Genomic DNA, 51,809 nt, shown 5'->3' with positions numbered 1-51,809 from the left:
CATAGACGTCGAGAATCGTGGGGGATGCTAGTAAGTTTAAAGGAAAGATCGAACTTACTATGGTGCGTAATCGGAGATTTCAACGACATGATGTTTGAGGATGAGAAAAGAAGAGGCAATAAACAACCATATTATTTGTTAACAAGTTTTATAGAGACTCTGGAGCTATGTGAGTTAAGGGATCTTGGTTTTGTGGGCGAGAAATTTACTTGGAAGAAGTCAAGAGGTAGTCACCACTGGATTCAAGAACGACTGGATAAAGGAGTAGCTAACCAAAACTGGCAGACTTGTTTCCAGAAGCAGAAGTCCAAGTTATTGAGGTAGCGACTTCACATCATCTGCCATTATCTCTACAGTTAAATAAACAAACGTATGTACCTAAGGAAAAAAATTTAGATTTGAAAATGTCTAGAGAAAAGAAAAGGAATGCAGAAACATCGTAAAATATGGTTGAGAATCTGTAGAAGCTGTGGATATTATGCGTAAAATCAAAATTTGCGGATAGAGGCTGCAAAAATGAGGGGGGTGGAATTAGTGAGGAATTTAAATGAAAAATTGGCCATTGTAGAGACATGTTGAAGAGGCTACGGTCATGGAGGAATAATCAGGGGATATGTAGGTACAATGAGGTGCGAGATGAATATTTGAAGTTACTGGAAAGACAGGAGGTATATTGGAAGCAAATGGCTAAACAACATTGGTTGCGCGAAGGGGATAAAAATAACAAAAAAAAATTCACATGTATGCATCAAATTGGAGAAAAAATAATAGAATTGATTGACTTAAAGATGGGGATGGTACTTGGCAGGACACACCAAAAGGGGTGAGGAAGGTTATAGAGAGTTATTTTGTTAACTTATTTCAGGCTTCGTGCATAGATGGTAAGTTATCGGAGCGTGAAGTGGTGAAACAGGTGTCTCAGGCTGAGAACGAGGAATTAATGAATGACGTATCAGTGGAGGAGGTAAAAACGGATGTATTCTCTATGCATCCCGATAAGGCGAGTGGACCTGATGGGTTTAACCCAGCATTTTATCAGATTTATTGGGATATAGTACATGTTGACCTGGTACAATTTTGTAGGAATTTTATGCAAACGGGGGAGCTACCTACAGGTATAAACAATGCTCGTGTATGTCTAATACCGAAGGTGAAGGAGCCTAAGACAATGGGAGATCTTCGCCCCATCTCGTTATGTAACGTACTTGTTCGAATATTGTCTAAGATAATGGCTAACCGAATTAAGAAGATTTTGGGGTCTATTATATCTGACAGGCAAAGTGCATTTATCGAAGGCAAATTATTAACGGAAAATGCATTGATAGCATTCGAAATTAATCATTATATGCAACGTAAGAGACAAGGGCAGACTAGAGTTGCAGGACTTAGATTGGATATTTCGAAGGCGTATGATATGCTAGAATGGAGCTTTGTGCGAAATGTGATGGAGAAGTTTGGGTTTAGTGGTGTATGGATTGATAGGGTCATGCAATTTATTAGTTTAGTGTTGTATAGTTTCTTGCATAATGGTGAAGAATTTGGTTGTGTTATTCCTGAAAGAGGACTCCGTTAAGAAGACCCGATTTTGCCATATATTTACATTATGTGTGCGGAGGGACTTAGTGCTATAATCAGGAGGAATGATGAGGCAGGGCTGATACATGGGTGTTGAATTGCGAGAGGAGCACCGAGTATATCACACTTATTGTTTGCAGATGATTGTTACTTGTTTTCAAAGGCAACCAAGGCTGTAGCAAGCAATTTGAAAGGGATTTTACAACGATATGCTCAGATATCTGGACAGGTGATTAACTATAATAAGTCAAACATTACTTTTTCCTCGAACACATGTCCAGGGGATCGTCGAGAGGTACGGGAACAACTTCGTGTGCGCGAGAATGAGAACCCGGACAATTATTTGGGTTTACCTATGAGAGTTGGTCAAAGTAAAAAAACAGTTTTTGAGTTCCTGGTAGAGCGGGTTAGTTCTAAGTTACAAGCATGAGGAATGAGGAATATTTCTAAAGTTGGTAAGGTAACACTGCTTAAATCAGCAGCACAAACTATACCAACATTTTGGATGAATCTGTAACTAATTCCCTCATATGTATGTGATAGAATTGAAAAAAATATGAATTCGTACTGGTGGGGGGGGTCGATGAGAACATGGTGGAATTCGATGAATAAGCTGGGACCGGTTATGTGAAGTGAAGGAAGTGGGCGGGTTAGAATTTCGGAAATTGAAGGAGTTTAATGTGGCAATGTTAGCCAAGCAAGCTTGGAGATTGATAAATAACTCCAATTCACTGGTGGCTGCAATCATGAAGGCAAGGTACTTTGTAAATACTGATTTTTTAAATGCAGAATTGGGATCGAATCCTAGTTTTATATGGAGGAGTATCATGAAGTCACAGGATATAATAAAACGAGGGTGTAGGCGAAAAATTAGAGATGGTCGAGATACTAATAAGTGGACGAGTCCGTGGTTACCATGTATAGAGAATGGTTTTCTTACGAGTAATGTTTATGGTGGTCTTCAGGATGTAACTGTCAATGGACTCATGATGGAGGGGCAAAAGAAATGGGATATAGAGGTGTTGAATGATATTTGTAATGAACGGGATAGGAACTTGATACAACAGATTCATGTCCATAGTAGAAATATTATGGATTCTTGGTACTGGTTGCTAGATGATAAGGGGGAATTCTCGGTTAAGAGTTGCTATAGACAGGTGAGAGGTGAGAGGGAGAGTCAGGATAGAGGATTTTGGAAGAAATTGTGGAGCTTAAACTTACCAGGAAAGATAGTAAATTTTATGTGGAGGGTCTGTCGAAATGTGTTGCCTATAGCTAGTGAGTTAATTAAAAAGGGTGTGCAGGTTCAACAGATGTGTTTGTGGTGTCATCTGGAGGTTGAAGATACGGTACATATGCTGTTCTCTTGTTGTTTTGCTCATGACTTGTGGAGTACGGTGGGATTGCAAGAGGTGGTGAGAGTCGAGGAAGGTATGACGGGGTTGCAGGTGCTCAAATATGCATTTCAATATAGTAACAGGGAACAATATATTATGTTGGGTGTCATTAGTTGGAGCTTGTGGGTTAGAAGAAATGAATGGGTATGGAATAAAAAGAATATGTCAATTTTTGGTGTTTGGTCTATGGATTTGAACCTGATGCGGGAATGGAGAAATGTTAATGAAGGTGGGGTTGGTAGTATGAAACAGAAGCAACCATCGACGAAGAAATGGGGTCGACCACCTTAGGGTTGGATAAAAATAAATGTAAATGCTGCAGGTCAGGGTAATACATAGAATATATGAGTGGCCTGTATAGCTCGTGATGACAGGGGAAGATTCTTGGGTGCTAGAAGTTTTAATTGTCGGGGGTACACGCATATTAGAGATGCAGAAGTAGTGGGACTTCGAGATGCATTAGTATGGATGCAAAAATGGAGAACTACGAACTGCATATTTGAATTGGACGCGAAGCTGGTGGTGAAGGCCGTCTATAATAACAAGGAAACATCGAACTTTCAAAGTATTATAGATGATTGTGAGAGTTTACTTCAACATTTTGAGAATGTGTTAGTTGTGTATGAACATCGATCTGCGAATAATGTAACTACTCGAGCAGCATTTTCTATGACAGGTCATATGAAATGGTTTCATACCGCTCCAGAGTTCATTCGTTGTAATCTGATTTCGGGTGAATATTAATATATACGAGTACGATTATTTCAAAAAAAAGTGGCATTTACTTGAAAGTTGAAACCACTTATTTGTGAAATATTGTATCAGAGGGTTCCAGTGGTTTTTCCGATAATCTATAAGTCTCTGAATTTATATGATAGAAGACTTGATTTCAGTGGATTATACTCATCGGGGAATTCAAATCAAAACGATATCGAAACATGCTCAGTATTTTAATTATTATCATTATCGGAGGTTTTGAGATATTGTGTGATGTTATTCGGGGGAATTAATCATCTAGTTTGATGAGTTATCTTCGTAAAGGATAAAGAATTGTCCATATATCTGTAATAAGTCACAACTATACATGAAATCATTGATATTACAAAGAACTGGATCGGAAGCACTTAGTATTTATTTTGATAGATATGATCAATAACGTTATGTGATGTCTTCGATCAACTACCAACCCTTCGGCCTTCGTATGTCATGAGCTCTTATAAGTGCATCATAAATAGTCGGCTATTCAGCCCGCCTTTATGAATTTTAAAAGATAAAATATCTCATCTCCTTCGATTTCTTACTCTCCCAAAATTATATAAAATTTGATTGAAATTGAAAATTCTAAGAAACAATCAAACCCTTTTTAATATTAGCCCCGACAAACACAAATTGCCCGTAAATTTTTATTTTTATTACAAAGACGAATTTAGAGTTTTGTTGTTATTAAAATTTCTCCATAAGAAATGGGCTCATGATTATTGATGCAAAATTATGTCTCGCACCAAATAATAATCATGAACAAAACCTCAGTCCCCACTCACTTGATACATATATGTCTTTCTGTTAGTGTCTTTTCTTGCGATCTAAGCGTTACCTTTTTTCTTCTTTTTATCAAACTTGTCTGTAAAACCTATCACATTACAAATCCAAACAACTGGAGAACTACCTTCCAACTAAAATGAGCTCAGTTTGCATCAAAAATTGTGTAAATGACACTAGAGTTCCAGTTAGAGCCACTTATGTCAACCTCTACAAGTGGCCAGAATCGGATGCAGAGTTCGTTAAGACGGTTAAGATGTCGAAGGGCGATCAAGGGCGGCGAGACCCTCGTCAGCCACAGCCGAGAGTGGTGGACAGTGTGTCATGCAGACAAATGTACCTTAGAAGCTACACATTTTCGAGAAAAGAGAGTGTGCCAGAGATGACTCAGAAATGTTTCGCGAAAGTTAAAGAGAAAGTATCAGCTCGAGGGAGATCGGAGAAAGTGGCAGAAGGTCGCGGTGAAGGGAAGAAGAGACGTTCCATGTGTACAGTTTTCCGGAGACTTCTGTCCTGCACTACTAGTGTAGATGTGGTTGCTAATTAAGACTAGTGAGTTTCCTAATTTCATAAGTTACACTTTCTGCTCTGTACTTTCCAGGAATAATGATTTACGAGACTTATTATGAATGTACATTTGTGTTTTAATTCAACGACATCACGTGACACATCTTGTTGCCCGTTTTTAGAGTAACTGGTTACTTGACATGGTATCAGAGCTCAGGCTCTGAACCCCAATATTTCTCACAATTTATCGTGGTCACGGAAGACAAATTAATGCCCCAAAGATGGGCACCCGTGATCCACTTTTCGGCCCAAAAATGGGCTCTCGAGTGAGGGAGAATAAGATCCCGGAAAGAGCCATTTTCTAATACCTTGAGGTTTTAGAGTAACTGGTTCCTTGACACCTGTTTAACTCGCACATTATCTATATTTGCCAGATATATGTTGTATACTTGCAACTTTAGGTAAAAGCATAGTGTACAACTACTACAGCAGCAAGATAAAACTCATAAAAATACATATTGCTACTACATGAAGTAACAGAGGATGCAAATTTATATTGCTTAGTTCAGTACCAAGAAAATAGAAAAGATTGATATGCTAACTCTGAAATACTCGAAAGTTTAGGACATTTTCGGGTTACTTGGATTGAAGGCTGACTGCATAAAGGTCATGAGCGGATGTGGAAGAAGAGCCATTAATAATATCATCAGATACATCACCAAATGTCTCTGAATAAGTGCTTGAGCTTCTGTTATTGGCCTTGCTATACTTGTCTCTGAGCCCTTGAAACTTGGAGAAATCATCCCCGTATATTTTTGGATTAAGGTTTAGCTCCTGAATACATATTTCACCTTGAAGCATGCTCACGACAGAAGACATAGTTGGCCTAAGTGCTGGAGATGAATTAGTGCACAGTAGAGCTACTTTGATCATTCTCAGTGCCTCTTCTTTGTTGTAATCTGAACTCAGCTGCGGATCAACTAGATCCGTTAAATTCCCATTTTCATGGACATTAAGAGCCTGAAAATCATGAACATGAGGTTGGAGTGAGGGAACACATTGTAGTCATATTAAGTTCAGTGCAAGTATGAAGTTTAAGGCATACTAGGAATATATGCATTACCCAATCAAGAAGACAAACGTAATTTTCATTTGGACGAAATCTCATGTTATTTTTTCCAGCAACGATTTCAAGTGCAACAACCCCAAAACTGTAAACATCTGCTTTGTCTGTCAAATATCCCCAAAGTGCATATTCCGGTGCCATATACCCACTGAGAAATATAATTAGATATTAGAATATGTTTTCTTTCTTTCTGTAATGGCAATTTTCTCATAGAGGGTCAGTTATCTCCGAACACATACTTTAGAAGCACTTTCCCTATCTCGGAGAGCCAAGTACAAGCAGCAGTGCTTAACCATAAATTGAATATAACAGTAAAACAAGCCAAGACTTGCAAAAATTCAACCAGTTGGACCTAGATTATTAGAGCTAGTACCCTAACAGCAGGATAGCATTGAAAATTTGAAAATTTTCGTTTTACTTCTAGATTACTTTTTAGACTAAAGAAGTGTTCTTACATAGTTCCAGCAACTCTAGTTGTAATATGAGTGTTTTCCTCTTCATCAAGCTTGGCCAAACCAAAGTCTGAGATTTTCGGGTTCAGATCCTTGTCCAGAAGAATGTTATTAGCTTTGATGTCTCTATGGACAATTTTTAGAATTGATTCCTCATGCAGATAAACCAATCCTTTTGCAATACCAATGCAAATTTTCTGTCTAGTAGGCCAGTCCAGACACAATCGTGATTCCTCTGGACCTGCAAGTGACATTGGTAGACCGCTTAATCTGACAGGAACTGAATTTTATGGACAAGATGAAAAATTATGATTCTAAGGACTAAGAATAATGTACGATTAGGATGATCAATATATTTAAGTACCATAATCTATATTAAACTCACCAAACAAAGCCCTGGCTAGACTGTTATTTTCCAGGAACTCATACACTAGGAGTAACTGGTTATGCTCAGTACAACATCCATGCAATCTTACTAGATTTGAGTGCCTTAAACCAGAAATCATGCCTATTTCATTCACAAACTCACGAGACCCTTGATTTGATTTCGATGAAAGTTGCTTGACAGCAATAGTAGTACCATCCAATAATATACCCTACGATGCAATAACATACAACAGTAGATAGCGATTGATTGAGTGAAAAGCCCAAAGCAAAAGAGAAAGAAACAAATCTAATCTAATTCTGTAATCAAAATTACAGTGTGAGTATGTGAAAATTATATTGTCATTCACCTTGTAAACAGATCCAAAACCACCCTCTCCAATCTTGTTTTCTGAGGAAAAATTATCAGTGGCAGCTTTAATTTGTGGTAAGGTAAATATTCCAGTCTGCAGATCCAGTCCACTCAGCACTGCAAAACACGCATTGTTGAAATTGTTAAATCAGTCTTGCAAATCAAGTAGATGTTTTGCAGATTCTAGAATTCTCTCTCACTCCCTCTCTCTATATAATTTTCTTCCTTCAATTTCAGATTTTTTTTTGATCAAAATCTTTGTTGCTTGGCTGTGTTTAATACAAATGCAATGATATTACATGTTCTCAACTCATGGAAATATTTCTAATATTATATGAATAAAAAACTTTGGTTCCTTATACATTTTGAATAAACCATCTCAAACTGCAGTACCTTCTTCCCTTGATATTCGACATCCCAGCCAGCGCTTCCACCAAGAAATACCAAAAAACACAAAAAGAATCCATAAACCTAAAGCCAGAACTACAACCGCAACGATAATCTTTCGTTTTTGTGAATCTTGTGGATTATTATCTGAAAAACAAGAGAATTATGGAAAAGGTATTAATAAACATTGCATAATATATTAAGGAGCAAGTTTATCTTGTTACCTGAATATACCAGAACAACTCTGTTTTCTTAACATTCTCAACAATATAAGATGGTCTTTAAGCTGAATAAAACTTACCAGATTCCATAGATATAGCTGATACTAAAGGTCCATATGTTCCTCTAGTTGGCACACCTGTTGTCCCTTTCCCAGTGTAAACAAAGCGAATTTGTAAAGTTTTATCCTTTACAGCAACAGCTTTAATTGTACGTTCTACTGCCTTATCAACTCCTGGTGCTTCTTGTCCAATATCATAATCCTTGAGTTTCAGTTCATCCTGTAACAAGCTGATTAGTTAAGAACAGTACTTCACAATAGATGATTCTAAATATCTGCCTAAAATGCTATATATTACCTGGACATAAACGTCAAATATTCGTCTCCCAAGACTCTGAAAAGAGCGATTATCTCTAAATACTATCTCAGCAAAGTGAAGTGTCACAGTGTAGTCCCCATTTGCTAAACAGCGGCCATAGTAAGTGAGTGACAAAGGAGACAGACGAGCACTTGTGTACAATTCGGAGTTGGCTATTCTAAGAATAGATTTATTATGTGCTCTATAGTCAACTGTATCTGTAGATTTTTGCCCATAAAAGAATCCTGTATTACTACTTCCCCAGTATTCGTTACTAACATATTTTGCTGGATCTTCATCCGCTTCAAAAGTTTTGCTGCCAATTGTAACTTGCTGTCCCCCACAATTAATATGCAGCGAATAACGATCTAAAAAATACCATAATAATGTTAGACATGACAATGTGTAAAATATAGAGAGGATGAGAAATCAATTATGGTTTGGACTGAAGACATGAGAATAATTGACATTCACAAAAAAATAGTTAAGTTTGGCGAAAGTTGAAGAAGAAACGATTAAGCATGCTCTCAGGAAAAATAAAAAGAAGAGAAAACAAAAGCATTATCTTAGTGTAAATCATAAGTGAAATACTTACCCTCTGGACATGAAGAGCTTCTATGGCAGTCACCGAGTATTCTGGCGTAAATCACATGGAGTAGGTAATCAAAACAAAGTTTAAGTACAACATGAAATCCATAACTAACAAGTGGTTTCATATGCAATAGAAGAGCTTACGAGTTGTTCCTGAAGCTCCTGAACAAGTTTCTATTAAAAAGATAACAATGAAGTCTTAGCATGTGATTTAAATGTGACTGTAAATGAAGGATTTCAAACATGTGGAGTTTGCAGCTTACAGCGAATCCCAGCAAGTTTTTGGCTCATGAAGAAAGTCATTGTAAGATAGATCGATTTTGCTGCATAGGAGCATGCATTGAAAATTTTCATCAGAGGTTATATCATATTTGTACAAACTACTGTATAAAGAAAATGCACAAATCCTAATTATAATATAATAAACAAACATAATGCAGCAGGATTCACTACCATATGCCAATTTGCAGCCTACCAGATCAGGCATGTAAGCATTCTTGAGTGCCTCTCTGGTAAAGAAAACGAAATACTATTCCAATATTACTTGTGCATAATGCATTATCTTTAGAGGTGCTTATAGTCAAAATCTAGCACTTAAAGCACTTAAACCTACACATCATCATATTACATCTATGAAGCTTCCTCCCATTCTAAGCTTGGATATTTTTTCAGTTTTTATAATATTTACGCTAGAATACTGTCAGTAAGAGTGAACACAATACGAGCCACTAAATCATAAGAAGTCATTAATTATTCAAGAAAGTGATAGAGTAGGAATGCGTACCCGCCACGAGCTCTGTCTTTGATCCAGTCTGAAATATTTCCAGTAAGAGAGTTGTTTGTGAGACACCTGAGTAGCACTATACAAACTTCATTGTTTGGACATTAACAAACAAATGTAATCATTTATGCCGAAAATAATTTATAGAGATAAATACATTCATCATCTAAAAAAAAGCATTCACCACTTTCAATGCAAACTCCACCTCACTATTGATTATGTCCGCCTACATATATTAATTTCAAACTAGTTCTGGTTCACAATCAGAACTCCACTGAACCATTCCTTATTCTACTGTTAAAGGATCTGAAGGTGGTTATTTTCTTTTAAGTGAAAGTTGATTGCTTACATTTGCTCGACCTGTGTCAGGTTACTAATATCTCCTTCCAACTTGTTGAAGCTTAGGTCTCTGCAACAAACAGAACAGGGACGCTCTAAGGGAGGACTTACGCAGTTAGTAACATATGCTCATAGGTATGAAAAGAAGGGAAAAGCTGAATGGGAGTACTATTACAGTTTATTCAGTTCTGAAAATTTGGAAAGATACTTGGGTATTTCTCCAGATATATTACAGCTCCTCAACATTCTGTAACACATCAAACATATTAAAATTATTCTGAAGCATGGAACTGTAAGCATTTACGTAAAATCATATCTTAGTATCAAAGACTCACAAATTTTTCAGTTTTGTCATGTTTTCCAGCTGAGGAAATTTGGAGGCCCCTCCATTTAAATTGCTGATTAACCTACATAGAGGCAAAAATGCTCTTAAATGTTATCTAGATTTTGAAAGTATACGGATGCCTAAGCAACCAAAAAAAAGCCGAGAAGTGGTACTCACAAATCTGTTAAATTTCTCAAGATAGAAATGCTAGACGGTATAGGTCCCTCAAAACCACTAGCTTGAATATCTCTGTCATTGCATATATCGAATGGATTCAGATTTCACATGAAGTGAGCCAAGATTGACTTTCAAATAAAATCTGATAGAAAAATAATAAAAATACACAATGTCTAAAGAAAAATCAAGCTTACAACTTTCGAAGTTGCTTCCAACTTTGCAAATCAGGTAATTTTCCAGTGAAGTTGTTGCTGCCTAGTCGACTGCATTTGCCGAACAAGTAGCAAGTTGAAAACAAAAGGAAGGACAGAAAAATAATGTGTATTTGAAACCAGATTATACTACAGGAAGTAGCCTCTGTACACTTACATATCTTGCAAGTTGATTAAGTTATAAAGCTCCAAAGGTAATTGTCCCGTAAGATAGTTAGCATCAAGATGGCTTTATCGACCAATTTATTAGATGAAAGTCCGAGTGTGAGTCATTTTTAGACATAAACATGCATTTATAAATGAATTGAAATGAAAAAAAACAATAACGTTGATGATTATAGACGATATGGAGAAGTTCTAACAGCATTTCTAGATTAACTAGTTTCCCAAGCCCGGCTGGAACACTTCCATTAAACATGTTGCTGTCAAGAGTCCTGAAAGTATTCTTATTCAAGTTAAATAATTGAAAGGATTGTATGTATGCATGAGTTTGAGATAAAAGAAAAGCATACAAATTTCTGAGAGTGGAAATGTTTCCCAAATAGTCCGGAATTGGTCCTGATAAACGATTCACTGTAACAGCTCTAGGACATTTTATCGTCACACTGTTAGTTCTAGTAGGCATATTCAACATTCACTGATATTGGTAAAACTGTAGTACCGACAATTGTAAAGTGTAAAGTATCATTTACTCACATATGTTCCAACTTTGTTGAAGCCCATTCACGGGGTATTGTGCCATGAAGGTAGTTGCGAGTAAAATCACTGTAAAACTAGTATTTACTATGAGATGGAAGCATTGAAAACTTAACTGAAATTTGTAAGAACAAAGAACCAAATATATATGAGCAGAAGTATCTCACATTTGTTTTATGAAAGGCAACTTTGCCAAGGATGGTGGAAGTATACCATCAAAATCCTGCCCTTTGAGAGACCTATTTTATAAAGAATTAAAAATCGATCATGTCCCTCATATATAGATGCTTCACATAAGAGTCAAAATGTAGAAATTAATTTTGTGATCGATAGATGGTAGTATATCACAACTGATTTACATACCATGATTGTTTAATAGAAAAATAATTGAAAACACTTAACAAGTCAAATACATACATAGCTTGAACATGGCAAATGTCACCGAGGAAGGTGCAATTGCAGAAAACAGAACTAGCATACACTTGATTCTGCATATTATCCCAGTCTTTCAAGTCTGCATTACAAAGATTCGCGTTGAAATTCCAGTTCTTGATTCCCATTTGATCAGCTATTTCACGAAGTGCATTCACTGTACACATCAAACTCATTTTCAATAGACAAATTAGAATAATTATTTAAGACTATAAACTTCTACGAAAGAGAGATAAGAAACCACAGATTATCAACTTGACGTATCAAGAAAGTTATTCCCTCGTCTTTCTTTACCTTCCTCCAGTGGAAGGTTATGACACTGTACTTCAACAAAACAAACTTCCGATCCTGCTAAAAAAACAACAACAAGTGTAAAAACAAGAGACCCCAAAGTTTCAAAATATTTCGCCATCTCTTTTTTCTTTACTGAAATTCCTTGAGCTAATGCAGGCCAATATTATGCACAGGAGTACCTTATATATGCCACAAAATAAACAGTATGAAGTTGCAGACATGTGGAAAGTTTCTTCATTTAGTGAGTACCCCCATGTGATCAAGATGAGTGCATCAAGTAACTACAAAAGGCTAGTTCAGAGATGCAGAAGTTCTTAATTAATGTAGAGCTATGTTCCCTTTTCTAGACTGTGAAATGTTGGGACATGATATATGTCCACACATTGAACATGAACTTAACCAAGCAGCATTAACCTTCAAATCTGTCGTAAAATCATAAAATGAATTAAATCAAAGTTAGGTTTCGCTCTTATATATTTTCCAGGCAAGGAGTATGGACAAATCTTGACTTTTATATGCATATCTTTATGATTTGGTTGATGTTTCCTGGTAAAAATCAAAAAGCAATCACACCAACCCAGAATAATATTGGACTTTTGCACACTCAACTTCCAGATTAAGTAATTACTCAAAAGTTTGTTAATTATTGTAGTATGAAATTAAGTCTTCTCACATGTTACCTTGAATTGTAGATATACCTAATCAAAAAGCTTATCATGTGGGTTACTAACCGGAGTTTCAGACCAATCCTTAAGATCAGTATAATTTAATCAAATTTCTGTAAGTTTTAAACATACACTAAAATTGAAAATGTTTACTAACAGCATTAGAAATTCAAATTGCCGCCCCTAAATTTTAGTAAAAATTACAATGATGTTATCGTCTTTCAATAACTCCAGTAATCTTTTAGCAAAAAAGACGAGCAGAACACGGGTACATGAGCCTAATGCAACCCAACTTATATCTTACATGAATAGACAAAAGAACAGCTAACAAGCTAGCACTCTACTATTATTTTTTCGATAATGAAGTTAAACATTAATGATTAATACAAAATTGTGATGGTGACAGCCAAACGAAAATCTTTAAGAACCAAAATTTCTGAACTTCTTTTTTGAGTGTGATTCCGTAAATTTTGTTTTGCCTAATAGTGCATAATCATGGCTTTCAGATCATCAATACCCATCTGTGGGGGGCGCGAAATCAACTTATGGAGCCCTAACATATATATACCCTGCAATTTTTATATTTTTTTACATTAAACATTTGAAATTTTTGGGTTCTTTTGGCTTCGAGGCCCTAGACGCAAGTCTTGTTCAGGTGTAGTTAGGACTCCGGACCACCTACTATTATCATGGTATTGAGACATGTGGTTGTCAAAATTATTCTCTAAATACAACAGATGCACAATCAGATGGCCAGCCAATACATACTGCTCTTACATGCAAACCAAAAAGATAATCAAAGTACACAATTTTGATTAGTTATAAATAGAAGAACAGTTTAAATATGTGTATATTAGTATCACATATACTTGTAATGTACCTGCTGCTAGAGGGATGGGCCTTGCTTCTTGCTACTTTCTCCTTTCTGTCCACATCTCACCCTATTGCAAGCTTAATTTAAAACCTAACCCTCATTCATTTACATTAAAAGATGTCCATTTCAAATTCCAATTGTGAATTTTAGCTTAATCATAGTCTTATTCTTTCTTATTTAAGTTATTTTTCAATTTATACAACCAAGAGGTGGATTATTCACAAGGGCGGTGATGAGTGATGTTACGTACCCAAAATTTTTTCTCAAAATTTTTATCAAATGACGTATAGCGGGTTTTGATTTTGGGGCCATATTTATGAACAAGGGGTTCCGTATTATTATTAAAAAAGTTACGCATACTAAAGTACATCTGTTTGTTAATATGTTGTAAATCATCGGGTACTATGATTAATGCGGTTTAAATAGTAAATTATAAACGGTGATGGTCCCGGCAATCGATTTTGTTATCTAACCAACATTTTTTTGTAACCTACCATAGGCTTAAATTTGGGCTCATGAATTCACACTAGAAATCCTACTTCACACGTGATTTTTAGTATGATACGATGTAACATACATTTGTCGTAGATCGGACTCTCAGATAAATAAGCATCGTTAAATGGGAATAGAGTAAAAAGGCAGATTTTTCGATGAGTGACATGACAGAGCAACGATGGCTCCTAAATTATAAATCACATACATCGTAACATACATCAAATAACTTTAATTTTTTTTGTAAATCATCAGGTACTATGATTACTATGGTTTGATTAGTAAATTATAAACGGTGATGGTCCGGTCCAAACGATTTTCGTTACCTACCCAACATTTTCTGTAACCTACTATAAGCGTAAATATTGGCCTCAAGCCTCATGAATTCATACTAGAAAGCCTACTTCACAAGTGATTTTTCGTATGATATGCTGTAACATACGTTTGTCGTAGATCGGACCCCTAATAAATAAGCATCGTTAAATCGGAATAGAGTAAAAATGCAGATTTTTCGATGAGTGACATGACAGAGCAACTATGGCTCCTAAATTATACTATATCAGATACAGATACCCTCTTGGAAACCAAAAAAAGTACAAGGGAGACAATCTTGATATTGTTTCCAAGAAGCAGGCAAATCATGGGCATGCAGATAAAATATGCAGACTCTTCTCATACTGCGAATCCACAATACAGGGCATTATTAAGCTTACATTTAAAAAACAAGCTCTTAAGATAACCAAGTCAAGCGTGGAGACCCATACTAGTGTAACTACACTTTTTTGGTTACTGATCATAGAATGGGATGAGTGCGAAAAACCGGAACACTGGGAATGGGCTGTTTTAGAACTTGAATGTTCTGCAGAGAAGAAGAATGGGTGTTGCAGTCAAATGCCGGAGTTCTTTCACTTATACTTTAGATATTATTAATATTGAAGACAGTTTGTTACTACTAGAAAGCGATTATTTCATTCATACTTCAACGATTCTGATGCACGTTCCTTAAGGTTTTAGATGAACTGGTACGTTTAAATGGTACGAGACTATCAGAGCTCGGTTTAGGGAGGGGTCTGTTATATCAAAGAAAAAATTGGCTTCAATAAGATAGCAGAATGAGAAGAAAGCAATGTAAATTTTACTCTGCATTTCATTCTAGCTTTAAGATAGCATCTGATAGCATAAGATCAGAATAACATTCGATCCTGTTTGGGTCTTTCCTCTGACACCTTAAGGTTTTAGATGAACTGGAACTTTACATGGTATCAGAGCTCGGTTTAAGGAGAGATCTGTTAGATCAAAGAAATATTTGGTGTCAATTAGATAGCGGAATAGGGAGAAAGTGAATAAATTTTTTACTCTGCAGTTCATTTTAGCTTTTAAGATAGCATCTGTAGACCATTCATGCAATCTTGTTGACACATTCTGATATCACCAATTACATATACATCATTCAAATATGCATTATTGAAGTTGCAGAATAATTTGAACCTTCTCTCTTTTTTGGAAATAATGAACCATTTTTGCAAAATAAGACAGCAAATCCAATTTCAGTAACCACATATCAATCCAGCACTAATAAACAAAACAAATGAGCCATCAGGTTTTAAAATGATAAAGAGAATACATATGAAACTCTCTATCAATAAAAAGCATTGTATTATAATTTGGAAGCATTCAAGATATTTCGAAAATTCGAAAAAAGAAATATCTGACAAAGCTTTATAAAATTTTAAGGCTTTTGTCCCTTAGCAGTGTCTCTGCTTTAAAGGATGCTCTCCCTTCCTTCCATCTCCACTTACTCTAAGCTCAGCTCCTCATAAGCATCTTCAAGAAAGAAAGAGATGAAGCTAATGGCCTCAACTAATCTGCCATTTTATAATCATGCAGAAGATATGTACATTGATATGGAACTAAGATGTTCTTCCACTAGTGTGTTCTTTTCATCACCTCAAACCCGAGATTTCGAGTTTCAAATGTGTGAGTTTACTCATTTGGAAAAAGAAACCATCACTTCTCCTGCTGATGAGCTCTTTTACAAAGGAAAGCTCCTTCCTCTTCACCTCCCGCCGCGCTTAGAAATGGTCGAAAAACTCCTCCAAACCACCAAAAAATCCAAAGAAGGCCAAGAATGCAGCATTGCATTTTCTTCTACTACTAATACCACTCCACTGGATCAATCCTGCAACATTTCTCCATCGGAGTCGTGTCGTGTCAGTTGTGAACTCAATCCAGCTGACTACTTTGAGTGGTCTAGTGAATTGAGTGGTTTTGTTAGCGGGACTGATCAGCCTAAAAAATCTTGGTCCAAGTACAAGCTCAAGCTTATGAAACACTCTTGTTTAGGCCAAAAGCTCAAGGCATCGAGGGCGTATCTGAAATCTTTGTTCTCGAAATCTGGTTCTGACCAATCATCTGTCAAAGCAACATGCAATGATGAAGAATCTGAACATGTTACAAAAGGTAACAAAGATTATTTCAGCAGGTACATTAAGGTAGCCAAAAAGACCTCCTATGACCAACTTGTGAAAGGAATGAAAATTCCAACATTAGGTCTTGATCAGGGTAATAATATTACTACTGATAGAAAATCATTTTCAGGGACAAAACAGCGATCGTCCACGATAAAATCCTCAACTTCATCAGGTGCCTCATCTTTATCATCTTCGTTTTCGTTTTACTCGAATGGGGTATATGAACCACCACTACTCAAGAGGAGCAATAGTGCAACTTCAGAGATTGAGAGTTCTATTGAAGCAGCAATTGCCTACTGTAAAAAATCTCAGCAGCTCTTTACCACAAGAAACCCCTTAAATGAAGCTGGTTTTTGCTCATTTTCTGTTTCAAGAATTGTAGCTTAGTGAATCCAATGTTTCATTTTTATCATTTCCATTGTATCTACTGGTTTTTTGCAGTTCCCATGTGATCTTTCAGGCATTTGATCATAATTCATAAGTACAAATGTGTGTATTTACCATGCAGACAAAACCACTACTATAACATTCTGAGTTTTTACTGTGTGACATGAGTATTATTGTTAGATTGTCAGGGTAGGCAAAATTATTTTGAAGACATTTCGGTAGTGATTTCTGACTTTTGAATCTGCACCAAGTAGTCTATCTGTTGAGTAACTTTCCCCGGGACTCGAATCTGAGTCATCTGTCTTCCGTTTTGATACCATGTTAAGTAACCATGATCTTGTATTATATTCCAACATGTCCTTTCCTGCTGTTTTTTCTTGCACTTCAATCAAATGGATCCTTTAGTTTCTTGATTTTAGGCAATTTAACATTATATACATATCATTAAGGTAAATTTCAAGATTGCATTGCCTTGGCTAAGTTCACTCCTTTGAGTAAACAATGACTCATTGAGTCAGACCCCCACTTATAAATTGCAGTGAAAGGTCTGCTAAACAGTTAAAAGCATTCTCTTTTCAGAAACGTGGGACTTCAGATCCATTTATGATATCACAATTACACTAGCTTTTTTGCAATTTTCATGTGTAACCATCTGCAACCAAAAAAAGTGGTGGGTGCACACTGCATGAGTCCCACATCAGCATACTCTAAGAAAAGTCTTTACGTAAATAGCTTATCGGATAACAAGCAGACACTTGATCATCGTGTGCTAATCATAACCTTTTGAAACCTCTACAAAGTACAAATCAGCTAAAAGCCTTTTTTTTAACAAACTATGATCACCAGTAATCTTCATTTTGACTGTCACCATTGCTTTAGAAGAGAAAAATAGATATGTACTAGCAACAATAAAAGTCTCTTTTCAAGTGAAAAAAAGGAAGTAAGAACTTCACAATATGTTTAAAGTTACCTTAAACTTTTGTTCTTTAAGAGTACTGTAAGGACAAACAACCTTTTGCACACTAACTAGATTCCAGAGCCACCACTTGAGGCTTCCATCTTCAAATTCAAAAGCAAGAAGTGGTTAAACTATTGCATGAAAGTAAGGTGTGTGTCCAGAATAAAAGCAATGGTAGAGCTTTTTTCTTCTTTTTGTGTGTCTTTGTTATAAATGAATTTTCCACTTATTGACAATTAGCACCATAGCTTTTGACAAATAAGAAAATATAAGTTTCTTGAAAAGACTTGTGGAAGAGCCAAATTTTAAACAGGAAGTCAAAGGGTAATTTTGATGATGATAACAGGAAGGTGTATGGTCCAGGACAAACGATTTCTGTAACATACCATATCGCGGTACGTGAAAATATGGGCCCCCATGCATTCACACCAAATACTCTATTTTACCACGGGATGGTATGCTATAACTTACGTTTGCCATAGACCGGCCTGTAATAGGAATAGCTACTGATTTACATATCTACTACCAGTAAGTTAGTGAAGTATAGTTACTCTTTCAGTTCTATTTCTTCAATTTTCTGTGATACATCAATCAAGTGCATTTCAACAAAATAACATGAAAAAGGATTTCGATTTCCATTAATTTTAAGAACTGAACGCCCCCTACACACAAAACGTTAAAAAAACGAAAATCGCAGAACAAGAAGATCCCCAGTGCAAGTAATTTCATGTTCCCCTACTTCTGATATTGACATAAAAAGATTTATCAATAAAAACATGAACTTCCATGAAAAGAAAAAGATAACACCTGTACATTATGAAACATATTAGATTAAGCAAGTGCTACTAGACAAAAAATTGATCAATGGTTCACTACAAATCAAGGTCCACTTGTATAATCAAAATATCTGCATTCTACTATCTAGCTTAAAATTGCTCACAAAGATTCAGATTTCAGAGTGGACCACTGCAAACATCTTGCTTACACGTTAGTACGTTCCACCTCGCCTCATAAACCGGTAAACTCAATTGTGTAAAGCCAGTTGCCAGTTGCAGTAAAATAGCTAATGCCAGTTTCATCAAGATAAGGAAAAAATGTAATGCAACTTAAAGATCTGACCTAAACTAGGACAAGATTTCCAGGAATCTGCGTAAAATGTATGAATGCATGCTGTACTGAGTCTTGGTAAAGACATGAGCTACGAAGTTTATGAATACGCTTAACTGAACTTTACCAGAAAAAATATAGTGAATTGGACTGCTCAGAACATGTCCATTGCATGTATTGGACTTAGTATGTAAATGCAAGCAAGAAAAATCAACGTTACGGTTTCAGATCTGAATCGAACTTTTTCATTTGATTATTTAGAGTGAATGGAAGATGATACTTCTGCTATAACTCAGTATCTAACCTGCTGGGGATTTACAAAATTGGTATAATTACTTAAGTGAAAGATATTACATTTCCCTACTACTAGATAAAATTCTCTTTTATATTCATTTTCGCAGCATTCCAGCAACTCATTGAGGATATGATGTGATTAGTAACAAGTCTGTGTAAGCTGTGGCTTGATCATATTGCATAGATATTCTTGTTGTCATTGTTTTCTGAATCTGATATAGCGTAATGTTGTGAAAATGACCGTGACTTGCTACTCCTTGTAGATCTCCGAATACTCCTCAAGTTAGAAGCCTCAATCCGGTTTAAAATAACCCAGTAAAACATTGTCCCCAGGGTTGTGGCCAAGATCAGTGTTCCTATTACTGTCACTCCAACTGCTAGCCACCGTTCATCCTCTCCTACAACGATAAAAGAAAGTGCAAGAAATGACACTGATATGGAGACACAAGCCAACCACATGAGCTTGTTAATAATTGCCATCATTTGCTTCTTCCCCTTCTTGTCGACAACTACAATAGAAGTCTGAACCACCACAACAGCCAACGATATAAAGAGTGCAACCGAGTCAGATATAAGGAAGATTGTGAACTGGGGCTTTGGAGCAATATTTGCTTCACCTAGAACTTTTTCCGGAGTTTCATCTTTAGGGTCATCAACATATTGGCCAGGGACAGTAAATATAGCAGCAAATGCAACAGTGGCAATTAAAACAGCAACAACTGTGGTGGAGTTAATTGCGTTGTTGAGCCCTTCCAGTTGCATCTTGTTGATCTGCTTGCCTATTCCTTTCATCTGTTTTCTTGTTTGGCGTGTGTGCTCAATCTGATAGTGAACTTCATGTTTGATATCACTTACTGTTTGTTTTAGTTCCTTGGCAGTACTTGGTGCTGGTGGTGCTTGCTTCATGGTTTTCGCACTTTGGACCCCATAGTCTTGTAGGATCCTCGCGATCTCTGAATGATTGGTCTTTTCTGCAGTATCAAGAGCGCTTTCTCCAGATTTGTTTATGGCTTTTGTATCCAGAATTTCTCTGTGGCTTAGAAGTGCATTGATAACCTGCACAACGCGATGAGTCTTTAATCAAAAACTTTGAATTTGATTAAAGAAATAGTACCTTTAAGCATCTTCAACTCTGAAGCACATATGTATGCTAAATACAATTACATCCAACTAAGACAAATCAAATAGGAGTTTTCTTGATATATCCTGTGCAAAAAATGCATAAATTTGAACCCTAGTACTCCACAGTAATTGCAGATGAAGTCGCAACTACATTTAACTTCTTAACTCCTGGGATTCAATTCAGAATTGCACTAAAACATAACTAAATTTCTAAACTAAAATAAGATCTTGATCAAAATAGTTCATAACTTGGATTTATTAAACAAGCATAGACGTTTGTTCATAACCGCGCTTGTCATTATTTCTTTTCACAGAAGAAATTCAGCATAACTCGCGAGCTTATATCCACGACTCATAATTTGCATAGGCATATTTCAAGAAGTTTGAAATTATGTCTTTTTACCTTTGTCCGGCCTTTCCTGGTTGCTATATGCAGTGCAGTATTACCCTTGTTATCAACCATATTAATCAGATCAGGTTTCGAAGATATAAGCTCATCAACTACCTCGACACTATGTCCCTTAACAGCCATATGTAGAGCTGTCTGGCCCTTCTTGTCAATCATCAAAGCAACCTCAGTTTCTTTGCTCAAAAGGACTTTCACTACCTCTAAGTGTTCATTTCTTGCCGCGGAATGCAAGGCTGTTTTCTTGTTGCTCTTTCCAATGGTGACTAAGTTACAATTTTTCTCCATGAGAAATTTAACAACTTCAGTATGACCTTGTGCTGCAGCACTGTGTAATGCCGTGGTGTTGGACTGATCAAAAGTCATGGAAAGTTCCGGAAGAGCATCCATCAGAATCTTCACCACCTCTACAATTAATAATCAAATATTCAGAAAAAAAGCTCATTTTGTTAGGAGTTGTCCCACGTTCGTTTGTGGGAGGGGTAGATTACTAGAATATAAGCACACAGTTAACTTCATTAGTATGAGACCTTTTGGGAGTGACCCAAAACCAAATACGTGCGGGCTCGGTCCAAAACGGACAATATCATACTAATGTGTGTGCTTAGCAAGCCCAACACCTTTCTCATCTGAAATTAGAAAATGTGCCACTAAACTAACATCTGTATTAAAAAGATTGATCATACCAAAATACAAAAGGTGAGAATTGATCCAAGCGTTGACGATTTAGGTTAGGATTAGGTTTCTAATTACAATTTACAAGAAATCATGATTGTCAAGTGATAAAAGAAGAATAGAGTAAGCAAAAAATACCTAGATTTCCTTGTTTAGCAGCTATATGAAAAGCATCAGAGCCATTCCTGGCTTTGATACCAGCATTCGCGATATCATAATACTGGATCATCTCTTTCACAAAATCGACAAATCCATACTCAGCAGCAACATAGAGGGCAGTTTCACCGGAGTAATTTTGCTTACACAACAACTCCTTCAATTCTTTTTCTTCACTCTTAGCCAGTATTTCCAAAGCCAATTCCAAATTCTGAGCTCTGACTGCCAAATGCAGAGGCGTATCGTCTCGTTTCTGTGTCGACTGCTTCATAGTCTTGTCCATCAGCTTAGCTAATTATATGGAAATTCCATCAAACAGAACTACAGACAGAAGAACAGAACTTCATAAACAGAAGTACATGAAAACAGAAAATCCTGGATCATAAGTCAATCATCACACAAACAAATAGTGATTTAAAAAATGATTTTAAATAACTAACATGAGAAACATGCTGGTGGCTAGTATCTGGTATTCAATTATTTCAGATACATTCATGGACACACATATTCTTTTCACATTCACAGGCTTGGGAAGTATTCTTTTGCAAAAAAAAAAAAAAAACCCTTAACTTTTGGGAATTTTAAATAGTATCAGTAAACTTATGCCAAAAAAGTTTATTTTAACATATTGTCTTTGACAAGGTTCCAACTCTCGACATTCTGTAAGGGAAGCGATGTAATACCAATGAACGGCTGTATGTCACAAAGTTGTGTAAACATCAGTATCAACTACAAGTCAATGGATCCTAATAAGTGGAAGTTCTTTAACATCCAATAAAACAAAATTGAAACAGTATGTTTTATAAATTTCATTCACTAGGCAAACAAATGGTACATTGCTTCTCTAGAGTATGTTATTCTTTACCTTGGACTTGAGGAACATTGTATTCTTGAAAAACCAAACTAAATATACCCGGTATATCCTGCTCACCTGGCAGGGTCTCGGAAGAATAAGATGTACGTAAACCCTTTCATACAGTAGTTAAATAAAAGATTTTAGCAAGAGTAAATTTTCTAATCATGCAGCTGCAGTTTTTATATGTTTACTAGAAGCGCATAGATTGGAATAACTGAGCAGTTTATTTCTGGTTTCAGTTTGTCAAAAGTTGGAATGAAGATATTTATTTACATGAGAAATAGAAAATAGTAGGAACTTCTAGTAGCATTTGTCAATAATGTGCATAATAAGATCAAAAAGTCATGTTACAGTGTTTTGTATTATTGGTCTCATAAGGCCAATGAGACAATGACCACTAGCATCATCAATCATGTAATGCATTTGTGAAATGTATGACCACTAGCATTAATCTGTAGTTGTAATCCAAATTATTATCGACAATTCTTTTAAGACGAGAACAGTGTTAATTGAAAATACAATGATCAGAACGACGAATATCTGACAGCAGGAGTAACATAAAAGAACTCATTGTGAAAAAATGGTTCTTTGAAAGTTAAAAACAAAGTCATGAAAGCAAAAGGAGTTACGACAAGAATTTATGGTGAAAAAATGGTTCTTCGAAAGTTAAAAACAAAGTCAGGCCGCCCCAGGTCAACTGCAGGGCAGGGCCCTCCCCTTGTTTCTATAGCTGATTGTGAAACATGTGATTGCTCTCATTTCCTTATTAACAAGAGAAATGTCATAGTTGTAACTAACTATACTTTGTCTTCATCCCAGCTATAGGTTTGATCAGAAGTTGCCTGACTAAGTATTGTTACAGAAGAAAAAAGGGCTAGTGATCCCTTTGTAAACTCATGATCACTACCTCTATGTATGTCCACTTTATTAAGATATGAGATCAATGTTTGTCCAGTTCATGTACTTTCGACATCACATTTTCACAATCTAATATCAATACTATACCAGCACCTGAAGCTTCACCTGTCGCGGTGTCTTACTGATTAGTAGGCACTAGTATAATCTTAATCCAATATTACACTGTCTGAGTGTGAGTGCAGTGTTTGTGCAAGCACTTGCTTGCCCTTGCACGCGATTTTTTCAGCTCCGAGGAGTTCAGCTGAGGCTGCTGCGCACCATTTTGCACTTCAATTTTTGACTCAGTCTTGTTCTGCTTCTGCATATGTGCATATAGACAAGGAACAAAGTTCATATAGAACGTCAAATTGCATAAATTGGGTTCAGATCAGAATCAGACAATTCGTGCCAGTAGTTTGAACGATTTCTGTAGTACTTTTCTCTTTTCCTCACTCGTCGCATCCTTTTAGTCTTCACCACATAAAATGTCATCCCTCCTAAGACTCCTACCATTGTAACGCTCCCTATGACGGTCACAAGTATTGCAGCCCATCTATTACGCCTCCCCACAACTATGTAGGATGAGGAGATAAATGACACCGAGGTGCAAACAGAGGCTAACCACATCAACTTGTTGATCACCTCAACAACGCGTCTCTCAGATTTTATCTCACCTCTTACTACCGTTATCTGCACTACCACCACGGCTAATGATGTGAAGAGTGCAAATGCATTTGAGAGGAAGAAAATCTTAAAGGCGGTGGTGTGGACCATCACAGCCATTCCACTATCATCATCACCTCCCGGGACAGTGAAAATAGCTGCAAATGCAACTGTTGCAAACAGAACAGCAACAACAGTGACTGAGTTGGCAGCATTGAGGATCCCTGCTCTATGAAGCTTCTGGAGCTCCTTCGCAATGCCATTCATATTTCTGTTGGTCTTTCGTGCTTGTTCAAGTTGTGAGTGCACGTCTTTTCTAATTTCTGTTACAGTTTGCCTAAGTTCATCTCGCGGTTGGTTGTTTAGATCATTGGCAGTAAGACCTCCAAAACGCATCAAGCAGTCCTTCATTTCCGCTGCTTCTTCAGATAGAGGGAGTCCTATTACAATGTCAAGGGCTGTTTTCCTATCTCTTGTTAATGCATTAACATCAGTGTCTTTGACAAGTAAAAGCTCAGTGACTATCTGCAAAAACACAGAAAATTTTAATTGATACAGTTTTTAGTCCCTCAAATTCAGTCATTTATGCTTTACTCTCCATTTTACTTTATAATTCAAACTTTCAGATGAAGACATTATTGTTAGACTCAAATGCACATAATATCCTGCAAACTTCACGCGTTGCATCTTAGATGTTTTTCGGGTACATGGCAACTGCACATCGCAACATAACAATGTACACTAAACCATAAAGTGTCCAACTTTAAGTATATTAACAGATGAACCTAAAGAATATGTTTTAGGAGATTCACAGAAAATAAATACTAAGAAATACCTCAGTTCGCTTCTTTCTAGCAGCAACATGCAATGCCATGTTGCCAAATTTGTCTGGCAGCATCACGATAGATGGATCTGCCTGAAGAAGCAACCTGACTACTTCAGTGCTAACACCTTTGACAGCCATATGTAATGGAGTTTGCCCTTTTTTATCGGTTCTTCTTGGCAATTGTCGTTCTTTTTCAAGCAATGCTTCAACAATTTCTACATATCCCTGACGCACTGCTAAATGTAGAGCATTCTTCCCATTCGACCTTGGGATATCTATCAGACTGGGATCCTTTTCTAGCAGCACTTTGACAACAGCTGTATGCCCTCTTGAAGCTGCAGACACGAGAGGTGTCGAATTTGATTGAGCAATTGTTTTGCTTAGCTCTGGATCACAATCCAACAACATCTGCACAATGGCTGCATTTAAGCACAAACCAAAGATTTAACCTTAAGCCATCTGTTTACAAAGCAAGTCTTGAAACACACGAATCACTTACGATAAAGACAATGTTCATCAAATTATGTATTACCTTGGTGACCTTGCCTAGCGGCAATGTGCAAAGCATCAAAACCAGTCTTGTTCTTCATAGCAAGGCCTTCCTTTGTCATGTACGGCAACAGCTCCTTCACCACATTAATATGCCCTCTATCCGCAGCAGTAAACAAAGGCGTCTCCCCTAACTCATTCACTTCATGCACCACTGCAGACCTAATCTCTGTCACCTCTTCATCAAACTCTGCACCACTCAAAGTCCGCAACATCTGAGCATCAATCTCCCCCAATATCTCCTTCACAGCACTCGCTTCCCCACGTTGCGCTGCCAAATGCAGCTCTGTGTCATTGTTCTTTCCAGTCACCTGTTTCACATACTTCATTTTCTGGTCCATCCTCTTCCCTGAACTCGACATGCCTAATGCCCTACTGGAATTAGACCCCACCAATGACTTGCTCGAATTCGACCCCAACAATGTCTTGCTTGAGCTAGAAACCACCAATGACTTGCTAGATTGCGAACCACCCAACAATGACTTGCTCGAATTCGACCCCAACAAGGCCTTCCCGGAAGTAGAGGAGGCCAGTGCTTTGCTTGAATTAGACACAACAACAACTGGTGCCCTTGGAGTCACCGTTGGTGATCCACATTGTTCATGCAGATCATTGCAAGAATTCGAAGGCTTCATGTTTAAATCCCTCTTCAAATTAGGCAAAACAGGCTGATCATGCAGATCATTGCAAGAACTTGTAGGCTTCATTTTCAAATCCCTTTTCAACAAATGTGGAGCAAGCTGATCATGCACATCATTGCTAGAACTCGTGGGCCCCATTTTTAAATCTTTTCTACCTTCTTCAGAATCATTCATAATTTGATTATTTCACACCAAAATTACTTCGAACTCATTCTAATATTATAAAATCTTTTCTCTACGCACAAATCATAACAAAAGACCAATTACTTCGAACTCACTCTAATATCACAAAAGTTTTTCTCTACGTACAAATCAGAACAAGACCTGTTTACGGACATGCCGACTAATATAATCGAAACAAGACCACACCTCGACTAATATCACCGAACCTACGTATACACATGCATGGACCCAAAACAAACGTACATTAATATATGTTGTGCCCATGTAAATATGAACATATGCATATAGTTACCTGCATCATCTGGTTGCATGGGCATGCATGCATATATGGTGGTGGAGAAAAAGGGTTTTTGGGTGGCGGAAGATGCCGACGTCGGAAGGGGAAATGGCGATGGTGGTTTAATCGCGGAGATTTTTATAAATACGAGCTTGTCATAAATAGACGCGCGGACCTTCCACGTGTATAATATATTTAGATTTTTTCTTGTTTGTTTTTTTTTTGACTATTTTTTTTCTTGTTTGTTAATTATATATGGATACAAACGTCCAAAATTTTTTAATGCTTTTTCTATTTAGTGCCTCGGAGAATATTATTTTAATAAAATATTACTTCAGGTGAGGGTACGATCGAGCAATTCGGATGAACGGGTCGAATTTGAATTTGGTTTGATATAACTCGGATCGAAAATTGTATGAAATTCATATTAAGATCGGGTGAAATTCGTTTTCGATTAAATTTGATTTAAATCTTTTCCTGTCATCAATCTTTTTTTAAATGTATGAAAATTTATATAATGTCTTATTATTGAACATAACAGATTTTATAATAAAAATTGTATAAAATTTGTTTAAGCACTTGAGTTATTTTTAACAAAAAAAATTATAAAAAATAATATTTTTTTCTGAACTTATTTCCGTCTTCATTATATTTTGAAAATTTCTACATAAATATTTATACAAATACTTTTTCTTTGTAATTAAAAAATTATCATTTATACCGAATTTCTAATATTTTTATAATGTATGTACGCCCGTTAAACACCCTCTATTCGAATTCGGTCAAATTTAACTAAATTTGATCGAATTTTTTTGATCAAATTTAACCGTTTTCTTATAGTGAAATGCGTTCAACTCCTTCAACTTTTTAAGGCTATATCTTACTCTTTATGCCATCGTCTTTTTCCTCAAACTCATTTCCACCCTTACGAAAGCTTTTGAGAAATTAAAATTTAAATATCTGCTTAATTTCTTAACGAAATCTAGTGATTTAAGTTGTAATATAATTATTTTTTCCTTGTTTATAAATTGAAATTAATATTCAAATTAATATGATAACATTTAAAACTCGTCAAAGGGTGTTTATTGCGTTCGAAACTCAATATTGATTGTGAAAATCAAAATCAAAATGAATTTGTAAATAATGAATAGAGAATTACGTCGTAACTCAAATTAATTGATTTCGTTAAAAGATGAATAAGATATTCGAATTATAATTTCTTGAAAATTTTAACAACGGTAGAAATGTGTTTAACAATTAAAGGAGTTGGTCAAATTTGATCTTAACACAAATATTATTAAAAAAAAATCAAGGGCCTGTTTGGCGAGGGCTTATAAGTTACTTATTGACTCATAAGCCCGTAAGTACTTATCGAGTACTGTTTGTGTACCTAACTTATAAGTCGGATTTTCAACTTATAAGCTGATAAGTTGAATGTTAGTAATGACGTACTTTTTCTCAACTTATTTTGATTTTTTACATTTTTATTAACTTTAATTTTAAAAAATATATTTTTAAATATTAATCTAATCTAAAATTCATGAAATAATATGATTATATTTAAAAATTATTTATTTTGATTTTTTAAATTAAAAAAAAATTATGACTTATAAGTGAAACTATCCAAACACTTACGTAACTTATAAATATTTATTTACTTATCACTTATAAATTACTTATTCATTTTAAGTCATAAGTTACTTATTTTAATATTTCCCAAACGGGCACCAAGTCTGGTATAACAAGCAGTAATTTTTAAATTCTAGTATTTCGAACATTTTACACATGAAATGCCAATAAGCAAAGTGCACTTTACTTTTAAAAAATAATTTATAACCAAAACTAGTTTAATGCAACTTTTTTAAAATTGGTAACCAAATTCAATTTTATTCACCTTTTCTAAAAAAAATCGTCGCAGGATTTTTTAGTTGGGTTTAAAACTGATTTTAGTTTGCATTTGATTGCAAAGTGTACTTTTTTAAGGAAAAAATTTAATAATTATTTTCTCAAAAATAAATACTCCCTCGATCCCAAAACGTAATTTAAGTTATTTTGGCCATATGCCATTTTTGATTATTTTTAAATTTTTATTTTGTAAATATAAATATAAATTTTAAAATTTTATTTAAAAAAAATGAAAAATAATTTACAAAAATATGCGGTCATGGTCAAAAATTAAACTATACAAACTAATCTGGGATGGAGGAAGTAATAAACAACATAATTATTTTATGAAAAAAATATTAATGAGTGCTAACTTTTATTTATGAGAAAACTGTGCCCGAGATTGTTCTCATACAAATTACCTGAGATTATAACATTTTATAATGTAATATTTTAAGGGCAAATCTGTAAATATAAATATGACCTTCGGTATTTACAAAAATATTCTTATGCTACACTTCTTTTCTTTTGACCTCAGACATGTCTCGTGTGGTTATTCTCGGCCGGCCGGCAATCTCTTTATTTATTTATTGTCCGATAAGTGTGTGGGGATATTATCAGTTTCCAGAGCACAAGTCCACTGTCGGTAGGTTTCATTTCATTCTCATTGTCCACATAAATGTGTCGGTTAAATAAAGTTATATAACCTATAAAGACTCAATTTATTTCAGGGATTATCAGTTTCGACTTAAGTTTCAAATAAATACCACTCCTTGTCTCCCTTTGTCTAGAGCCACTGCACTAGCAGCTCAGCTAACAAATGGCAATGTTGTCTCTCCCATATGCTCAAGTTGACTCCACTTTACGAGCTCTTGCCGGCCAAGCTGAGGGCTTTGGTCGTTGCGCCATTGGTGGCCTTCATGGTCCCCTTTATCACGTTACCACCCTTGCAGGTATCCTTCCTTTTCTTTCTTATTCTCGTGTTTTTATTTCTCGTCTTTGCGTGGCATGTTAAGTAACCAGCTCTCCGAAAACTGAGTAGGCCCACATTTTCCGTTTTTGTTAATGGTGCCCACTTGTTCTTAGTTTTATGAATGTTTGATTTGTTTGATCTGAAATTGTGTTGTTTTAAATTCATTTTTGAAGATAGGATTTAAGTAGTATTTCGATAAATGTTTGGTATTTGGTGTTGAATTATTGGTTTTAGTAAATTTGGGGTATTGAACGAGATAAGATAGCTCAAGTGATAACTAGCATTCATATATTTTTGATTGTAATAGGATTCAAGAAAAATATTTAGAACTCCATAAAATAAATTTTAATTCTCGAGCACATATTTTGAGGTATATGTATGATATTTATTATGACTTTAGTAATTCAAATGATACCCCGTTAACTTTGATGATTAAACTGATATATAGCGTTCAGCTGAGTGACCACTTTGATATTTAACCCCTTTTACAACTAGACTTGTGCCTCATAAAATTGATCCTAACCTTCAAATTAGTATCATAACCTTTTCTCCAACCTTCGACTTAAGACTTTAATCGTGCATTTTACTGACAGAAGTTTTGTGACTATGATGCCAAATTGAGCCAAAGTACGTAGGACAATTAGTTTCCGGTCAGATGTGTTATACTGTTAAATGCCCACACTGTTAAATTAGATTTTCAAAACTTAATATGTATTTTGCCAGATGATGGGCCTGGATCACTTCGTGATGGATGCCGAAAAAAAGATCCTCTCTGGATTGTTTTTGAAGTTTCAGGCACAATTGAACTCTCCTCGTACTTGAATGTGTCGTCACATAAGACCATTGATGGAAGGGGCCAAAGAATTAAGCTCACTGGAAAAGGCTTGAGGTTGAAGGAATGTGAACATGTAATTATATGCAACCTAGAGTTTGAAGGGGGCAGGGGACACGATGTGGATGCTATTCAAATCAAACCTCACTCGAAGCATATATGGATTGATCGTTGCAGCCTCAGAGATTATGCCGATGCCTTGATTGATATCACGCGAGAAAGCACAGATATAACAGTATCACGGTGAACTGATATACACTATCATTAAGTTAATGTTACCTTTGTTTCTAGTATAAGTATCTAACATTAGGCCTTCGTATTGCATTTAGATGTCGTTTCTCTCAGCACAACAAGACAATGCTCATTGGAGCAGACGCTTCTCACACTGGTGACAGATGTATTCGCATTACCATACACCACTGTTTTTTTGACGGGACTAGACAGCGGCATCCTCGTGTTAGATTTGCGAAAGTGCATCTGTACAATAATTACACAAGAAACTGGGGAATCTATGCCATTTGTGCTAGTGTAGAATCACAGGTTCTACTTCCTGTAGCCTCTGAATTGCTTCTTTTTCCCCCAAATTGATTCAGTCTACTCAATTTCACTTACAAGACATATTTTGCTTCAGATATACTCTCAATGCAATATTTACGAAGCAGGACAGAAGAAGGTCGCATTTAAATATCTCACAGAGAAGGTACACAGTTATGTACTTGCTTCTGTAGCATCCACTTTTGCATCATGTGATTCGTATATGTAATATTTTTAATAAATAAAATGGATACAAGTATAAGTCGATGAGCTGTTTCTGCTGTCAACTTAAATACTAAAATTCCATTTTAATAATCAGAAGTTGTTCCTGCTGGGAATCAAATTCTGGTGCCTCCTACATTTCAATTAGTAATAATCTTCAATTTGAAATTATCGATGCTTGAATATTAGAGATGGACCTGTAGCTCACTCTCGCGCTCTTTTTGTTGGTTGTTTTCCAGGCTGGTGACAAGGAAGAAGCAACTTCTGGCTGCATCATATCGGAAGGGGACTTGTTCATAACAGGAACCGAGGCTGGCCTATTGAACGAAGCAGCCAAACAGACCGCATTTCATCCATCAGAGTTTTACGCAACCTGTACAGTGGAACCTCCAACTGATTCTCTTAAGCAAGTTCTTCAGCACTGTACCGGATGGCAATCTGTACCGCGGCCAGCTGATCAGTTACCAGCTGCTGTGCAATCATAAACATACATACAAACCTCCAGAATTCAAGTGCCTTGATGTTCCCTTCTCAAATCAAACTCTTAGATCACAGTTAAGACTAAACCTGTCTAATTCTATCTTTATTAGTGAAAGAATTCCGAGTCAGGTGCTTATTATGCAAGAGGCAAAGTTTTTCCAAGTATGTAACTTCCAACGACAGACCTGAATTCTTTACATACTTTTTCCTAATACTTGACACGCATTTTAAGGCTATTATAAAGTATAGTTCTAGAATTTATTTTTAGAATTTTCATTTTCTGTATAAAAGTTTAAATATTATATTTTTAATAAGCATCCAGTGGCTTAGTTTTTGCAGTGGCTTCACCAATGGTACCTGCTACCCACTGATACAACAACAATATGATTTACTTGTTGATTTTAACACAAGGTCAATGTGTTCAAGCATTTTTTCTTTGCAAATCTATAAATGAGGGCTAAGAGGTACATTAATACTTTAAGGGTTAAGAGATATATATATCTCGTAAGGGTAATAATGGAATAAAAATAGGAAAAAGGGTTAATAGGTATGTTTTTGATACCTGAGTGGCGAAAAGAAATGCTTTTAAAATTTAAGGATCTACGAGTACACTGGTCTATGCTTAAAGGGCTAAAAGATCATTAAGCCAAATTTGTTTTAATATTTAGCGCGCCGCCATTCATAAAAAGCCCATCCTTTGTTATGTTGGTTCTCATCATAATTTGGATCCCACCTCGGATCATCTAGAGGATAATCTTTTGTAGATTTGAAAATTATATCGTTCACGGCCGCAATGTACCAATCATGCAAGTCGGGCGAATAACTCCCAACCACTGCTTGAACCGTCCGCGATAGCCCATTCTTTCGAGTCAGTTTACAGACATACTGGTGTGGTGGAAGTTTATCAAGATGCCATTGATGTCTGTCTCCATGCTTATTAAGAGTCACCTGTGGTGGTCCTGGGGGATTGTAGTTAGTAATGTATTGATCAACAGCCTGAACATTGTTAGATGTTCAGGTTTATGATGATTGCAGATTAACAGAAGATAAACAGAATGCAAGTAAACGAGATTCAAGCTTTGCAGTTTGTTCAGAAGTTTCAGCAGAGGCTATTTCTCAGGATTAAGTTTGTTAGGGTTTTGTGTTAATCTTGTTTATCTGGATAAACCTTATCTCAAACAAACTAATCACCTTATCTTATAAATCAAGTTTAAATCTCTCAAGCCTTATCTCTTTACTTGATTTATCTCTTTTTCAAACGTACTAACAGATCAGTTTAAAAGTTTCATTCAAATATTTTCAAACAAACTTATCTTCCAACCTTATCTTGTGTTTGAAAATAAATCTGTTAGAACTTTGCTTATAAATACAACTCTTCATTTCAGATTTGCAGCTAACTTTTTCTCGAGAATCCTTCATCATCTGAAATTATTTTCTTGTTTCATACCCGAGATATTCATATCCAGAAAAACAAGAAACTTAGTTTGAGTTGTAATCAATTTGTTTATTCTTGTAACTGAATAGTGTATTCATATCAACTTTGTGCCGGGTTGTGGCAAGCTTGATTTCAAAGTATAGCAAGGTAGCTAGAAGGCTAAGGAATAGCAGTGGGCTAGGTAGCAAGGTAGCTTTGGGAAAGGGTTTCTTTCAGGTGCTATATTTGTAATCAAGGAAAAGATTGTAAGTTCTTTTATTAAAGTTGATATAATACATTCTCTATGCTAGTTGGCATGGGGACTTGGATGTAGGCCATAGACTAGGTGTAGGGGCCGAACCAAGTGAAAACTTCTGGTGTTTTTACTTTTCAGTTTTCAGCATTCTGCATTTTATTTCTGTTAGTTATTTTCTGCAGTGTAATTGAGACTGTCTCATACCCTGTCTCATTTGTAAAGGGACTGTCCCATTTGCATAAGAGACTGTCCCATTTGCATAAGAGACTGTCCCATTTGCCTTGTCAGTTAGAATATTATTTTACAGTTAGAATATTATTTTATCTATCGAGCCATCGAATTTCATTTGGTATCAGAGCAGGTGCATTTAATTCTCTTTTTAGTGTTTATTTTGCTAGCGATCCATGGCTCAACCAGATAGGTATTCAAACAATTATCCACCACTGCTTCATGGTGCTGAAAACTACAATGATTGGAAGTTTCGAATGAAAATCTTTCTCCAGCGTGATGCATTTGAAAGGGATGCTGTAGAAAATGGTTTCACAATTCCTATGAAAGAAGGAAAGCCAAAATCTCTCAAGGATCTCTCTCCCGAAGAAGTGAACGCAATGAATTCCAATGCTAAAGCTATGAACTCACTTCTCAATGGCATGGTAGCTACAGAATTAAGAAAAGTTTCAGCATGTACTACTGCCAAGCAGATTTGGGATACGATCAAAGTCAGCCACGAAGGCACGTCTAAGGTACGTGAAGTAAAATTAAGTATGCTAATGAGTGACTATGAAGGTTTCAGGTTGGAAAGAGATGAAAGCGTGCGAGATGCTCAAGGGAGGTTTCTGACATTGATGAACTCCATCTCACTTCTGGAAAGGATCATTCCTCAATCTGAGATTAATAGGAAAATCCTCAGAGCAATGCCAAAGAAGTTTGCTCCAAAGGTTACCATTCTGCAGGATTCAACACTGCTTTCGACTATGGATACTCTAACACTGTTCAGTGAATTGGAGGAATTCGAAAATCAGTTACGTAGATATGATGAAGAAGATGAAGCTCCTCGTAAGAAAACTCTTGCACTTAATGCAGATGCAGATGAGTCTCCTGACGATTCTGATGAAGATATTGCTCTTCTAACAAAGAAGTTTCATAAATTTCTTGCCAAACGGAATGCTTCCAAACGACCTATGAAGTCACAGTTTCCAAAGAAGGACTTCAAATCTAATCCGAGCAAGGAGAGTAAAACAAATCAAAGCAAGGATACCTGTTTTGAGTGTGGAAAGAAAGGGCACTTCAAAAAGGACTGCTACAAGCTGAAGAACAAAAAGAAGGCATTAATTACTTGGAGTGATGATGAATCTGACGTGGAGATCGATTCAGACGATGAAGTTGCTCAACTTTGCTTTGCTGGACTAGAGGACAACTCCAGTGATAATGATGAGGTACAGAATATTAAGTATAATTCAAATATATCTTCGTCTATTTTAAATTTGCAGGTCCAGGTTAAGAAGTTGAAAGAAAAGAATGCTTATTTAAAGCAAGCTTTAAGTGAAGTTCTTAGTGAAATGGATGACCCCATGAAGGAAGAAGCCCTAGTTGCTGAGAACAAATCTTTGCTTGAAAGGATTTCAAAACTTACTGAAGAAAATCAATATCTCAAAAATGAGATTGAGATGAAGGATGTATGCCTTGAAGCCTTGAAGAAAGAGTCAATATCTGTTGATTCAGAAACCGTTAAAGAAGACAGTGTTCCTGATCCCCTGGTTCCTGAATTAAAGCAGAAAGTCGAACAGCTTGAAAAAGATTTAGCTAAATGTTTTCATGGAGAAGGAACTTTGAATGCTCTTCTTGGTGAACAAAAATCTTCTCTTGATAAAGGAGGTTTAGGATGTGAGTCAATCAAGAAACGTGCATTTCAAGGCGGTTATAAGCGAGCTCCTATGAAATATAAGATGCCTTATGAGAAATGTCGAGATTGTGGCAAAGCTGGCCACCCTACATCTGAATCTAGATTATGTGGTATCAAGGGCCACTCCTCTAACTCATCTTATAAATCGTCTACTAGATATAAATCTGCTAATACTTCTGTTAATATTGTTCAGATGTGGATTAAGAAATCAGATAGACATTTATATAAGATTCGTGATACTAACAAGTGGGTACCTAAGGGATAAAGCAATTCTTGCAGGTTTGTTTGAAGGTCCATGTTCCGCGAAATAAATGGATCATCGACAGTGGTTGTTCTCGTCACATGACAGGTGATAAATCCAAGTTTCTATCTCTAGTTGCCAAGGAAGGTGGCTTAGTTACTCTTGGAGATTCAAACACCGTCAGAATTATTGGAAAAGGCACCATTGGTAATGACAGGTTTGCCATTTCTAATGTTCGTTTAGTTGATGGTTTGAAATATAATCTTATTAGTGTAAGTCAACTTACTGATGCTGGTCATAAGGTTAAGTTCGATAAAGATGTATGCTATATTGGTACTCATACTAACGAGTTTGCTTTAGTTGCCAAAAGAAAAGGAAATATTTTCGTATTAGATTTTGATGAACAGCAAGAAGAAATTTGTCTAGCTACCGTTCAAGAACAACAAGATCTGTGGCATAGACGTCTTGGCCATGTTCACATGGATCTTCTTCGGAAGATATCTTCTCATGATCTGGTTCGAGGTCTACCAAAGCTGAAGTACAAGAAAATAGAACCTTGTTCAGCTTGCCAACTTGGAAAACAGGTGAAAACTTCCTTTACTGCTAAGAATAAAGTATCAACTTTTGTTCCTTTGCAGCTCCTTCATCTAGATCTTTTTGGTCCAGAAAGGTATGTAAGCTTAGGAGGTAAGAATTATGCTTTTGTTATAGTTGATGATTATTCTCGTTTCACTTGGGTATTATTTTTACGAACTAAGGATGAAGCTTTTGTTGAGTTTAAGGATCTTATTACTAACCTTGAGACTAAGTATTCATTTAAGCTCAAGACTATTCGTAGTGATCATGGAGGTGAATTCGAGAAGGATTTCATAACCTTCTGTAAATCAAGAGGAATCACTCATGAATTCTCAGCTCCTCGAACTCCTCAGCAGAACGGAGTAGTAGAACGCAAGAACAGGACTCTACAGGAAACTGCTAGAACTCTACTGCATGAGAGTAAGCTTCCAAGAAAATTTTGGGCTGAAGCGGTACACACTTCCTGTTATGTTTTAAATAGAGTACTTATTCGTCCTATTTTGCTTAAAACTCCGTATGAATTGCTTAAGAAAAGGACTCCTAACATTAGTTATTTTCGAGTATTTGGTTCCAAGTGTTTTATTTTAGATACTCAAAATAATCGAGGCAAGTTCGATGCGAAATCCACGGAAGGAATCTTCTTGGGATATTCTACAACAAGCAAAGCTTATCGTGTTTATAATTCTGTCAAGAACAAAGTAGAAGAATCCATCAATATTTCATTCAATGAATCCTCAAGGAATATATCTCAAATTGATGAAGACACTGCGGATCTATCGTCTCATTCCCAAATGAGACAGTCTCATTCTGAAAAGAGTCAGTCTCATTCTGACAAATCAAACAGTCAAGACTCTCCAGGTCCATCTCAGTCTTCTGATAATTCTGCAGGATCTACTCAAGCTTCAGATGAATCTTCTGGCTCTCCAAAGACTCCCGATAGTGTTTCAAATTTGAATTCTGTTACTCCTCTGGATAAATCTTCACAAGCGGAAATGAGGCAGTCTCTTTTGAATGAGACAACTCCTATTCACTTCCAGGCAGACAATTCTAATGAGGAAGAAATGAGTAATATTCAACTTCCTAAGTCTTCTAGGACTGTGAAGAATCATCCACCAGATAATCTTCTCACTGATTTAGATCAAGGGATTTCTACTCGAAGCAGACTTCATAATCTATGTGCATTCTGTGCTTTTGTTGCTGAATTTGAACCAAAGAATGCTCAAGAAGCAGTCGCAGACGAACACTGGTCTGTTGCAATGCAGGAGGAATTGAACCAGTTCGAGCGTTGTGATGTTTGGGAACTCGTCCCACTTCCTCAGGATGCCAAGATCATTGGTACTCGCTGGGTTTTCAAGAATAAGAAAGATGAAGATGGCAACATTATTCGAAATAAAGCTCGTTTGGTTGCTCAGGGATACAACCAACAAGAAGGAATCGATTACGACGAGACATATGCTCCAGTAGCTCGTTTAGAAGCTATTCGAATCTTAATGGCCTTTGCAGCTCACAAGAAGTTCAAGCTCTATCTGATGGACGTCAAAAGCGCATTTCTAAATGGCTATCTCAAGGAAGAAGTCTACGTGAAGCAGCCTCCAGGTTTCATTCACGAGAAGTACCCTAACTATGTTTACAAGCTCAAGAAATCTGTCTATGGATTGAGACAGTCCCCTCGTTGTTGGTACGAGCGTCTCAGTCAATTTCTTGTGAACAATGGTTTCATTCGTGGTACACTCGATCCAACTCTCTTTATTTTTCATAAACGTGATAACTTTCTTTTAGTTCAAGTTTATGTTGATGATATAGTATTTGGATCTTCTAATGAATCTTTGTGTAAGTGGTTTTCTGATTGCATGCATAAGGAATTCGATATGAGTTTGATGGGTGAATTGCAGTACTTTCTAGGTTTGCAAATTAATCAGTCTAATGCAGGAATATTTATTCACCAAGGCAAGTACATAAAGGATCTACTCAAAAGATTTGCACTTGATCATGTCACACCTAAATCAACTCCGATGAGTACTTCAGTTAAGCTTACTAAGGATGAACAAGGTACACCTGTAGATGTCACTAAATTTCGAGGTATGATTGGTTCATTGTTATATTTAACTGCCTCACGACCTGACATTATGTATAGTGTATGCTTGTGTGCTCGTTTTCAATCTCAACCTAAAGAATCTCATTTGAATGCCGTTAAACGTATTTTTAAATATTTGAAAGGTACGAGTGACTTGGGATTATTTTATCCAAGCTCTTCTTCCTTTGACTTAATCGGTTTTTCAGATGCTGACTATGCAGGGTCACAGGTTGATAGAAAAAGCACAAGTGGTGCTTGTGAATTTTTAGGAGATTGTTTAGTTGCATGGCATAGTAAAAAGCAAACTTCAGTAGCTCTCTCTACAGCTGAAGGAGAGTACATTGCAGCTGGAAGTTGCTGTGCTCAAATTTTGTGGATGCAACAAACATTGCAGGATTTTGGTATTTCTTACTCAAATATTCCTATTTATTGTGATAATACCTCTGCAATTAATGTCTCTAAAAATCCTGTTATGCATTCTCGTACTAAGCATATTGATGTTCGTCACCATTTTCTTCGAGATAATGTTTCTAAAGGTAATATTGAGCTTATTTATATTTCTACTGAGAAACAGCGTGCAGATATCTTCTGTTATTCCTAGAGGACTAACAATGAGATTTACAGAAGGGGGGTTGAATGTAAATCTCAAAACTTTTTCAGGTTTTGAGAAGTTTATTAAAGCAGTGTGTTCTAGATGAACAAGTGTATGAATTGCTTTGAGCTAATGCAGACAGATATATATTCAAACACAAAATGTAAAGAACACAACAAACTTTAAAAACTTTTCTGGTGGATTTGTTGTTCCACCAGAGATGGTATATTAGAAAATCTGTGTTCAACAATGTTGATCACAGCTGCATCCTAGTACAAACTAGATGAATTTTCTCTCAAGATATTTCTTAACAGCTCTGGAAAATCTCACACTAATTACTAGCTTCTTCTTGGTTTATATATTACCAAGTGTACAAGTGAAAAACAATATAAAATTACAATAGTAAAATAAGTTCTTCACTTGCTTCTTTTCCTGTTCACTCAAGTACTTTGTTGACTATTGCATCTTTGTACTAAAGAAGAACGGCTGCTTTTTCTGTTGATCCTGAAATTCGGCTACCACATCTCACTTTTCTCTGTCAACCCATGTGCCTCTGTTTGTAGGTACAACTACCACTTATCAACGACTAATTAGCAGAACATCCGTTGAAGCTTTCATCCGTTGATGACTTCATCCGTTGAAGGATGTTATCCGTTGAAGCTTTCATCCGTTGATGCTCTCATCCGTTGAAGGATGTTATCCGTTGAAGCTTTAGAGACATCCGTTGAAGCTTAGCTTCTCATCCGTTGAAGGTCTTTAAGTCATCCGTTGATACCACTTCATTTATACAAAATTACAAGGCATGAAATATTTACAATTGGCCTTCCTATCTGCATATCATCTAGTAGTCAACATGACTTATAGTTTCTCTCAACTTCTAAGAATTACATTTTAAATACAGAGACTGAAATATGCTACAATACTAGACTTATTTCTAAGTAAAGCTACACCATCAACGGATAGCCAAAGTGGTCTTATCCGTTGAGGCTACTGACACTAAATTTCTACTTAAGTGTTTTGTTAAACATATCATCAAACTAATGCACATATATTCCTAACAATCTCCCCCTATTTATGTCTATAAGAACTGTAGGCATAAATTCAGGGTTAACTTGATGATAACAAAACACTTAACAAATATTTGAATTGAAACTAAGTAGAAATATAAAAGTGCTGCAAAAGTGTATGTACTAGGAGGTAATTGAAGATTTACAGTATTTCCAAGGGTGCTCCTCTAGCCTGAGCAAATCATCATTTTCTTCTTTGTTCCCTGGTTTTCTTTCCTAGCCCTTTGTCATTTTCCTCAAATTGGAGTTGGAGTTGTCTGAAGAATTCAGCTTCATCTTCATCACTGATATCCAACTTAGATTGCATTTCCTTGAGAGTTTCATTGCTGGCAATCTTGAGTTGGTCTTCAAGTCTGAAAAATCTTCTGACTCCTTTGTCATCTCTAAATTCCATCAACCAATGAGGTGATTTGTGAATTTTAGTTCCCATTTCTTGTATGAGTAAGGTTCTGGGCAAAGCATTTGGTTCCCTCCAAGTCTTCCTTATGTTGGCAATCTTGTTGAGAATTTCAGTCTTGGCTGTTCTGGTAAAGCCAGAATCCTTTTTGATGGCTGAAAAGACTCTGATCAAGGTAGAGTAGCCTTCATTTAGAATCCTGTAGAGAGGCCATGTTCTTTCCCCAGCTCCCTTATATCTGAAAACCAATCTCTCTGGTAGCTGTCTGTAGGCAGCTATTCCCCTTACTTCCTCCAGCTCATCCAGATAGAGATTAATGTCTGAAGCTTCTTTTATGTCACAGATGTGAACATAATCATCTTTAGAAATGGGTGGCTTAGGGTTAGGTTTTTGTTTTTGAGTGAATTTCTTAGAGGTTAGGGGAGGTGTAGATTTAGATTTTCTTTTCTGTTTCTTTGGTAGTGGTAGAGTGGTTAAAAAGGTAGGCAATGTGATGTTGTCCCAATCAATAGGTTCCTCTTTTGGAATGATTGGTTCACCATGGATATTTATAGAGGGATCAGCAACAAAAGGTTTAGGTATGGAAGGTAGTGGTTTAGATATAGATTTGGTATCTTCAGGGTTATCTTCACTCCTTCTGTGTGCCTTGGCCTTTCTTCTGTTTCCCTTCTGCCATTCCTCTCTTTCTTCCATATTTTCACCAAATATGCTCCCAAGAACCTCATCTAAGTTAGCAATCTTTTCTTCACCCCTGACTTCAATTCCTTTCATTTCTTCAACTTGGCTTGACTTTAGCTGTTTTTCAAGCTTTGCTTGTGCTCTTTTGTCAGCCTTGAGTTTTACAGCTTCTTTCTTCAACCTTCTGGTTTCTTCCCTTTTGGCCTTTAGAAATTTGGGATGTCCTTGCATCACACAGATACTCTTTCCCTCTCTATAGATAAAGGCCATGTCCATTCTCTCACCCTTGTCCTTGGTCTCCTTCTTCTTTATGATGCTTGCACTTAGAACTTTGTCTCCATCAGGTTTTGGAAGAGGAAAGTCTACTTCCTGCATCTGAGCAAAGTCTAGGGGATTCTTTGTGGAGTCCATACTGGATCTAGTGTTAGGCTTTAGAACCATAGGTTTTAAATTCTTGAAAGAAGTCTCTCCAACCTTATTTCTCCCTACTGGCTTGAGCTCCATGTTGATTGGTTCAATCTTTGTGCTAAATTTCACAGATGTTGATTTATTTTGTGTAGAACCAAACACCAATTGCAACCTTTCATCAATTCTCCTCCATTGTTCTTTCATTTGTATTTCAGCTGCTGCTAGCTGAATCAAATCAATTCCATCAGGTTTTCCCTTGATTTGAATGATTGGAGAGGTAGTGATGGCAGGAACTAGCACTTTAGATATCTGAACCTTTGTAGAGGGCTCTCCTTCCCCTTCCCTTTTACTCTCCCCCTTTTTGTTATCATCAAGGAGAGGGGTCAAGCCTTGTGCTTTTGCCAGCTGCATTAGGAGATTGGTTTGAGATTGTTGGTTGAGAAGAAGGGTGGCCACAGAGTCTTCAATTCCTTGAACTCTGTCTTCCAACTTGGCCAGCCTTTGTTCAGTAACTGATTCCTTTTTCAATCTCGAAACCAAGTCCTGCAAAGTACCATAGGGCATGACTGAATCCAATTTTTCTGAAGTGAAGGATTTCAAGTCAGCAATATCTTTCCTGAGATCATCTAGACTCATATTTTGCTTTACTTTCTGCAACTTCATGAGATGCAGTGAGTCCAGGTGAGCTTGGAGGATAGCCTTGATATTTGCATTTGAAGTGTTCTGAATGGCCTGTTGAATAGTGATGATTTGTTTGACCAAGTGGACATTGAATTCACCTGTTCTATGCTCCTTAGTCAGGGCCCATTCAGGTAGATTAGGAATGGAACTAGGGTCTTCATCTCCCCCTATGTTCATGCTTCCATCAGAAGAAATAGAGTCATCATCATCAGAATTTACTCCAAATTCCTCAGATGGCTCACCAGCTGTAGAAGGCATCCTGTTAATAGCAGCTTTATCCCTTTGAAGAGATTCTGTTGAGTGCACTAGATGTAGTGTCCTTTCTGCCTTCTCATTGCCCTGAGCAGCCAACATTTGATAGGCTGTCACAGGATGAGTAAAAGTGTCAGCATCCAAGGAAATGTTATCAATTACAGCTTTGTAATGTTGCTGAAATTGTCTTTCCTTTTCAGCATCATCCACAATCATTGACTCATGAGCAATGGCTGGTTCCACCCTTGTATCAACTGTACCTGCTTTTCTCTCTTTTTCTCTATGTTCTTGCATCAGGGGCTCCCCCTGGCTCACACATCTCACTCCCTCACCTTCACCTTCTAAGGTGGTACTCCACTCACTGACTTTTGCCATGCTGGAAGAAATAGCATGCATTTTTGTGCTCTCAATCTCTCCTTTTGCCTGAGAGCAACCCAGCCTCTCACTCAAATTTTCACTCCCTGCCCTCAATCCTAAAAGTGATTGCACAGTATTCATGTCTTCTACACTTGGAATCATTTCAGTGATTTGTGTAGAGACTATCAACGGATGTGGAATATCCGTTGAAGTTGAAACTGTTGTTATCAACGGATAACTGCTGTTAAGCTTATCCGTTGAAGAGCAACCACTTGTCAACGGATGAGTGATATCCGTTGAAGAAGGAAAAGAAGATGAAATTGAAAGTGATATAACTGTTGAATCTGTATAGATTGATTTGATATGTGTTGATACAGATCCTTCAATTATATCTGAAAGAATTTGCGGGTGATCCAACAAATCATCTAAAAGATGATGATCACCTGTATTTGAGTGGGGCTCCTCCCTGAGTTGTAAAGAGGGAGAATCAGGAATTGATGGGAATAACATATCCACATCCAGAGATGGTGATGAAGTGTTTGGTGATTGATGTGTGATTATTGTGAGAGAATGGGGCTGTGACTCCACATTTATTGGAGTCACATCAAACTGAGTTTGAGAAGGCACAGAGACAGATGGATGTATCTGTGCAGTGTGTGCACCCTGTGTAGAAGAATGGGTTCTAGCCTTCTTTCTTCTAATAAAAGCTTTTGTAGGTGAGTGTTTGGCTTTAGTGTCCCTCCCTCTTTTGTTCTGTGTTCCTGGTTGGGAACTCTTTTCAATAGTAACATCCTTTTGGGAGGATGCTACTAGGGATGTGCTAGAAACCTTTTCAACCACCACAGCTTTTTGAGAAACTGGGGCTTGGCTAGCTTGGGAAGCACTCAACTCTCCTTCCTTATCCTGGGGGTTTCTTTGATGTTCACCCCTCCCCTCACCACTCACACCCTGTTCACTTCCCTCAGGGTTAATGGTTGTTGTTACAACTGTTGTCTTTTGAGAAACAACAGAGGTGGTTTTCTTTGTCTTGGATTTTGAAAGTTTAGATTTGGTGACCTTGGTAGAAATCTGTTGGGGCATTGACACAGATTTCATGGCCACACTAGAAGATAAAGAAATAGAGGGGATGGAAGAAGTAGGAGTTGTAGAAGCAATTACCTCACCTACCTGGGGTGCATTCATGATTGGTAAATACACCAATGGCACACTGCTGTTAAGATCCATTCTCTTCAAGTCTGCAAGAACTCTTTTCTCTTGTGCCCAGCACTTGAGTTTATTATTCTCATTGATTATGACTAAACCTTCAGCAACATGGTTAGCCAATAACATAAAGAATCTAGCATAATAGATGTTATTAAGTCTATTAGCTTTGTTACCTAATCTAGTACCTAATTCTAGCATCACATAGTTGCTAAAGTTAAAGTACCTATCAGAAACAAGCATATAGAACATATTAACAAGAGATGAAGTTATGGCATCAAAATTACTAATTTTCCCAGAGAAAACCTTTATGAAGGCATCCCCAAGAAAACTCCATTCTTTCCTAAGGCCTTTTCGTCTAATACCCCCTAAATTAGCAGAGTTAAGAGAGTAACCTATGGAATCTAACATGCTGGATACATCACTATCAGTGTGTGGTGTCATGGCATTGTTCTCAGGTAATTTAAAACATGCTTGTAAGTCATCACAGTTAATACAGTGATTTTTACCTTTGAGAGTGAAGGAGATAGTCATATCCATGGAGTTGAACTCAGCAGTTGTCCAAATCTCCTCAACTACTTCACAGAAAATCGTTGGGGCTTCCAGCATTGCATAGCTAAGTTTACAGTTTTTGATGAAGTCCATCATTTTGTGATAATCTGAGTGGGCTTCATTCTTTTCTACCAGAGCTATGAAATTGTTCTTCTCGTAGATGAACCCAGATTGAGACATAATCTTCACGACTGGTGCCATTGTTGTGAGTAGAAATTGCAGAGAATAACTTGAAGGTTTTGCAGAGAGAAAATGGTAAATGCTTGAAATTCTAAGAAAGCGTAAAGTAATAATGAACAATCAGAAGGGCTTATATGCTTTCAAAGAAAAAGAAATAAATAAAGGATTAATCAATAAGTAGGTGTTAGTGAATTTCAACCGTTTAAGAATAAACTGTAAGTATTCTAATAACTACCTTTAAAACCAATACATACAGATGTATGTATGGTATCAACGGTTAAGAAAATAGAATCAACGGCTGTGAAACACCTCAAACGTCTGATGTGACATTTCAACGGATAATGTTAATTGTCATCCGTTGAAAGGTACTTCAGCTTTATCCGTTGACGGTTAAAAGTTCCAGAGATATACTTGTCTTTCAACGGATAATGAATATCCGTTGATAGAGCAATTTTGACTTTCAACGGATAGGGAACATCCGTTGATGGAATAAACTTTGTTAAAAGTCAAATTTGTTCTAGCAACTAATATATTTCAGGCTTCTCATCAAATTGCAAAGAAGACATGAATTTTAAGAGTAATTAAGCATACCTAGCTCACTTACCAATCTTGTGAATGTTGATTCATCAAGTGGCTTGGTAAATATGTCAGCAATTTGTTGTTCACTTGGAACAAAATGTAGTTCCACTGTACCATTCATGACATGCTCCCTGATGAAGTGGTACTTAATATCAATGTGCTTGGTCCTTGAGTGCTGCACAGGATTCTCTGTTATGGCTATGGCACTTGTGTTGTCACAAAAGATAGGTATTCTATCAACATGAAGTCCATAATCAAGGAGTTGATTCCTCATCCATAACATTTGAGAACAGCAACTTCCAGCAGCAATGTATTCAGCCTCAGCTGTAGAAGTAGAGACTGAATTTTGCTTTTTGCTAAACCATGATACAAGCTTGTTTCCCAGGAATTGGCAGGAGCCTGTTGTACTTTTCCTGTCTATTTTGCAACCTGCATAGTCTGCATCTGAATAACCAATTAGATCAAAGCCAGATTCTCTAGGATACCAAATTCCTAAATTTGGTGTACCCTTGAGATATCTGAAAATTCTCTTGATAGCAATTAAGTGAGACTCCCTAGGATCAGCTTGAAATCTAGCACACAGACATGTAGCAAACATTATATCTGGTCTGCTAGCAGTTAAATATAAAAGTGAACCAACCATGCCTCTATAACTTGTAATGTCCACAGACCTTTCAGTCTTATTTAATTCAAGTTTGGTGGCAGTGGCCATGGGAGTTTTTGCAGATGAGCATTCCATTAAGTCAAACTTCTTTAAAAGATCATAAATATATTTAGTTTGACTAATGAAAATTCCATCACTAACTTGTTTAACTTGTAAACCAAGAAAATAGGTTAGTTCTCCCATTAGGCTCATTTCATATTTACTTTGCATTAGCTTAGCAAACTTTTTGCAAAGTTTATCATCTATAGAGCCAAATATTATGTCATCTACATAAATTTGAACAAGTATACTAGAGCCATTAACATCCCTAAAGAAGAGAGTTTTATCAACAGTACCTCTAGTGAAGTGATTCTCCAAAAGAAATTTTGATAAGGTTTCATACCAGGCTCTAGGTGCTTGCTTCAGTCCATAGAGTGCTTTCAACAGATAATACACATAGTCTGGAAAATTTGGATCTTCAAATCCTGGAGGTTGACTTACATAGACTTCTTCCTCTAATTTCCCATTTAGAAATGCACTCTTGACATCCATTTGATAGACTTTGAAATTGGCATGGGCTGCATGGGCTAGAAATATTCTGATGGCTTCAAGTCTTGCAACAGGAGCATATGTTTCATCAAAATCTATTCCCTCTTGCTGAGAATAGCCTTTAGCAACCAGTCTGGCTTTATTCTTTATGATAATGCCATTTTCATCCATCTTGTTTCTGAATACCCACTTTGTGTCAATAGGACTCTTGTTCTTTGGTTTGGGTACCAGCTTCCAAACTTGGTTTCTCTCAAATTGGTTTAGCTCTTCCTGCATAGCTAATATCCAATCTGGATCCAATAGAGCTTCTTCCACTTTCTTAGGTTCCTCCTGAGATAGAAAACTACTGTACAGACATTCATCTTGAGTAGCTCTTCTTGTTTGCACTTTAGATGATGCATCACCAATGATCAGTTCAAAGGGATGATTCTTGGTCCATTTCCTTTGTGGTGGAAGATGTGCTCTAGATGAGGTGGCCTCAGTATTGTCATGATGTGAGACAGAGTGTTGACTAGTTGAAACTCCCCCTGAGTTGTTGGTCCTTTGCAGGGAACTTGGAGTTCTATCAACTGATGATGTAAATCGATTATCCGTTGATGAACTATGATCAACGGATGCTTCATTTTGTACTTCAACGGATGATGCACTATGTCTTTCAACGGATGCTGCATTGCTTCTATCAATGGATGCAGTATTTTGTGCATTATCCAGGGGCATGTTTTGAATCCCTTTTGAAGTGTCATCTCCATCAGTCTCCTCTTCACTATCATCACAATATATCTCAATGTTGTCAAATTTGAGTCTCTCATTATGTCCCTCATCTGTTAGTCCATCAATCTTTTTATCATCAAACACAACATGCACAGATTCCATAACAATGTTGGTTCTTAGATTGTAGACCCTATAAGATTTTCCAGCTGAATAACCAACAAATATTCCTTCATCAGCCTTTGCATCAAACTTCCCTTTATGGTCAGATTGATTCCTCAGTATAAAGCATTTACATCCAAAGACATGAAGAAAGTTTAGAGTTGGTTTTCTTCTCTTGAACAACTGATAAGGAGTCATGCCTTTAGCTTGATTGATCAAAGAAATATTCTGAGTGAAGCAGGCACAATTAACAGCTTCAGCCCAGAAATATGTTGGTAACTTTGATTCTTCAAGCATTGTTCTGGCAGCTTCAATTAAAGATCTGTTCTTTCTTTCAACAACCCCATTTTGCTGAGGTGTTCTTGGAGCTGAGAACTCATGCATGATTCCATTTTCTTCACAGAACAGCCTTAATGTCAAATTCTTGAACTCAGTTCCATTGTCACTCCTGATATTTCTAACCTTCAAGTCAGGATGATTGTTGACTTGCCTGATGTGATTGATAATGATTTCACTTGCTTCATCCTTTGATCCAAGAAAACAGACCCATGAGAACTTTGAGAAATCATCTACAATCACTAAGCAATATCTTTTTCTTGCTATTGACAATACATTGACTGGTCCAAACAAATCCATATGTAGCAGCTGTAATGGTTCATCAATTGTTGTTTCAAGCTTCTTCTGAAATGATGCTTTCCTTTGTTTGCCTTTCTGACAAGCATCACACAGACCATCCCTTGAGAATTCAACAAGAGGAATTCCTCTTACTAAGTCCTTTTTGACTAGATCATTCATTGTTTTGAAATTCAAATGGGATAGCTTCTTGTGCCATAGCCAACTCTCAACTGAACTTGCTTTGCTGAAGAGACAAGTAATAGATTCTGCATCTGTAGAGTTGAAGTCAGCTAAGTACACATTTCCTTTTCTAACTCCAGTTAGAACCACTTTATTGTCTTCCTTACTAGTGACAACACAGGCTTCAGAATTGAAGGAAACTGTATTCCCTCTATCACATAGTTGACTGATACTCAGTAAGTTGTGCTTGAGACCATCAACTAATGCAACTTCTTCAATGATGACATTCCTTGTTGAAATCAAGCCATATCCCATAGTAAACCCTTTGCTGTCATCTCCAAAGGTTATGCTGGGGCCAGCTCTCTCTTTAAACTCTGTGAGCAGGGAGAAATCTCCAGTCATGTGTCTTGAACAGCCACTGTCCAAGTACCATAGATTTCTTCTATTTTCCTGCACACCACAAAATCAATCAATTTGATTTTGGTACCCAAGTTTCCTTGGGTCCATTCTTGTTAGCCTTTCTCCTAGACTTCATTCCTCCTGCATCTTTAGACTTAGGTGAGTTTGAGTCAACCTTGGTCTTAGATGTGGTTGGTTGAGGTGTAGGGTTAGTCACAACATTATCCAGCACATTTATAGAATTATTAGGCATGGATTGTGCATACATGTTATTCCACATTGGCATATTGTATGGCATTTGAGGCATACTGAATGCAGCAAGATAAGGATTGTTAAAATATGGCATGTTTGCAAAATGTGCAAAAGGATTTTGTTGAGACATAACAGGCATAGCATGTAGAGGTGATACAGACATGTTAGGCATGGAAGAGGGTACAGTTATGGGAGATTTCTTAATAGATTTACAATTAGCAGATAGATGATTAACACTACTACAATGCACACAGCTTTTTCTAGGAGCATACTTGTCAGGTGTGTAATTGTTATGTTTGTTAACTCCTACCTTCCCATTTCTGTTGGATTTCCTTTTGGATTCCTTTTTATCCTCAACTATCTTGAGCCTATTATTTAACTGTTCTAAGGTCATGTGCCCTACATTCACCTTTCTGACATCTTTGGATGTGCTTGCTTCTTCTTTGACAAAGTTCTTTGAAGTTGAACCAAACTTTTTGTTGAGTTTCTTTAGATTTTCTCTTTTAGAAACATCTGCCTGTTTTAATTGAGGAACCTTCAACGGATGTTCCTTTTCTTCCTTCAACGGATAACTTTCATCATCCGTTGATTCCACATCCGTTGACAGTCCATCAATTAATTCCAGTTTCTTTTATTTTTATCCCAGGCAGTTTCACAGAATGATTCAATTCCTTGGACTTTGGCAATTTGAGCACTTACATCCCTAGATGTTTTCCAGGCTTTAATCACCTCTTGCTCTTTCTCTAATTGATTGGAAAGTATTTCTACTTTCTTAACAGATTCAGCTAGTTCATTTTCAACAGATATACAATGCAATTTGGTTTTCTCTAGGTCAATCAACTTATTTTCTAACACAGTATTTCTATTACTTAAAAACAGATTGTTCTCTTTGATCCTACTATTTTCTTTAGCAAGAGATTTAAGAGACACACGCAAATGATACAATTCAGTAGACATGTCATTGAAAGCATCATTGCACTCTTCTTTAGTAAGCTGTGTTAAATCAGTAGTGATTACCTGATTGCTTGATGAACTAACTTCGTTTTCTTCAGAATCAGCCATGAGAGCAAGGTTGACATAATCCACATCTTCATCCTCTTCATCTCCATCAGCTGCCCAGTCCTTTTCTTGAGTAATGAAAGCCCTTTCCTTCTGTTTGAGTAGATCAAAATATTTCTTTTTGTAATCTACTTGTTCAAATTTCTTCTTTTCAGAGGTTGGCTTTCTGCACTCACTTGCAAAGTGTCCACTTATACCACAATTAAAACACTTGAACTTGGATTTGTCCACCATGTTCTTATAGGGTTTAGTGGCTCTAGTGTTTTTCCTGAACTTCATCTTTGCAAATCTCCTGGACAGAAATGCAAGATGCTCATCAATACCATCAGAGTCATCTTGACTGGAGTTGTCTTCATTTTCAGCAACTTGCTCTTTACCCTTGTCTGATTCTGGATTTCTTACACCATCTTTGGAGCTTGATGTAGATCTCACAGTTTCTTTTCTGCATTCTTTCTCATTTTCAGCTACCAATGTAACTGAACCTCCTTTCTTTCTCCCCCTCTCCAATACCTCATCCTGTTCCAACTCTAGTTCATAAGTCTTCAAGATTCCATATAATCTTTCAAGAGTAAAGTCCTTATAATCCTGAGAGTTTCTTAAGGAAACAGTCATGGGTTTCCATTCCTTTGGTAAGGATCTCAAAAATTTAAGATTTGAATCCTTCACCTGGTACACTCTACCATACAGCTTCAGTCCATTCAACAGCTTTTGGAATCTATTAAATGTGTCATTTAAAGATTCATTCTCTTCAAAATGAAAGTACTCATACTGTTGAATGAGAAGCTGCATTTTGTTCTCTTTTACTTGTTCTGTACCTTCACACAGCAACTGAACTGTGTCCCAAACCTCTTTGGCAGTTGAACAATTTATCACATTATCAAACATATCCTTGTCAAGACCATTAAACAAAATGTTCATAGCCTTCTTATCCTTGTGGACTTCTTCTGTGTCTTCCATTGTCCATTCTGCTCTAGGTTTTGGAATGGATTGACCAACAGCAATTGTGGCCGTAGCAACTGTGGCTACTTTGTGGGGAATGTGAGGACCATTCTCAATGCAGTTTACATAACCTTCATCTTGGGAGAGTAGTATGAAGGTGCATTTTCACCTTCCAGTGGTGATAACTGTCTTTGTCAAGAACTGGGATCTTTACTCCAATATCCTTCTTACTCATCTTTGTTAGATTCCAAGATCTTTAAACTCTTTGTGTGTCAAGAGCCTGCTCTGATACCAATTGTTAGTCCTCTCCTAGAGGACTAACAATGAGATTTTACAGAAGGGGTGTTGAATGTAAATCTCAAAACTTTTTCAGGTTTTGAGAAGTTTATTAAAGCAGTGTGTTCTAGATGAACAAGTGTATGAATTGCTTTGAGCTAATGCAGACAGATATATATTCAAACACAAAATGTAAAGAACACAACAAACTTTAAAAACTTTTCTGGTGGATTTGTTGTTCCACCAGAGATGGTATATTAGAAAATCTGTGTTCAACAATGTTGATCACAGCTGCATCCTAGTACAAACTAGATGAATTTTCTCTCAAGATATTTCTTAACAGCTCTGGAAAATCTCACACTAATTACTAGCTTCTTCTTGGTTTATATATTACCAAGTGTACAAGTGAAAAACAATATAAAATTACAATAGTAAAATAAGTTCTTCACTGCTTCTTTCCTGTTCACTCAAGTACTTTGTTGACTATTGCATCTTTGTACTAAAGAAGAACGGCTGCTTTTTCTGTTGATCCTGAAATTCGGCTACCACATCTCACTTGTCTCTGTCAACCCATGTGCCTCTGTTTGTAGGTACAACTACCACTTATCAACGGCTAATTAGCAGAACATCCGTTGAAGCTTTCATCCGTTGATGACTTCATCCGTTGAAGGATGTTATCCGTTGAAGCTTTCATCCGTTGATGCTCTCATCCGTTGAAGGATGTTATCCGTTGAAGCTTTAGAGACATCCGTTGAAGCTTAGCTTCTCATCCGTTGAAGGTCTTTAAGTCATCCGTTGATACCACTTCATTTATACAAAATTACAAGGCATGAAATATTTACAATTGGCCTTCCTATCTGCATATCATCTAGTAGTCAACATGACTTATAGTTTCTCTCAACTTCTAAGAATTACATTTTAAATACAGAGACTGAAATATGCTACAATACTAGACTTATTCTAAGTAAAGCTACACCATCAACGGATAGCCAAAGTGGTCTTATCCGTTGAGGCTACTGACACTAAATTTCTACTTAAGTGTTTTGTTAAAC

At 36.6% G+C, this 51,809-nt stretch overlaps 6 protein-coding genes across 10 annotated transcripts; 3 read left to right on the top strand and 3 right to left on the bottom strand.

Moving 5' to 3' along the window:
• Positions 1–4,650: 4,650 nt before the first annotated feature.
• On the top strand, positions 4,651–5,058 carry LOC141704787 (uncharacterized). Its single transcript, XM_074507963.1, has one exon. It carries the CDS (start codon positions 4,651–4,653, stop codon positions 5,056–5,058), a length of 408 nt encoding a protein of 135 aa, XP_074364064.1.
• Positions 5,059–5,521: 463 nt separating this feature from the next.
• Positions 5,522–12,558, bottom strand: LOC141708943 (putative LRR receptor-like serine/threonine-protein kinase At1g07650). Of its 4 annotated transcripts, none has more exons than XM_074512796.1 (25): positions 12,324–12,558; positions 12,145–12,201; positions 11,836–12,007; positions 11,586–11,657; positions 11,419–11,487; positions 11,235–11,306; positions 11,085–11,156; positions 10,880–10,951; positions 10,705–10,773; positions 10,511–10,582; positions 10,344–10,415; positions 10,184–10,255; positions 10,019–10,078; positions 9,673–9,738; positions 9,152–9,211; positions 9,033–9,062; positions 8,893–8,933; positions 8,298–8,665; positions 8,021–8,219; positions 7,726–7,866; positions 7,331–7,449; positions 6,982–7,192; positions 6,600–6,837; positions 6,142–6,292; positions 5,522–6,038 (listed from the first exon to the last, which is right to left on the bottom strand). In XM_074512796.1, the coding sequence occupies exons 3-25, from the start codon at positions 11,976–11,978 to the stop codon at positions 5,655–5,657; spliced, it is 2,853 nt and encodes a 950-aa protein (XP_074368897.1). In that variant the 5' UTR covers positions 11,979–12,007; positions 12,145–12,201; positions 12,324–12,558; the 3' UTR covers positions 5,522–5,654. The 4 variants fall into 4 exon arrangements, with proteins under 4 accessions (XP_074368897.1, XP_074368898.1, XP_074368896.1 ...); XM_074512797.1 differs by having other exon boundaries at positions 12,145–12,198; XM_074512795.1 differs by lacking the exon at positions 12,324–12,558 and having other exon boundaries at positions 12,145–12,280.
• A 3,311-nt stretch (positions 12,559–15,869) lies between these two features.
• LOC141708942 (putative membrane-associated kinase regulator 4) lies at positions 15,870–17,373 on the top strand. Its single transcript, XM_074512794.1, has 2 exons — positions 15,870–16,635; positions 16,774–17,373. The coding sequence occupies exons 1-2, from the start codon at positions 16,017–16,019 to the stop codon at positions 17,031–17,033; spliced, it is 879 nt and encodes a 292-aa protein (XP_074368895.1). The 5' UTR covers positions 15,870–16,016; the 3' UTR covers positions 17,034–17,373.
• Positions 17,374–19,320: 1,947 nt separating this feature from the next.
• Positions 19,321–22,324, bottom strand: LOC141708941 (ankyrin repeat-containing protein At5g02620-like). 2 transcript variants are annotated; one of them, XM_074512792.1, is made up of 4 exons: positions 22,192–22,324; positions 21,734–22,092; positions 20,918–21,327; positions 19,321–20,448 (listed from the first exon to the last, which is right to left on the bottom strand). In XM_074512792.1, the coding sequence occupies exons 2-4, from the start codon at positions 22,032–22,034 to the stop codon at positions 19,564–19,566; spliced, it is 1,596 nt and encodes a 531-aa protein (XP_074368893.1). In that variant the 5' UTR covers positions 22,035–22,092; positions 22,192–22,324; the 3' UTR covers positions 19,321–19,563. The 2 variants fall into 2 exon arrangements, with proteins under 2 accessions (XP_074368893.1, XP_074368894.1); XM_074512793.1 differs by having other exon boundaries at positions 21,734–22,072; positions 22,192–22,316.
• A 1,543-nt stretch (positions 22,325–23,867) lies between these two features.
• LOC141706436 (ankyrin repeat-containing protein ITN1-like) lies at positions 23,868–26,751 on the bottom strand. Its single transcript, XM_074509199.1, has 3 exons — positions 25,526–26,751; positions 25,003–25,412; positions 23,868–24,692 (listed from the first exon to the last, which is right to left on the bottom strand). Exons 1-3 carry the CDS (start codon positions 26,355–26,357, stop codon positions 23,868–23,870), a joined length of 2,067 nt encoding a protein of 688 aa, XP_074365300.1. The 5' UTR covers positions 26,358–26,751.
• Positions 26,752–29,155: 2,404 nt separating this feature from the next.
• Positions 29,156–31,883, top strand: LOC141706435 (putative pectate lyase 4). Its single transcript, XM_074509198.1, has 6 exons — positions 29,156–29,173; positions 29,259–29,480; positions 30,224–30,575; positions 30,662–30,872; positions 30,964–31,032; positions 31,328–31,883. Exons 2-6 carry the CDS (start codon positions 29,348–29,350, stop codon positions 31,571–31,573), a joined length of 1,011 nt encoding a protein of 336 aa, XP_074365299.1. The 5' UTR covers positions 29,156–29,173; positions 29,259–29,347; the 3' UTR covers positions 31,574–31,883.
• Positions 31,884–51,809: the final 19,926 nt, after the last annotated feature.

This window comes from Apium graveolens, chromosome 2 (assembly GCF_009905375.1).
Source record: "Apium graveolens cultivar Ventura chromosome 2, ASM990537v1, whole genome shotgun sequence".
NCBI classification, from domain to species: Eukaryota; Viridiplantae; Streptophyta; class Magnoliopsida; order Apiales; family Apiaceae; genus Apium; species Apium graveolens.
This window is presented reverse-complemented; position numbering and strand designations above follow the sequence as displayed.

Excerpts from the sequence above, each read along its gene's own strand:
- LOC141706436 (XM_074509199.1), bottom strand. The coding sequence starts at position 26,357 with ATGAATGATTCTGAAGAAGGTAGAAAAGATTTAAAAATGGGGCCCACG. Across the intron at positions 25,413-25,525 it reads CGCTAGGCAAGGTCACCAAG|CCATTGTGCAGATGTTGTTG; the intron begins GTAATACATAAT and ends GCTTAAATGCAG. Across the intron at positions 24,693-25,002 it reads CTAGAAAGAAGCGAACTGAG|ATAGTCACTGAGCTTTTACT; the intron begins GTATTTCTTAGT and ends GTGTTTTTGCAG.
- LOC141708941 (XM_074512792.1), bottom strand. The coding sequence starts at position 22,034 with ATGGACAAGACTATGAAGCAGTCGACACAGAAACGAGACGATACGCCT. Across the intron at positions 21,328-21,733 it reads TGCTAAACAAGGAAATCTAG|AGGTGGTGAAGATTCTGATG; the intron begins GTATTTTTTGCT and ends TATTAATTGTAG. Across the intron at positions 20,449-20,917 it reads CCAGGAAAGGCCGGACAAAG|GTTATCAATGCACTTCTAAG; the intron begins GTAAAAAGACAT and ends CGCGTTGTGCAG.
- LOC141706435 (XM_074509198.1), top strand. The coding sequence starts at position 29,348 with ATGGCAATGTTGTCTCTCCCATATGCTCAAGTTGACTCCACTTTACGA. Across the intron at positions 29,481-30,223 it reads TCACGTTACCACCCTTGCAG|ATGATGGGCCTGGATCACTT; the intron begins GTATCCTTCCTT and ends GTATTTTGCCAG. Across the intron at positions 30,873-30,963 it reads GTGCTAGTGTAGAATCACAG|ATATACTCTCAATGCAATAT; the intron begins GTTCTACTTCCT and ends ATTTTGCTTCAG.
- LOC141708942 (XM_074512794.1), top strand. The coding sequence starts at position 16,017 with ATGAAGCTAATGGCCTCAACTAATCTGCCATTTTATAATCATGCAGAA. Across the intron at positions 16,636-16,773 it reads ATCTGAACATGTTACAAAAG|GGACAAAACAGCGATCGTCC; the intron begins GTAACAAAGATT and ends AATCATTTTCAG.
- LOC141708943 (XM_074512795.1), bottom strand. The coding sequence starts at position 12,262 with ATGGCGAAATATTTTGAAACTTTGGGGTCTCTTGTTTTTACACTTGTT. Across the intron at positions 11,307-11,418 it reads TCAACAAAGTTGGAACATAT|AGCTGTTACAGTGAATCGTT; the intron begins GTGAGTAAATGA and ends AAAATGTCCTAG. Across the intron at positions 6,293-6,599 it reads ACTAGAGTTGCTGGAACTAT|TGGGTATATGGCACCGGAAT; the intron begins GTAAGAACACTT and ends TATATTTCTCAG.
- LOC141704787 (XM_074507963.1), top strand. The coding sequence starts at position 4,651 with ATGAGCTCAGTTTGCATCAAAAATTGTGTAAATGACACTAGAGTTCCA.